This window comes from Gouania willdenowi, chromosome 3 (genome assembly GCF_900634775.1).
Source record: "Gouania willdenowi chromosome 3, fGouWil2.1, whole genome shotgun sequence".
In the NCBI taxonomy this organism is placed as follows: domain Eukaryota; kingdom Metazoa; phylum Chordata; class Actinopteri; order Blenniiformes; family Gobiesocidae; genus Gouania; species Gouania willdenowi.
Genome location: NC_041046.1, coordinates 17,300,082 through 17,367,706, shown reverse-complemented (window position 1 = coordinate 17,367,706; position 67,625 = coordinate 17,300,082). Strand labels below are relative to the sequence as shown.

The 67,625-nt window shown below is 38.3% G+C and overlaps 3 protein-coding genes and 1 pseudogene across 4 annotated transcripts; 2 read left to right on the top strand and 2 right to left on the bottom strand.

Annotated features, from left to right (window-relative positions):
* Positions 1–16,625: 16,625 nt before the first annotated feature.
* Positions 16,626–30,109, top strand: chrnb4 (cholinergic receptor, nicotinic, beta 4 (neuronal)). Its single transcript, XM_028440939.1, has 6 exons — positions 16,626–16,926; positions 20,717–20,862; positions 25,800–25,844; positions 26,035–26,144; positions 27,506–28,553; positions 29,455–30,109. The coding sequence occupies exons 1-6, from the start codon at positions 16,878–16,880 to the stop codon at positions 29,617–29,619; spliced, it is 1,563 nt and encodes a 520-aa protein (XP_028296740.1). The 5' UTR covers positions 16,626–16,877; the 3' UTR covers positions 29,620–30,109.
* Positions 30,110–31,976: 1,867 nt separating this feature from the next.
* Positions 31,977–42,405, top strand: chrna3 (cholinergic receptor, nicotinic, alpha 3). The gene is made up of 6 exons (XM_028473568.1): positions 31,977–32,118; positions 32,423–32,562; positions 38,537–38,581; positions 40,328–40,437; positions 40,627–41,827; positions 41,911–42,405. The coding sequence occupies exons 1-6, from the start codon at positions 32,055–32,057 to the stop codon at positions 42,037–42,039; spliced, it is 1,689 nt and encodes a 562-aa protein (XP_028329369.1). The 5' UTR covers positions 31,977–32,054; the 3' UTR covers positions 42,040–42,405.
* A 3,714-nt stretch (positions 42,406–46,119) lies between these two features.
* On the bottom strand, positions 46,120–47,667 carry LOC114479754 (UDP-glucuronosyltransferase 2B31 pseudogene; annotated as a pseudogene).
* Positions 47,668–52,539: 4,872 nt separating this feature from the next.
* Positions 52,540–66,975, bottom strand: chrna5 (cholinergic receptor, nicotinic, alpha 5). 2 transcript variants are annotated; one of them, XM_028473580.1, is made up of 8 exons: positions 66,808–66,975; positions 66,344–66,481; positions 56,590–56,741; positions 56,407–56,451; positions 55,681–55,790; positions 53,867–54,044; positions 53,094–53,789; positions 52,540–52,963 (listed from the first exon to the last, which is right to left on the bottom strand). In XM_028473580.1, exons 2-8 carry the CDS (start codon positions 66,426–66,428, stop codon positions 52,805–52,807), a joined length of 1,425 nt encoding a protein of 474 aa, XP_028329381.1. In that variant the 5' UTR covers positions 66,429–66,481; positions 66,808–66,975; the 3' UTR covers positions 52,540–52,804. The 2 variants fall into 2 exon arrangements, with proteins under 2 accessions (XP_028329381.1, XP_028329390.1); XM_028473589.1 differs by lacking the exon at positions 66,808–66,975 and having other exon boundaries at positions 66,348–66,483.
* Between the last annotated feature and the right edge of the window lie 650 nt (positions 66,976–67,625).

Below are 67,625 nucleotides of genomic sequence, written 5' to 3'. Positions count from 1 at the left end.
AAAAAAAAAACAAGCCTTAGGTCTACAAAGGAAAGCACAAAGATTGTCAAGGGCCAGCACAAACTGAAGCAAAGATCGTTTTGATCAGCTTGAAATCTGATTTGTCTGTTCCATATTGTTTTATGACTGAGGAGCTGCCTGTGTGTACACTAATAAAGAGGCAGATTGCTCTTGTCCTCTGTGATTTATCCCACTCTCCTGTCCTCCATCTGCAAGATGAAAAGTGAATTAAAAGTGCCATGTCACTCCTTTTCATCCAAGAGCGGAAGAACAAATCATGTCTTAACATTTACAACCTTTATTTTCTCTGTATAAACGTTGCCAGCTGTGTTGTCTAAAAAAGCACCGAGAGAGTCATTCTCTTTCAACTTCATTTAAAACCATTTATTTGAAAATGAATGCTTTCGTTTGTCTTTTTAAACCATAGTTTGAGGATATAGTCTCAAAAATCAGACATTTACATCCAAGTCACTGTAAGGATAGAACCTATGTAAAGAGAGATTTGGAGGTGTTCAGATGTTTTGCTTGAGAGTGCTCAGGCCATTTTTCACCCGCTTGTCCTGCTGATTCACCACATTCAGCAAGGTTGTTTGTCAGAGACGACAGCCCCATTCTTACCAAGGAAGCAATATGCCATTTCCCTCAGGAAAGAGTGAGTAAAGTACGTGCCACGGCAAAAAAAAAAAAGTAAAGTTCACATCCCAAACCCAGCTTCCATAGGTGTTGTGGCCCTTTATCCTTCTCATAATTCTGAGGGACAGAGGCTTAACCAGCAGATCCTGTTTGATTTCTCTTTCAGTGCACAAGATAACATTTGACTTATGTCACCTAACCTAAGTCTTACCGATGAGGATCAAACTGCCGAAACTACAACTGGAAAAGAAATTTAGGGTTCCTCCAAAATCTGACATGGGTGGGAGCTCAGACACTATTACACACACACAAAATGTTTTAACAGGTGACAAAAACACGGTTATTGGAATCACAATTAACCATTCCAACAAAGTTACACCTATAGTTTAACAGAATCTGATATGACAGGAGACATTTCTTAATGTCTGCTCCCTGTTTTTCTTGTGCCTCTTTAGATTTTGGTTTTGATCATTAAACATGGACTATTATTATGAACGCTACACCTGCCTGCTGCCTCATTCTCTCTCTGCACTTGGGTCCTCCATCAACCCATCTCCAAGGCATGACAGAATGAACCAGCCACAAGTGGATCCAACAAAAAATATTTTTTTAAATCAGCTCTCCTACTGGCAGAACTTCATCCTCAAGGTGTGAAGAGAGTCATTATCAACCCTGTTCATTTCCTGGTGATGAAGAAAAAAGAGTTTTATTGTTTTTACTGGGGGAGATTCCACCTGAGGAAGTATTTGCCAGCAACCATTACCCTGGGTACTCAACTGGCCAAGGGAGAACCCTGGAGCCTCCAAAGGAACTGCAGATCCAAGAAGAATAGCCCAGCTCCGCCAGTCTTTAGCGGCTCACTCGGCAAGCAATGAATCACACTCTCCAGTGACCACTAGTTCTCAGGCTAGCTCACCGGTCTCCAATAACTTCCAGGCTAGTTCTCCTGAGTCCCCTAGCTTCCAGACTAACTCTCCTGAGTCCTCTAGCTCCCAGGCTAGCTCTCCGGTGTCCTCTATCTTCCAAGCTAGTTCTCCTGAGTCCCCTAGCTTCCAGGCTAGTTGTCCTGAGTCCCCTATCTCCCAGGCTAGCTCTCCTGAGTCTCCTAGCTTTCAGGCTAATTCTCCCGGGTCCCCTAGCTCCCAGGCTAGTTCTCCTGAGTCCCCTAGCTTCCAGGCTAATTCTCTTGAGTCCTCTGGCTCCCAGGCTAGCTCTCCGGTGTCCTCTAGCTTCTAAGCTAGTTCTCCTGAGTACCCTAGCTTCCAGGCTAGTTCTCCTGAGTCCCCTAGCTCCCAGGTTAGTTCTCTTGAGTCCCCTAGCTCCCAGGCTAGTTCTCCCGAGTCCCCTAGTTCCCAGGTTAGTTTTCCTGAACCCCTCGTGCCAGCCTCTGTGTACCAGGAGGTGACTGAGCCCTCATCACCTGCGGCTCTGCCGGAGCCCTCCCAGTTCTCATCTGCTCCACGGCACTGGAGGGCCCAAAAACTTTGCTCCCCTGTCCTGTCTGGCCTGCCGCCCGCCAGACCGCCCAGCGCTCCCTGGTCCTGTGCTTGGACACAGAATGATTGCTGGTTCATTGTCAATGTTACCCTGTTTGTGTACTGCTGCGTTTTGTCCCGTGTACCCTGCTTTTCTTGTGCCTCTTTGGATTTTGGGTTTTTGTTTGTTTTGATTTTTAAATATGAACTGTTTTATTATGAACGCTACACTTTCTGCTGGCTCATTCTCTCTCTGCGCTTAATTGGGTCCTCCACCAAACCACCTCCAAGGCGTGACAAAGATCTTGTCATTAAGTTGAGTACTTTCTTTTTAGGTTTTTTCAGAGCATAACATGTTTTTTTGTTTTTACCGACTGATAAGCAATAAGGTTGAGTTCGTCTGCCTTTTGTTCTTTTGAAATTTAAATATTTGATATTCAACTATGTATAAAGCAAGCAAAAGCATGTTGCACTGTATTATATTAAACTCAGCTTACTGTTGTATAGTATCACTGTGTCTGAAACATCCTTAGCTGGTAACGTGGTCAGCTTTTAAACATTTTATGTTAAAACATTTGATTGCTTGTAACATATAGCCTTACATGATACCACTTTAATACAATTTTGATGAAATAATATGACTCCCAACATTATACTGTACATGTTTTCTTTTTTCAATACTGACATTTTGTGATTATCCTAAAGCACTGAGCTTCAATGAATTTATTTGACAATAATTCACTGCATACTTATTACTGTTTTAGTTTATACAATAAATATATACGAATAAGGTAGGTTTTCCATATATTTGTGCATTCATTGTAAAATGAATGCATTTTTTTTTTAATGCGTTTTAGGCTATAATGAATAAATGGACTATGTTGTGCCAACCTAATTTGATGAGTTATCTATTGAGCTGCAATGTTTGGTGGGATCTGTTGTTCCTCATGTGGTCTAACTGAGTAAAACTGCTGCATAATCAAATTTAAGCCAAAATCTATTTACTTCCTGGGGTGCTGCTACTGCTGCTGTTGCTGCTCTGGCAGCAGGCAAAAGGGGGTAGGTAAAAAGGGGTCTCAGGAAAGAGTACACCACTGCCAATCTGTCCATTGTGAGTCTAATTCAGTTTACGGACAGGCCACGAAACCCTAAACAGACTGACAGTGGGAGAAGAAGGCTCAGCTAAAGTCAATAAACTCGGGAGAATAATGCACAATCACAATTACACCTGGCTTTGCGAGCTCCAGGTGACGTGCATGAGATGAGCGATACTGGTAAGCAGGTCATTGATTCTTGCACTGACACTTTTTTCTAACAGCTATAAACAAAAGCATGCATCCATCATTTATTTATTTTTTGGTCTTTTATCATTATTTGCTGAGTAGAAGTGCATTTAAAGGGCCTCACATATGGGAAAAAACCCTCAATATTCTGATGTTGCTTGGGGTAGTATGGGCTTGTATATTTTTCTTTAGTGCGCTCCAGTTATCTACGCCAGCGGTTCCCAACCATTTTTGTCCCGTGTACCTCCTTTGCGTTTTCGTCAAGTCATGACAACCCTCTCCATGATTTGATAAGGTGTTTCATCCTTCCTAAAGCCCTTCCTATGTCTTAACATTGGTTTTCTAAAGCCTGATATATGCTGCTGCGTCAAGTCGTACCTACGAATAGCCAACAGACCTGGCTGCACGTCAAGGCGACGCAGACCATAAGAGCTGTGATTGGTCCGGTCATTGCCTTTTCCAGTCAATACCACCATGATTCAACTTTTTGTGGAGTGATGCAAGAGTTGATGAGTCAAAGACAGAACAGAGACAGACAAAAAGTGCCAATGTTTTATTATTTCCTTTCATGGCTGCACTGAATGTGAAGGACCACCAAACGGAGTCAAATTACAGACAAAAAGTGTGTGTTTTATTGTGTATGTTATTGCTACTCTGTCTCGTCTCTGTACCTACATTGTGTGTGTGTGTGTGTTTCATTAAAGGCTCAAACATACTTTAGCAGATTCTGCACAGCCTCAGAGCTTACATACTTCGACGGACCACCACGTAGTACTTTCCATTAAAATCCTACATTTCCCACATTTCTTAGCGCTTCTGTAGTCCTTGTACTCCTGGTACGTGTTTTAAAGGTGTCGGAACATTCAGTGATGTCACTAACCTTCACTGTTGGTTCCGCCCCTCCTGTACACGATAGGAGGGGTTTCCTCCTCTCACAGCCCTCACTGAGCCTTGATTGTGTGCTCTCTGACCGGAGCAACTGTGTGGATGAGGTGTCCCAGCAATCACACACTTTCATATATGGATGGGAGAAGCAATTGACAGGGAATGTTTCAAAGACCGACCAGTTGATCCCGATCAACGGGTTGGAGACCACTGCTTTAGATCAACCTACGAGTCATTTTTACAGTGAGATCTAAGGCAATCAATCTGACAGGTTAACCATCCTGATCTCTTGGCGATTGTGAAACTGTGACGTTAATGAATCTATTGTGTCATGCGTACCTAGATTATTTCCTCATTCTTCTTTTTATGCTTCTACGTGCAAAAATATGCTGCAGGTTTAAAAAAGTCATATCATGGGAAAGAGGGAGGCCTTCACCATTGCAATAACTTAAGTTAAACAAAACATTGTGGTTCTGTAAATAATAAGGGGTTGGTTAGGGCTGAAGGAGATGGTAACGGTTCAGGGTTATGGGTTAGGGAAAAAAGTCCCTATTCAAATTTTAATGCATTAGATTTAATGATACACCTGTTTGAAATTCCTTCCAAGCAGCACAAAAAATATGATGAAATTTTGTTGGCAGGCACGTAACAATAGATTCATTCATTTATGTCACAGTTTTTCACGAACCCCCATGCAAGTGAGCTGAAGGTTAAAGGGGCTGCCACTAACACCCTGAGTATTCTTGTTCTGAAAGTAACTCAGAAATGCTGTAGGTCCAGACTCACCACACATATCAGGTGTTGTGACATGCTTAGACCTACTTGACAAAGTTAGAGCTTTCATCAGTTTTGCTGAAACTATTCATTAAGTCCATGAAAATCAACTGGCAAGGAGGCAAACATTTGTTTCATGACTTTATCACCATCTATTAAGCCACAGCAGAGCAAAAATATTCCTATTCAAAGCATGTATCCAAAGTATTGATCCTTTTTGGATATATTGCTGTAGGGGATTCTGTGAAGAAAAGTTTGTATTGGATTGGAAGAACCAACATTAGTATTCCCTCGAGCCCTTGTTTCACTTGTGTGTAGAACTCTTGAGAAAAATAATTAATAAAATATGTTTTTTGTTCAGAATACAGAGGACAAAGCAAAGGATTATAGTAATATTTTGAAGATTTAATGTCCAAATTACACACAACAGTAGGGTCATAATTAATGACAGGATTGAGGTAACACTGCTTAGAATTCTAAAGAGTAAATAACCATTTGTTAATATACTGTATGTGTCAAAAACATGTAAGTATAATAATCTTCCCCTTCATTGATACCTATCAGCTTGTTGCTCATGTGTCCATTACTTCTGTAATGGGACAGAACAGAGCTTATATACAAGCAATCGTCTATTTATGCAGCGCATCACAGTTACATTTATGCAAAGTGCTGAGGACAGCAGTATGGGGAGTGCGGGTACAGCTGCCAATGGTACTTACTGAAAGAGAGTGCAATGAGCCACTAAACTGACTTTAAATGATATATTGCAAGTGGATGCACAGAGTGACAGGTCTGCACAATTTGGTTCTAAGCATAAGCAAAGTGTTAAGTTTAATTTTCCCCCTCTAATAGTATCGTACTTTTGTTGTTTAAAAAAAATCTCAAGCCTATCTTTCAGTTTTCTGAGCGTGGCAGAGTGTGGTGAACAAGGATGGATTGGGAGTAAGACACGTATGGCGGCTGTGCAGCTAAGCAGTATTTGGGTGAAAGTGGTTTCCACCAATGGTTGTGTTCACAGCGGAGATGTCAGGAAGGATTGGGTCTCAAAGGGAGCAAGAAACCATCTGGAGTTCTCTGAGCTGTGACACATCCAATTTACCTCTACCTGTGGATCAGTCAGGAGCCTCAGCAGAGCTCACAGGACAGTGGGATCAGACACACCAAGGCCTGTCACACTTTTTAGATTAGTCTCAGAGGGCAGATTCTACACTGGGAGAACTGAACAGCAGGTACTTACTGCAACCTAATAACACTATTTAAAAAAGGAAATGGGCCACCTTACAATATGGTACATTGGAAAGCAGGTGTATGTCTCTAAATGAGGTGAGGTGGAGTTGTAGAATCTAGTTACAGTTTATTTCAGAGCAAAACACAGAAACCTACTGTAGTAGTCCACATTAAAGATTAGAACTACAAACCTGAACTACTGAACTAAACTACCGTATTTTTCAGACTATAAGGCGCACTTAAAATCCTTTAATTTTCTCAAAAATCGACAGTGCACCTCATAATCAGGTGCGCCTTATGTATGAAATTAATATGTCAAAATGTTTTAGTACAACTTTGGTAAACTATGAAGCTGCACTGCTTTATGGATTTTTGGCACTTTAGGGCTACCTTAGTCAGGCGCCTCGTGGAGTGATATGTACCTGTAGTGTGCGTCAACATACTGAACTGAAAAAGTGAGTGTAATGTTCTGTATTTTATGTGTTAAACCTGAACAATGTTGAGAGTTATTGTTAATGAGTTGAATAAAGTTTGACTTATCAGACTATTTTGTTTCGCTTAATGCTTAATAATAATAATAATAATAATAATAATAATAATAATAATAATAATAATAATAATAACAACAAACCGGTGAGCCTTATAATCCGGTGCGCCTTATAGTCCGAAAAATACGGTAAGTGATTCCCAAAAATCTTGACTACGCAGTGATAGGAGGGAGGAGGGTTTCCTCCAATCACAGCCCTCAGTGAGCATTGATTGACAGACTAAATAAGGATTCCACTGTGTCCCGTGTGAAACCGCCCACTGTAGCGGTGATGCTTCTATAAAAAGATGATTCTGGTCTAATCAGAGGGTTCATCAAGCTATGTGTGTATTTACAGACACATCTATGCTATGTGTGTATTCCTGTTTGCCTGTGTGTATGTCTTATTCCTAGGTGGTGGGAGAGCAGGGCTGTTGGCCCCTGAGTGGTGTCTGAAAGGCTGTGCGTGAACTTCACGTCATGATGATGTGTGCCTGTGGTTGTAGTGACACATCTCACCTTATGAACTCACTATGTGTCTGTGTGTGTGTATACAGACGCATCATTGTGTGCATTACCGTCTGTCTCTGCACACAGCGGTGTGGGCTGACTGAGTGGGCGTGTCTTACTACTACAGCAGTAACGCCCATAATCAAGGCATTTTTGGAATTTCCGTCCGAGTGGCAGGTCAGCAGAAAGTAGGGCTTTAGTTACTCTAACATTTAAAAAGAGAATTGTGTTTTAAAAGTTCATTTTAAACAAAAATGATAACGGTATAGGAATTCCTTTTGGTCTACTAGGCAACAGAACATCTTGTAATGCCTTATCGGATTTTTTAAAGTGCCATTACTTAAAAGAATAATCATTTTTGACCAAATCTATTAGATTATGAAGTTGACAATATGCTAATTGAACTTAAATATACATTAAACTAATGAAGTGTGTTAGTATATTACTTCATGCTGTAACTGTTGGTATTTTCAACATGCTAATGGTTTTAAGATGGTGTTTTTTTTTTTTTTTTTTTATTTGTTAAGAATCGTGTATTATGATGATTTGTGATGTGTTTTCTTAGCCATAAACTTAAAGCAAGCAGAGAATTAAAGTGTTTTCTTGGAATCTCTTAATTTTTCTTCACCTAATTTGTGTTTAGATCTAATTGATGAATGGTTGTATGTTCACGTAGGAATTGTAACTTTGCATTCAATCTGTCTCACTTATTTTGAAGCGAATACCAGCCACCCTACCTAAGGTTGGTTGATTATCCCAGCGCTACATCATTAGCAGCCACCCCAGACAGCCATTAGTCAACTCACCGACTGACACTAACCCTTTCAGAATGAACATGATCATGATGATGTCGGTGACAATGGTCTCTGTGCTCTCCCGTGGGTACAAGAAAAGGCCCCATCCTCTTAACCCGTCTCCCTGGAGAGTTGGCTTGATGGTAACACAGAGACTAAATTGAATCACTATGACATAATCCAAGCCCAACAAACAGATTTCATTAACCCAACATGAGCTATGGCTGAAAGGAAATAGTTACATCTTGTCTGCTCCAGGAACATGGAGACTACACTGAATCTCACAAATGCTCTTTCGACATTATTTTTCCTGGTATATAATGTAAATTAAGAAATGTCTCTTTCAATACTTATCATGTTGGTCTCTAATCTGGACTCATAAACCTCTTGAAATTCAGACAGAAAAAAGCAAATATAAGATTAATTTTAGGTTTGCCAATACACTGACTTTACCAACAAAGATCTAGGACCGTGTACACTTTTCTCAAGCTGTACCAAACGAATAGATCATGAGTTTGCCTACAACTTGAACTCCTAAAGATACATCCTCTCACTGTGAAGATACATCATCCTCACACTAGTTTCACACACTTGCTCAGGCCTTGGATCCGTTTCACAGAAGCATTGATAACCATTGATTGGATCCAGACAGATCTATCAGTCCCTGGAGGGACTTTAGCTCCCAAGGTCCACAACACCTGGCCACCATAATGATGTCTGACCAGAAACACTGTCTCCTCGCCTTCCTGCTCAACAAAAATCAGTTCAGGGAACTGAGTATAAAGAGATGCATGCTATTTCCTTTTAGTTTTAGTTATGGTACCACCACCAAGGAGGCAATATTTGTTATAGTTTGTTAGGAATTAGGTCAAAAATCTTTACCGATTTTGACCTAATTTAAACCAATTTTTTTTAAGGGATCTGTATCAATGTACTGATTCTGGATCATCTTGAATTTAAAAATGCTGTCTCTCATCAAATTGAAAAAAAATATATATCTCGGTTTGTAATTGACAGATCTTTATGACATTTGGCTGAGTTGTGTTGGGTTGGTTCCTCAATTATAAGTTTTATTCAGACATTTGGAATTTCATTGTGATTTTTTGAATAATCACAATGAAATGCCCATACATTTGGAACTATCGTATTGTTAATAATGGAAATATAAATTATACAAGCCTTTAGAGTGTGAATGATGATGGTACCAGGATATTCTGTGTTACTCAGTGTGCAGTGCATATTTTCTAGGCAGTTTTTTTTCCTTCTGCCTTCACTCTGGAGGAATCTTAAGCCTCAGACCCTCTGGCAGCTCATTCTACACAGAAAAGACTAAAAAGTACCTGCATTACCTTTGGTTAACATTGACATCTTGCTTCATTTGCTTTATATTTTACTTTTTGTGAACTTAAGTGTCATTGCATTGAATATTGAAAGGATCTGAGTTTATTGTGATTGTGAGCATGTTAGTAGATAACAAAAAGTCCATATTTACAAATCTAGGATAGCACACCCATAACAAGAGGAATCTGTCTGCCGAGAACATAAAACTGGATTGTTGTTTTTTATTTTACCGCAGAAAATTTGACGGTTTACATCAGTTTCTTCTGTCAGCCTTTCACTCACTAGCCTATAGCATTCCCATTGAAAAAGCAGCATTTCAACTTCAGCTTCACTTTGCTGGCTGTCCTAGTTAATCATACAACCAGAAAAGCGCCTTCACTGTGATCGCAGAGATGAGGCCACCTCTAAATCAGAATATTACAGGTTAGGGAGAGAAGATCCAGACCCATCGATCTGTTTTAGATTTGTGGGGCTATAGCTCTCAACTTAGGTGTCGTTTAAATTTCTCTCCATGAGCCGTAAAAAATGGCCACGTCGAGCCAATTCTGAAGGGTGACGTGAACTTGTGTTCGATCTGAAGTTTTCACATATAACCCTTTATCTTCTACATTTATATTGCTGATAATGAATGCTGTACTGTAGACAGGAATCTCCTTTTTGTCCATCACAGAAGCAGATGACTGAATGAGGTCATTTTTCATCTCCAAAGACTGAGAATTGTATGTCGATGATGCAATATGCCTCTCCATGGACAGCATTTCCACTTTAAACTTTTGTCTTTTGTATGCTTATTGGGTAAGAATAAGAATTTAACTCTTCTTAACGAAAGGAGGCACACAGTTTTACTACATGAACTAAAGGTTTATGTCTTTATTGAGAGAAGGGTTGAACTTCAAGATAAAATATATAATTACTGATGCAATCTCTAGTTATTTCGAGTATCTACTGAAGATCCTCTCCCATATCACTCCATCCATCTATATTAATCATAAAGTATTCATCAGTTCATACAGTAGATCTCATTGTAAGTGCAATAGATCAATAAATCTTTAGTTTTTTTTAAAACATATTCACACGACATCAATTATTTAGATAATCCCTTATGTCGCAACAAAGGATTTCAGGTGCATTCATGGGTTATCATAAGCAACAACCAAAAATACAATAAGATAATGAATAATCTATATATCTATATATAGCTGAGAGTCTTTGGCACAGTCGCTGAGCACTCCAGGTAATGAACTGCCTGCTTGATATACAGTATATCCCTCAAAAGGCACGATTGCAGAGGTGCAACGTGGTACTGCAACAGCAGCATTTTTGTCATTAGCCACTTCTTTGCTCTGGTAAACAAAATAAAGCTCTTTCACTTTGATGCAGAAATACATTCACTTCCTTTGTTAACCTTATCATTGTCAGCATGTGATGTAGCTCCTGTAAGATGCTTACTGAATACTAAATCACCTCTAACACAATACGTTTCATTTGTATAAATAGAACATGGCTCGACCCTGCATCACCCACATTGGACGATCGTATCAAAAATAATGCTAAAAACATTTCAATTGGAAAAACTAACCTATTGTTTAAAAACTGCCAAAGACAAATTGTATAAAGTTTGTAATATATTCATAATAATCTCTCAATACGTGTCCCTTCTCTGTTGAAATGGTTGCTTTGTAAACTGAAGTACAAAACAAGCCGCTACGATCACATACACCACTCACTAACCCAACCCTTGGGGAGCTGGATGGTGGTGCTGAGGGTAGGGGGGACCCTCTCTTGTACTGGTACAGGGGTACAAGTGACCCTGCCTATCCCTCTAATATTAAACTCACCTCAACACCACCACTCTGTGCCGGTGTGGGGAGTTGGCATTGGGGGGATGCTGGCGGGATTGCGTGGCCCCTTGGGATGGTGTTGTTAGCTGGGTGGTGACACTTGTGGTTCCAGTGGTTGGGGGCGCTGTCGGTCACCTGGTGGGGATGTCTGGCTGTCTGCAGGCTGATGGGTGGGTCCGGGCACTCTTGGCTGGGGGCTGCTCCACTACATCAGGTGCGTGCCGTTGATGAGTTGCTTTCTCGTGGGGGCAGCTGTCGGTCATTATTGTGGTTTGCAGCTCCACCACACTGCATACCGGTATGGGGGGCTGTCTCGGGCCCTGTGGGGGCCTGATTCATAATAGCTAGGGCTCATTGTGCTGGCGACATGGATAGATGATTAGGGGTGGGGGGTTGGGGCAGTGGCGAGTGAGAGTGCGCAGGGTCCTCGGCTCCTGGGGGGTTTCTTGGGTGTGTGGCTCATGTTTGGCTTAACATTAGACTGCTTCAATTTCTCCACACTTGTCACCAATCTGACTTAACTGATTACACAACACAACATAATATGTACAACTATAACATCACTTGCACGCTCAGCTTGAAATAGTCAACTCTTCCTCTTCATGTCGGCTCTTCCTATCATTGTGAAGCAAAATTCACCAAGCGTTGGATTGTTCACCCACTAATAGGGAATGTGAGCTGGGATTAGACCGTCGTGAGACAGGTTAGTTTTACCCTACTGATGATGTGTTGCAATAGTAATTGTCCTACCCTGACTCACTCTTCCATGTTCCTTTTCCCCAGACCTACAGTAGGTGTAACACTGCCCTCTCTTTTTATATTCTCCCTTTAATAAAGTTTTTCTAACCCTTCCTTAGGGAGGTTGGGTGATAGTCACAATTGTGCTATGAAATAAATGTATTTATTAAATAAAACATGCATAGCTGTCATGAAAAGATTGCACTACATGTAGTTTAACGGTATGGGCAGACAAGGTGAGAAAAAGAAAGAAAAAAGTGCTTTGTTCCTAATCAAATAGATAACTTGCATTTGATGCCTCAAAGAGGTCTGAGGATTTGTTTTCTTGGGACTGAAGCTAATAAAGCATAAAGTTTGTATCTAAAGGACATGATATCTACTTGACTTATCACTGACCAAATGGACAATACTGAGAATAAATAAAACAATTTTGTGTTAGTGACCTTTTTTATCATTGGAAATGTGTTGTTGCCTTATGAAAACTGAAGAGATTTTTTGGCTCTAATCCAGAGAACAAACACTTGAACACTATCCAATTAGGAATGATATAGTTCATATTGAACATTCAATGAAATGTGTGGCTGTAAAAGGCCATGACTGTGTATGATGATAAAGTGTGTCGCCTTTTACTAAAGGAGCTGAACAATGTTTCATTTCTGTGCTCTGGTGCTTTAAAAGTCATGTCTACACTGTACTTTCTAAGTCTTGGATCTCGCATGTTTCTTCTTTATCACTAATTTTTCAGGGTTGTACATTCTGGAGAAATTGTGAATTAATTTGAATATTAACAAGAAAGCAAATGATTTGTCAAAAAAAGGGGGGAAAACTATAGTAGAGGGTAATTGTTCTCAGCTGAGGGAAAAGTGGTTTTCTGTGGTGTCCTACGGAGGAATTGAAGCGTCTAACAGTGCTAAAATAAAACAAATAAATATGTAGGAATACCACTGTACACAACAAATTCATTATTTGAATCACCAGCGAAGATAAAACCTGTGTGAATTTTATAATTCACACATTATCTGAAGTCACAGTATGTTTATTCATAACTTCCGATACTGTGTGAATCATAGAATTAGTTTCTTGACAAATCTTTATCCATGACAACATCCTGCTTGTTTGTTGTAGTGCCAGCAGCATCAAACAGGAGGAAAACCTGCACTATGAAAATATCAAAGCTTTATAAACATTTGACTCCAGCAGGAGAACTCACCTGAATTTAAAATCATTAAAATCTTATTATATACATTTTTATCAGAAAACAATATTTACCATGGATGAATGGATGGTTTTGTGTGGGAGCTAAAAGTAACATTTGTGCTGGGATTACAAAGGTTAACTCCCTATAATGAAATAAATGTTTTTTAAAAAGTTGAATATCTAAATTTACTTCAACTATACCAGTGTTTCACAAACTTTATTGCCCCATATACACCTTAGCCTTTATTTCTTAGCTCAAATGTCCTTTAGCTCATGTTATACATAATTGTTTTGTGTGTCTGCAGGCTCGTCTCAACTCTTTCCTGTGTCTCATCCAACATTAACCTTGAATTTAGGCCTTTTTATTCATTTATTTCTGACGTTTGCTCATTTTACAATTTGAACTTCACCTTTTGTTGTATTTTAAATTGATGTGCCACAAATTATTATTGATGAATGAGAAAAAAAAAAGTCTGTGTGCATGTAAAAAAATAAAATAAATAAAATGCAAAAAATAAAAAAATAAACTGACAAATGTTTCTGTGTACCTTCTGAGAGGTGCTCAAGTACCGCTAGGGGTACACATACCCCAGTTTGGGAACCAAAAAACTATAACAAGCGAAATGTAGAAATACAACCTTTTCATTTCCAATATGATACCGATATTGCAGCCTTGCTTATCGGCCGATACCAATATTGATCCGATATCAGCAGGAATCACACTATCATACATACTTTTTTTTTTTTCTCTCTTTCTCTATTCTTTAATAATAATAATAATAATAATAATAATAATAATAATAATAATAATAATAAACTATTTTATAGTGTAGAATGTTAGAAAAGGCTCGATCAAGTGACGTTACTCAAACAGAGAACAATAGTCAGCAACAGTAGGTATGAGAAAAACTGACCCATTTATTATTAACCAATTGGTTACATAATTTTTAACCTTCAACATAAAATTTACAGTATTCTGCAATTGAATAAACAAATAGAAAAAGCATTGAATTAAAATAAATATATCAAATAAATCAAAAAATCTGGAAATTTTAATCCGATATTTGTTTTCAGGCTATATCGGCCCGATAGCCGATATCAATATTGGATCGGGACATCCCAACCAAACCAGAACCCAAATGAGATGTTGTGGGGTTGGATCCACCAACCCTTGAAATAAGTATAAACATAGGTTCCCAAAGTGAGGTACGGGAACACTCAGTGCTACGCAGATTCTCATAGGGGGTAAACTGTATGTAAATAGAAATTAAAAACAGAGTGACATCATTGGAAACTAGAATATAGATAGACCAGCAGTCGGGAGCCTCCATGCATTTCCGCAAATTACACATTGGCTTTTGAGTCTACCATAATGCCCTGCCCCAGCATAGAGTTATGTGAATCTCATTGATTGATTTCAACCTGTGGCTGACTGTCACTCATTCCATTGTGCAAAGCTAACTGGTGAAAATGAAAAGATAAATGTCCTTCCACATAGACTGCGACCACTAGTCAGGCTACAGTTGAAGCATCACCTGCCAGCAACAGCGACATGCAATATTCAAGGTGTAAGGCGCACCGAGAACGACAGCAGCAAGGAGTCAGATGTAGATCCCCATCATGCAGCCTCAGACGGAGAAACAACACATCAAAAAAGCATTAATATAATCTTCAGCCAAACGTTGCAGAGTTCTATGTATCCCGTCAACCTCACCCTTCTCATTAAGGTTATAGTGAGTTGTATTTCATAGATTCAGGATGATGAATATGTTGTATTACTGCTATATGTTCAATTAAGAAATGTTTGGTAGATTTATTTTTCCAAAAACAGAGGTTGATTAAACACTGAAAATGCCAGTAAGCTAATTAATTAAGTGATCATTCTGAAAAAAATGTTTTCTTGTGTGGTTACAGATTACTATTATTATGATTACTTATTATCAAATATTCCTCAACAGGATATGTAAAATTCAGGATCAAATTTCAATGTAGGACTATACTGTATATGCCATTACATTATGTTTTAAGTGTAGAGGAGTAGTGGGTACATGGCTTCAGGCTAAATGAAGGGGTACGAGACTATGAAACGTTTATCTTAAACTGCTTTAGGTTTAAAACTTTTTTTTAATTTTTATTTTCTTGTGTATTTTCACAAATAAGACTATACAGAAAGATAGCAAAGCCATGCAGTGGGTTTTGTCCCCTTAATGAAATAAGAAGAGAGAGTAAAAACCTAATCAGCCCTTATTGATCAGCTTCCAGTGAACCAGTCCTCAGGGCTATTCTCCATACTCGATACGCTTCCTTTACTGGTCAGTATAATGAGGCTTTAAGCAGCTCGGTGGCTGTAAATCTGCTTTGTTAAGATTGCCCTGCTGCAGTTCTGACCTCACCTCACTAAATCACAGATTCAGAACCAGAGCACAATTTATGGTTACCTCCTTAGCATGCCGGCCAAAGCGCTGGGAAGTCAGCAAATGACCACAAGTCACAGTTGTTGTCAAGTTAATGTGTGGCTTCCTGAAAGACGGATTGTTCCTGGAAGTACCAACGTGCTGGTTACTAAAGAAAGGAAAGCAGTTGGTTCATGCTAAACTGTAAATGCACATTGATGGCAACAATTTGTATACATTTGACATCCTTCAGTATGATCCTGTACAGGAGTGTCAAACTTCTTTTGGTTCAGGGGCCAAATAAAGAGCAGTTTGATCTCAAGTGGGTGGAAAAATGAACAATTTCAACAATTTAGAGCCCATTTGCACTTCTGCATATAAATAAAATACATAATATGTAGGAAACAGATCATACCTAAGCAAAAAAAAAAAAAAAAGATAGATATCAGTCCCAACAGGGTCTTCACATTAAATATCCTAGATTTTGTGACCAATTTCTATTTAATTTAGGGAAATGTGTGATAATTTCAGGAAAATGGAAATATTTTGAAGGAATTTTTAGTTTTTCAAAAGTTTAACATTAAAAATAACTGCAATTGTGCAATATAAGCACCGGGAAAACTGTGAACCCCTGCAAATACTGCTGAGTTTCATTTTCACAATGATTCATATTTTCTCTGTCATTTTTACTGTCTACAGCGGGCCGAAATGGATGCTCCAAAAGGCCGGATTTGGCCCCCGGACCATTAGTTTCACACGGCTGCTGTAACAGAACATGCATGTAACTTCCTCTAAGCAATATGATACTGTGCATTTTGAAAAAATCCAAGGTCGGATAAATATTCCTGTGAACAGGGTTTGAAGGTTGTTTTTTTTTTTCCAAGAATGTTTGGTACATTCCGCAAATTCTGCTCTGCAGTGATACACAAAGCAAACGCCATTGGCATTTTCGTGCAGCAGCCATGCACTTTGGGAAAGCTCCAGTAGCTGTTCACAGATCGAGTGCTGGACCTACAGGGGACAGAGGAGCAGCGCGCTGGGTAGACTGGGCTGCTGCGCCATCGGAGCGCAAAGGATCGGTGCACCTGCAGGACGCATGACTTCAGATGCTCGGTTGTCCTGAAGGAATTACACTGATGGTGCTGCAAAAGAACCGGCTGAGGTCTGAAGAAGTGTGCACCGTCAAGTAAAACCTGGAAAGGTCCCAGGGAGGAGCGCCAAACCTCCGACTACTCTGCTGGACCAGATGGTGCCGAAAAGATGAACCGTTCCTTTTCCATCCTCGCTTATTTTCTCTATTTGATTCAGCGTGAGTTGGACTGTTTTTGTATTATCATTCAATTCCTAGGAGGTTTTTATATGACCATGCAAGAGTTTCAGTTTGCGTCATAGTCCGTGCGTAAGACTAAAATATATTGCAAAGTTTTTTTTTTTTGTTTTTTTGTTTTGTTTTTTTTCCATCCCTGTGAAAAATGAATATATTACATTTGACTTATTGACTAGTAAGATCTCCAGTTTGGATTTGGACTTCAAATCATGGCACAGCCTTTTATCTGTAGAATACTGAATGAGTCTGTTTAAAGTAGCCAATAGTTAAAAAAAATTAAAAAAAAAATCTTAACAATTTTAAGAATGTGTCCATAATAATACCTTTAACTTAAATAAGAAGCAAGTTTAACGATATTTATGGTTTATCGTGCTTTCTTCATGGAGAGAAAGCACGAGTGTCTGTTTATTAAAGATAGCCTGGTGTTGTATTAATAATATCTTCATAATTAAATGTTGAAAATATATCATATATACAATTTAAAGTAAACTCTAAGAGCTGTCAAATTGTATCTACTTATGCAAATCTAATTAACTATTAATAATTAGTTTTGCAACCCCATTTCACACAAAAAACAAAGGGCGTTACATCATTAACATAGCTTTGTGGTTGGTTTTTGCCATCAATTCAATTAAAACAAAATGCCACATAAAAAGTGAAATATCACTGAAGAGAACAATACCTCAGTTACCCTTTGCAACATTTTTACCTCATGTCACTTCTCCACCGGTTTAATAGAAAGCCGTTTTGCCTGCCTTATCAATGCTGGCACTGTGTTACCACGCATGACCTCACTTCCAATCAGTATAATGTCAAGTTGGTAGAGCTCACAGTCTTTCATGCTGCACTTTCTACAACAACGGCTTTTCAGGTCATGTCTGGTGAAGTCAGAGCTTGTTCGATTCTGGCTTCCAAGAGCTTTTTACATCACACCATCTGGTTGATGTGGAGACTGGCCTGTAGGGATTGGACTCCAGCCAAGTCGCTGACGATTGGCACGGTTTGGACAACGTGTGCTGACCTGTGGGGTTAGACTGTTGTGCTGCCACATTGTGAAAATCCACAGAAGCCTCGGGGCTGATAACAGATACAGCTGGAGAGCTACAGACGCAAATAGAACATGTGATTCAGTTTTGCGGCATTGAATATTGCCCTGCTTTTATCAATAAATGTGGCGTTTCCTCTTGTGGTATAGGCAATAAGTTAGACTCTCATTTCATTGGTGTCTACTTGATTAGTTAGTTGACTCAGCTTCCTTACAGACCAAGAAAAAAACATTAATAACCAAACTCGTGAAGAAAATGAGGAAGGAAGAGAACTATGCTACATATCCAATCTCTTTGAAATGGAAAGACGTGATCATTAGTTTCAATCAGAGCCATTGCCTGCATGGGGATGATTATTAGGGAGGGGCCAGGAAGGGCACTTTATGTGGTTGTGTTCATGACTTGTTCTAATATATAAATAAACAAATAATACCAAAATACTTACATGCTGTAAAATAATCAGCTATTCTCCCCAAACTTCTGTAAGCCTTACACATCCAAAAAAATTAAAACAGATTTTTCAAAATAAAATGTTTTTTTTCTACTCACATTTTTTTACAACACTAATAAAGCACAATCTCATCTATAAAGTAAACAGATAATGAATTAAATAATTTTACTACAACTTTCCACCTTAAAGCTGCTATCCGGAGTTTCTGAGAAACGTCTCGATGTCCCGCCCTAAACAACTCCACTTTCTCCCCATGCCTCTGCCAATCTACCAGAAGCCACGCCTCTACTTTTTTTGCATGCGCATTGTGGAACATAACAAAGTCGCATTGATATAGATCTATGGGTCAGGTAAGAGCCAAAATCAGATTTACCTGTTTGCTGTTGTGACGCGCGGCCTTGTTTCCGTGCACAGTTCCACATTCACTTTGATTGACAGTCTCAAAAACAGGAAGTCAAAGCCTATTCCTGGGCGATTACGGCGCTCGTTTCAATTTGTATAGGGGTCTATAGGATGAAGGCGGGACTTATATACATTGATGTACAGTATATGAATGACCACCGGCAGTAGACCATAGTAAAAGATTGGTTCGATATTTTTTCAAAAGAATCATACATAAACATAGATTTCTCACAAACTCCAGATATCAGCTTTAAGCAGTTGTTGCAAATGAGGATCATAAGAAACAAGAGCATTCAGAGAGTGCAAACCTTCGCCAATCCACCAAATATCCATGCTAGACTTTCTCAGTTACCTGGATCAGTGATCCTGATCATGGTACCATGATCATTCACACTTTAAAGGCTTAGAAGAAATGTTTAGCCCTAGAAATAACAACAGGTCCAAATGTATGGGCACCTCCATTTTCTAGAAAGATTGCATTGAAATGCGCAATCCGGTGGAAACTTGGTGGGATAATTGAGAAACCAACTCAACATAACTAAGTCAAACCTCATAAAGATTGGTTAATTACAATCCGAGGTATACATTTTCAAATTTGGCCAATGATGAGAGAAAGGGATTTTTCGACATTTCAAGCTTTCCAGAATCACTATATTGATCTGGATCCCCTCCAAAATAAAATGGAATCTTTCATGGTGCAAGGTATATCTCTGGTTATAATGTTGTCACAATCCATTAAGTATTTTTGTCATATTCATACTAACAGAAAAACATAGAAATGAACGGCGGTGAAAATATGACCTATTTGGTGGAGGTAATAAAACTAATATTATAAGTAAGGGTTGTGTGGATTTGGCTTGTCTACTGAGCCTGTGGTCATTTTCCTCATAAATCCACGGTTGTTGGGTGGCTAATCAATAGCATGTAAATATCTACACTTTCTACCATGCAGATCCGTGAGAAAAATATAACACTACATGGCCATTTGTCAATTTATTATCACATCTTAAATAAGCTAATTTTTTTTTTATTTCATTGCCATTTTGAAAAAAAATGGCTGACAGTTGGACTTGACATTTTATAATGTTTAAACCCTTCTGTCGTCTACAGTGCAAACCACTTGAATTTCCCGTATCTTAACTTCACCCACGGTTTTCCACAGAATGTGTTTTCCTTTCTGTTTTCAGGCAAGTGTGAAGGACTGTACCACTGTCATGTCATACATAAAGTTTCTCCGGCTAAATTTACTAATTTACCGGACTTAACATTAGGCAAAGGATCGCATTTGCATTGAGCCCCCAAGAGCCCACTCCCTAATTTTGTTAGCAATGAGACATTAATAACAATTAAAGATAACAGTATTCAAAAGTGCTTTTTCATAATGTTTAGTTTCAATTCACGTTCCCCGCTCAGCACAATTCCTCTTACGCCATAACGCTATGTGTGGGACGCTATCTGAGAGTGTGCATGTTGATGGCAGGAAGTGAATCGGGAAGTGAGGTTGGGGAGATGGAAAGTATTTTGCAGGAAAGACGATCAAGAGAATCAAGTCCCAAAAATAGGGAACAGAAAGCAGAAAAATCAGAAACAGCTGTCATTTTTTTCATCGTTGGAACATGTATCGGAGAGTGAACTTGGGCCGATTTCCCAAAATATACAGTAGATAAAAAACAGTATAAAGTTGTGGCAGTTTGGAGACAGAAAGTGTTAAAAAAAAAACAAATTAGCATATTAAATGTTGCTTGACCTCTAAAATGCCAAATATTTCATGATCATACCCAAGTGGGAGGGTCCCCTTACAAAAGTTAGCCTTGGGCCCCAAAATGCTATGTCTGCCACTGATTACCGTACATGCTCGTTTTTGTGTCACCAGGTAGCAGCAGTGCTGACTCAGAGGAGCGTCTGATGAATTGCCTGCTGGGAAAAGATCGCTACAATCCACTGATTCGGCCTGCCATCAACAGGACGGAGAGAGTCACTGTCAAGCTGCTAGTGTCCCTCGCACAACTGATTAGTGTGGTAAGAAAGATACACCTTAAGTTGAGTCTCTATGTACAAATATGTTAGTACGAGCTAGGGCTGAACGATTTTGGAAAATAATTGAATTGTGATTTTTTTTTTCTCAATATTGCGATTGCAATCTAATTTGCGATAATTTTTTCAAGGTCCTCTTCTCATGTATTTTTCAACAAACAATTAATAAATCAATGTAATGTGATAATAAACAATGTGATATGTATTATACATAAATTGTTGGCTAGGCTTATGTTAAAGGTGCCGTCCGCGACTCTCAGATCCCTCTCTCCCCCTCCCTCCCCACTGCTCTCCTGCCCTGCCTTCAAACTTTCCAAAGTTCCTCCCTCAGAGGAGCTAACAAGCTAACGTTAGTCCGACAGCAACATCACTGTAATATAACATGCTATGTTAAAAGCATATTACTGCAGCTCTCTATGTGCACACACCATTCTGGCAGCAGCAACAACTCAGTGTCACTTACAGCAGCTCACACGGAGGTTGCTGTAACAATTACAAATCAAACATAATGTAAATCAAGCAGCAGTAATTACCTTTCAAGCAGAAAAGTCACCAATTACATCTTTTACTCTTCCAGACCATACACTGTAAAAAAGACGGCACTCTAGCTCCAGTGAAAGGGGCGGGGCCTGTGATCAACAGCTGTCAGACAGCCCATCAAACACAATCCTGGCTCTGATTGGTTCTTTTTACTCGGTCGCGGTGCATTCTGGCAATCTGCCAAAGGCTGCAGGAGCAGCAGGGGGACTCAATGAGTTTGTTTTTTTCACACAAAGTACGAGTTTGATGTAAAGCTGTCCTTACATAGTGACAGCTTTAGCAAATATGACAAAAGGTCACTTTTACAAGAGTTGCTGACTGCATCTTTAAGATAAAGGAAAATGAAACTTGAATTAATATTAAAAACAATTTATCTACCTCAATTACAGTTGTAAACTTAAATACGTTGTTTTTCAGTCTTGTAAGCAACGACAACGAAACAAAATTCTGCCAAACAGAATTAAAAACTAAAGTGCAGGAAAGTAAAAAGAAAAAATGTGTTTAAACAAATTACACATTTTTTAGGGAAATCAAAGTCTCAATAAACACAAAATAAACTATTGTTTGTTATTAAACCTTAAGAAGGAAACAAAACTTTTTGAACAATAAAAACATTATATTCACTCAATAATTGCAGCAGGAGGGTACCCGGGGCAGCGTCGGACCGGGCGACGACCAGGGCGAGACCACCACTCCCGCTGGCAAAGGGTGGGGTTTAGGTTCAGAGCGACGGACCACACACCCACGTGGACTGCGTCACATCCCCCAAGAGAGCGCACGCGGCAAGTCAGTTGTGGCCCACAGATCGGGCTGTGAGACATGACGCTTGGCGGGGGAGCGCAGCATGTTCTTTTTTATAGCCAAAATAATTCCACTCATCTTTGGTACTAAACTTTGTGCAGTGTCAGTTTCTGTCGAGCCTGAGGCCGTTGTGCAACAGGTTAAAACAGCGTTTACGTCACAATCCACCTGCTTTGCAAGTCACGTGGCCAGAATTTTTTTTCTCTTTTAAATCTCAGCATTTGCGGTTAGGAAATCTGGTTTTATCATATTGCGATATTATCGCAAATGCAATTAATCGTTCAGCCATAGTACGAGCTGAGAGTGCAGCAGTCACAAAGGCTGGAGGAAGCAGTTGATTACAAAGCAAGTCTCTGCAGAGGGACTATAGCTCTAAATAGATGGATGAAAATGGTAAATGGGTTTGGTCCGCTGTGATCCCAGCCTCTGTCATGTCCAGATTGAAACTTCAGCACATTGGATTAAAAGGGCCCATAAAGCTGTTGTAGCCTCAGTGATAGAGGTTGTAGTCTGATTTACAGACGAGGCTCCTCCCAGCTACAACGCAGGGAGTCAGGCTCATTCACCCGCTGCAGTTTGTGAATGCATATTGCAGTTAGTGGGGGTAGTTGGTATGCTTTTATATTGAATTCATATGTTATGGAAGCATGGTGACAATGCAATCAACATATATGTTAACAAGCAATCAATGGTGAGAAGATTGCATGCAAAGAAAGACTGACATCAAATGTGCATTTACTCAGTTGAGGATTCTGGTGATACAAAAAGCTGACGTTTTTATTTAATAAAACACATTCGTCAAATTATTTTGAAAATAAGTCCACCATCTTTATACCTGTTTTTTTATTTATTAGGAATTACTTAGGGTGCAATAATCAAACCCTGGTTTGAGGATACTAACTAGTGCTAACTCACAAAGGCAAATACCTAACCACACAAATTAAAACCTACAGCCAATACAGAGGTTTTTTTTTTACTTATATGGTGAAAACACAAGTCCTAAAAAAAACAACTGACAACCTTTTAGTTAAAAGAACTTAAAAAACTAGAGTTTTTGTTTTTAAATCACTGTCTCACCATCATAAGATACAAAAAAACAGACAACATAACCTCCCTCCTCTCAATAAATGCACCAATCAAGATGTATGAATGTATTGGAAAGTGTTGTTTTGTGTTGACGTTTGAATCAAAGGGATTCTATCTGTGCTTGTATGTCCTTCCTCAACCATTAGAAAGTATGGTAAAGACTTTGGTGATAATGCTTGAATTATGCCTTATGCCAAATCCCAGTTTTTCAAAACAATCCTTAATTCTGAGCAGATTTAGATTTTTTTGTTTAGATTGCGTTTTCAGTGTAAGCAAAGGTAGGCGTGTGTGGTCTGTTCAGAAAAATCTAATTCGCAAACTGCTTCAATTAGTACTTTAGCAAAAACAAGACAATTATTTTTTAATTATTTTGAGTCTATTTCACACATAGAAAAGGAAGATTATCAGAACATCAGTGCATCTTAGCTCAAAGTCCACCTTGTCCTGTGTTAATTCTGTGATAGACTGTCCAGATAGACTGCCTGATGTCAGATAGGATAGTTCCCAGCAGTCCCCCTTGACCCATTACAGGATAAGTAGTTAGAGATGATGAGACGAAAAGTCACAATGGAAGAAAGCCAAGCTTGTAAATCAATTGTGATAATCTGACCAATGACCTTGAAGAAACGCCAATACCTGGCCATTTCCTGTCATTGCTGCAATATTTTTTGAAACAAGACATTTTTCCCTAAACACTTTGAAAGACATTTGGTAAAACTTTTCTAAATATTATGGTCTGAGATTATCACTCGTAGAAGTTAGCTTGGTGTACTGGTAATTAACGGTGTGCGATTACAGAATCTCTCCATTCAAAACCGCCACAACAATTAGGAAACATTTACCATGGCAACACTGATGTTGAGTATTCAGAGAAGGGCAGACAAATTAAAATCCCCTCATGGAACCGTTGCTACTTTTCTAAACGAAACCAGTAAAAGTACAATCGGATCTGACGATATGGTTTTCAGCTCACTAGAACCCGGGGACCAAATCCAAACCTTTAGAGCCGAGGCTCCCAAAGTGAGGTACGGGTACCCCCAGGGGTACGCAAATTGTCATAGGGGGTATGCGAATAGAAATTAAAAAAAATTGATTAATTTACCCAATTTTGTACTTTACATAATGTATAAATCATACATAAAGTATGTAAGGCGCCAACAATATCTGAGCGATAAGTGACATATTAGTCCCTGCAGGATTTGCTCTTTCAAATTTAATTGATTTTGTGATCAATTTTTATTTATTTGTGGAAATTGTGTCAAATAATTGCAGGAAACTTTTTTGAACAATTTTAAATTTAAAATGACTGCAGTCATGGGAAAAAAGCACGGGAAAATTGTGATTCTCCAAATATTGGGGAATGTACATTGAATTTGTGTATTTAGATACATGACATACCCTAGCTGATCTTTCTACAACTGAATTATTTGATAATCTGGAGAATAATTGTTTTTTTCTGTCTTTTTAACTGCAAGCCAAATTTGATGGTCTAAAGGGCCAGATTTGTGCGGTAGGGCTACGTTGTATGACATTACAGTAATATGTTTTAAGTGTGCAGGAGTAGGGGGGGTACATGGCTTCAGATTAAATGTCTGAAGGGGTACAGAACCGTGAAACGTTTGGGAACCACTGCTTTAGAGCATCCAACTTGGCCCGCGGAGAAAGTAAAAATGACAGAATCCATTAATCATTGTGTAAATGACCAACTAATTAAGATCACTATTTTCCCATGCCTGTAGCACAGGACTGCGGTCATTTTGATTCACAAACTACCAGGTGATCACAATTGTCGAAAGGCTGCTCCGGTCTTTTAAAATGCTGATATTTCCTTCAAACAATCCTGCAACATTGCTTTAAATTACACAAAAGTTGCTCACAAAATAATATAATTTTTAACAAAATATCAAACACTGATTTCTGTTATTTATTGCTTATACGTTGTAGGTTCCTTACTTACTACGTATATGTATCAATTATATATATGTGGAAATATGTTTTGTTTTCCTGCCTAAAATCTGCAGCCCACTTGAAATTTCTATACTGTGAGATAAAGCTGCTGCCGTGTTACATCCTTAAAATAATGCAGAACTGGTGCATGCTGGTCTAAGCCCTATAATAATTAAAAAAAGGCTAGATTGGTAAAATGATTGGTTTCCATTGCTGCAAATATAAGGGAAAATGCTAAATAGCTCAAAAGTTTGCTAAAAAATATAATTCGATACATTCATCAACACTGACTGAATCTAATTGTTTTACTGATCATGTGATTCATGGGTTGAAGTTTATGTTACTGTACCTTGTGTTGGGCAGATCCATTTAAAAAGGAATGGGGGAGGTTAAAATTAATATTAGTCAAGAGCACAGGTAAGGATATATGAAATTAAATAAAAAATAACATAACAAATCAGTGTTTTTTTTAAATAAAAAAAGTATAATTATGATCATATGTACCGTTTCAATGAAATTAATAAATATCTAATATTTCCATTTTTCAGAATGAAAGAGAACAGATTATGACCACAAACTTGTGGCTCACTCAGGTAAGTTTATATTTAAATGTCCTTGCCCTTGAACTTAAATTTAATCATATCACTATTCAATCCAAGCGTGGAACAGCTTCTATAATTGTTCTTCAAACATATTCCAATGATAATGAGGCATGTAATTAGAAATAAGACTAAGGGAGGGCATCAGAACAACGTCTACATTGAAGCTTTCCTGTCTGTTCAGAACTGGGTGGATTACAGGTTATCATGGGACCCAGCAAAGTATGAAGGTATCGACAAGCTTCGCATTCCTTCCAGACACATTTGGCTGCCAGATATTGTCCTGTACAACAAGTAAGATTGACTTGTTACTTATTATTGTGTTACAGAAAACATTTGATTCAAGATCAGTCATGATAGTAATATAAAAAGATGATTGATTCATCTGATCTAGAGTTTAGGAAAGTAAGACCATTGCACACAAGCACTTTACGGCAAATATCGGCCGATAATATCGGTGAGCCAATAATATAGCATATTTTCAATCTATATATTGATTATTGTTGATAATATTTATAATAGTAGTAGCAGGGTTGGGGTCAATTCCATATCTTAGTTACAATTATGTCTTCAATTACCCATGTTCAATTACAAATTGAGCATGGCGTTAGTTCAGGCAGGCTGCGGACGTCAAGCGAGCCACACCTCCAATCAACCAACAGCCCAGATTGGTCAAAGCACACAGGAAGCACTACTTAAACCGTGACAGCTGCCTCTTACCTATTAAGCAAGCATCTCACAACCCACCTTTGCCCCAACTCCTCCAGGTCAGTATGTATCCAATAAACTGGGTGTCATTTTTTTGTCATTGACATATGCTCTGATCTGTTCCAGGGGGTTTCTGCTAACCGCTCTCCTTGCTTTAGCCTTTAGCTAGGGCTCAGGGAAGGTTAGGGAGGAGGGCTCTCCCTGCCTCCGGCTTTCCATGTAAGCTCGTGGAAAGGACAAGGAGGTCCCGGAACAGACCCATACCGCCAAATATATGATTGCATGCTCAAAGGCGCTGTATGAAATAAATAATTTATTATGACTAAAGCGGTCCTGACTGAATTAGTGTACAGTGACCAGCATTTTTTTTCCGCAATTACAATGAAATTACAATTAGTATTTATTCTCAGAATGTCAATTACATTTATGTTCTCAATTACTAAAGTTCAATTACAATTAATTATAACCCTAATAAAAGTTAACCTGTAATGTAATTTAATTTATTTTTCTATTGGTTACCTTGTTAGGCTTCTTAATCAATGAAAATATAGCTTTTATTATTTTTGGTGTGGGTGTCTGAGCCTTTTTTTTTTCACTATACCCCTAGAAACATTATTATTATTATTACTTTTAAATGGTAATATGTGGGAAAGCTTGATATGAAACATATTTTAATAATTGTTAAGGACAGGTGTAGAACTGGTTCACCAGTTATGCTTTAAATTATAATTGACATTTTTTTTTAATTTTCATGGCAATTTCAATTATAAAGTCAATTTTCGAAACTCAATTTCAATTTACGCTATAAATGTGATTAATTATCAATCACGCAATTACAATTATAATTGACCCCAACCCTGATGAGTAGTAGTAATATTATGTGTGATCAATGCAATAATTAAATCTGTAACAAAAAAATATACTACCTTGTCTTCTTTTCCCCCCAGTGCTGATGGAACCTACGAGGTTACGGTTTTCACCAATGCCATTGTCCTATACAACGGCACCGTTGAATGGCTTCCTCCAGCCATCTATAAAAGCGCCTGTAAGATCGAGGTCAAACACTTTCCCTTTGACCTGCAGAACTGTACCCTCAAGTTTCGCTCGTGGACGTACGACCACACGGAGATCGACTTGATGTTAAAGTCTGACGTGGCCAGTATGGACGATTTCACCCCCAGTGGAGAGTGGGATATCTTGGCCCTGCCTGGCAGAAGGACAGTCAATACATTAGATCCCACCTATGTGGATCTCACGTACGACTTCATCATTAAGAGAAAGCCACTTTTCTACACCATAAACCTAATTATCCCATGTGTGTTGATCACCTCTCTGGCCATTCTGGTCTTCTACTTGCCCTCCGACTGTGGGGAAAAGATGACTCTCTGCATCTCTGTACTTCTGGCTCTCACTGTGTTCCTGTTGCTGATTTCAAAGATTGTCCCTCCAACCTCTCTGGATGTGCCTCTGATTGGCAAGTACCTGATGTTTACCATGGTGCTGGTAACCTTCTCCATCATTACCAGTGTATGTGTCCTGAATGTGCACCACCGCTCACCGAGCACCCATTCCATGCCACCCTGGGTGAAGCTGATATTTCTCGTGAAATTGCCGACCTTACTCTTCATGAGACGACCGCACAACAACTCTGCACGCCAAAGACTTCGTCAGCAGAGGCACCAACGGGCCAGGAGATCCATGTTGAGTTACCCACTCGCATCCCAATTGGGTATAAACATGTCCTCATCTGCCCTGCTGTGCTCCGACTCTGCCTTCTCTACTCCAGGACACAAAAACATAGCTCCCCCGATGGGTTACAGCCATGGCAACAGAAAAGGAGACCTGCGTTCTTCTGATTATCTTGCTAGCGGTTCAGCTTCCAGCCAATATCTCCAGCAGCGAGCCACCAAAGACTGGGCTGCTGATGTCAAAGAAGCCGTAGATGGAGTGCGATTCGTGGCCGAGCACATGATGGGAGATGATGATGATCAGAGTGTATGTATGCGCATGCTAACCAATTGTTTGATTAACTAATCAATTGTAAGATTCCAGGGTGCTTTTCCCAGCTTTACATAAAAATATAAGTTTGTTTCTAATGCTGGATTCCAGCTACAAATTAAAAATAAAAAATAAAAAAAACTAGGTAATTACTGTTGTATTGTTCTCACACAATGCTGTAAAAAAAAAAATGAAAACATGTAGCAGCCATGCATGTAGATGACCCTAGGCCTGGAACTTGAAAATAAAACATCAATTTAGTTGGTGCCCATCTGGTTACAGTCTTTCATCCTAAAATAATGCAATTTTGAAAAATGTTTTTTTTTTTTTAATGTACATACAATTAAATTTTGAAAAATTGTCATGTCAGTTTTTGCACTCACATCTCCTTCACTTGACTGAGTTTGATTAGACTGAGTGCTGAAGCGAGGCAGTGTATTTACTGCACACATGTTCTCGCGAGACCCACACAAAACATTTCAGTATCCCATCGTGCAAGATGTCTTCCCATCAATACTTAGTAGTACTGATGTCAAATAAATGTCATATTAAAAAAATAAATAATGTTCCAATAGTCTGAGTTTTTAGACTAGTTTATAGCTGTTAATGAATGAGGTTTGGTAGTATGACATTTTCCCTTGCAATTCATTTGCAATTTAGTTCTCTGTCAATTCACTGCATAAAAGAGAAAAAAAAGTGACCAAAGACTAAGTGGTTTAGAGGCTTTATATTGAAAATATGATCATTACTGGCTGATTCTCATGAAGTGTCAACCTGAACAAATAGAGATAAATGTAAATATTACGATCAATCATTTTTATTAATTAAATATAGCTTCTGCAATTTGATCAGGGTTAGGCTTGTCTGTTAAAATCCTTCATTTATTTTTTTTCTGCAGGTAATCGAGGACTGGAAGTACGTGGCTATGGTTGTGGACCGGCTGTTCCTGTGTATATTTGTCATTGTGTGTGTGGTAGGAACCCTGGGTCTCTTTCTCCAGCCTCTTTTCCAGAGTCAGATGGTTCCCAATCAGCAGTCCACCTCAGAGACGCCTCGTATCTGACATGGAGGGAGGGGGGAGAGCAAGATGTTCAATAAGCAACTACATATAAAGGGCAAGCATTGTAATGTGGTAATAGAGTCTGGAAAAATATAGTGTTTACAACTACTGAAGCGTTTATTTAGCACATAAGAGACCAGCACTGCTGATTGTATACAGGAGTGCTGGACTGTTGTAACAATCCAACATCATTCAAATGTTAAAAGATTGAAAAGTAATAATTAGAAAAAAGTCATTCATAGCAGTCATGAAGTATACTGAAAAATGTCTTGATATTTAGAACTACATTCTCAAAAGTTGACTTGTCTGATGCGGAATCGCTGCTTTCAGGTGGTTATTGATCAAAACTACACAATTAATGTTCACTATCACTTTGACTTCATTAAACTATTGCAGTTATGAGCCAATTGTGACAAATCCTGCCAGAAGTTGTTAATATCTGTGTTTGTGTTACTGTGAATCGAAGGTTTAATAAAGAAAGATCTGTGTCCTTTTTTTGAGTTTGGTTGAAGTAACATCAACAACAAACACAGAGAGTTGTCTTACAAACGTGTGGATTTAAGTTGTGGTTACACCTGATTAAATGTGTTTACAGAGCAAAATACATGAAACATGTCAATTAATGTGATTTTGTGTCATGCAAATTAAACTGTTGAGCAGAATCATAGATGCTGTGTTATTTTATTAAGACGTTAGGGACAAGGCATTTCTTTGTTTCTAAATTCTTATTTTTTGTCCAGTTACATTAGTAAAATGCAATCTACACAAATCCTTACACCACATATCATAAATTGACTCAAGAATCACCTGCCCTAACGTCAGTAGATGTGATGAGTCCCAGAAATTAAACTTCTCAAATAGTTATTATATCATTTATGCTGTATTTTCAGAGGAAAATGGACTGCCTGTGCAGTATGAACTGTTTATCATCGAAATGAAACTGACGCAACGTGACATTGAGCAAACAACTTCTTTGTACGTTCTCTATATTCACTTTTGCAATATAATTTTCAAGAGTCTCATATTGTCACTTCTCCTTGTCTTTGCTCTGTTCAGAAGAGTTTAAAGACACTTCTGTTATCAGCAGAGATTTATTCACTATTAGACATTGTAGGACAGCTCAAAACACACAAGAAAAGCCTAAACAGTGGTGTTGATAATTAATTTTACGGTCATATAAAGATGCTTTTAACATACATATACATATAATTATTGCTGTATGATGCTATTTTAAATTAACAACTATATACCCTTATTAATGTTAATAAGTATTTAATAAGGCCTCATTAAGAAGCTCATTAACATATACCTACTGCTTATTACAAGCAGCTTTAATGTTTATATTTTGATGATAAATGTATTGACGACGTTTTTTTTAATCAACAGAATAATTTAACTTTTTAGTTTATTAAATTTTAATTAGTGCTTATTATTACTTATTACATGCACCTTAATATAAAGTGTAAGCAAGGCGCAGATCAGGGCTATAATCTACTTTTTCATTGATATATATATATATATATATATATATATATATATATATATATATATCCAACATACATTTTATGTATACCATTATAATGGAGCCTTTTCCTTTGGAAAGTGGGGTGGAGTCAATTATAACTAATCAGTATTTAATTACATTTATGACATAATTCTAACTGTAATCGCAATTGGAAAAATATGCTGCTGTTGTAATCACAATTGAATTGTAATTGAGTTTCGATAAATAACTTTGTAATTAAAATTCTATAAAAAGCTGTCATTTACAATTTAATTAAACTCAAAACTGGGGAACAATGTTAGTAGATAACAGTTTATAGAAATTTTTATATTTAGTTTACCCGTCAGTTCTCTGGAGGATAATTTTACCTTTTAAAATGAAATTAAATCTAGGGATATACTGACAGATAAAAGGCTCCGACACCCACACCAAACATATTAAGACCAATATTTTTCATGAAGCCGAACAAGGAAACAAAAAGGTGAGAAACAAATTAGATGATAGATATTTTTGTGTGTGTGTGTGTGTGTGTGTGTGTGTGTGTGTTATACAGCTGATTTCAGACATGGGTCAAACTAAGTCGTTATCATAAAAGATGCCAACAGAAAGCCAACAATAAGAAAGTTACATTTTATGGAGTTATTTTATAAAGGCTCAGTAATTGTTTCATTGTAATTGAACGTGGATAATTGAGGTTGTAATTGTAATTTAGAGATGTAATTGACCCCAGCTGTGTATTGTGTGGCTGCTGTCACTGACTGGCTGCTGTTCTCAGCCTCCCTCCCTCCCTCCACCCTGTGGTTACTGCCAGCAGCAGCAGCAGCAGCAGCGGACGCATCACTTACTTCCACTTTTACTCCTGCTGACTGCAGAGCTACCGGTACTCACCCCTAATTCTTCTGATTTTTTTTACATTTTTTTTACTTGAGTGAGGATGAAAGACATGTTTTGCTTCAATTTTTTAATTTCTCTGTTGTTTTTAAATCATCTTCTGTCCGGTGAGTGATGCTCTTATTTTGATTTTACAGTTCCATGGCACTTTTATGTGATGAAGGCAATCACTATTTGAACATTGAATTTACATTTCCCATAATTACATTTCTTGCATGTATACAGTTTAAAAGTGGCAATTGTGTGCAGCCTATGCAGCAAAAGGGTGTAAACTTGTAGATGTTATTATAAATATACTGGTATGTATATACCATCAATTTCCAACCTGATTAAAGGGTTTCTACTACGATATGTTGCTAACACACAGTTTATCAGCTGATACATCACTGGTTTGTTTCTGCTCTGTTTCAGGAGGCATATGCTCTGAGGCAGAGCACAAGCTCTTCTCTGTGATATTCTCCAGCTACAACCAGTTCATCCGACCAGTGCAGAATGTCTCCGATCCCGTCATTGTGCAATTTGAAGTATCCATGTCCCAGCTGGTCAAAGTGGTAAGGAGATTCCTCTGATGTCTGTGGGGTTTCTAATTTATTGGACAGCTTTTATCCACCACATCGAAGCATATATATATATATATATATATATATATATATATATATACATACACACTGTATATCACTACTCAATGGGAAAGCCATGAAATGCAACAAGGACAGTGCAGAGTGCAGGGAAGATCTAATTGGTAAATGTGGTTTCTTAATTAAAGACACTTGCATGTGTTAAGTGCAGCATGACTTTATGAAGCAGAAAACTATAGGTTTATCTGAGACAGCTGAGATTCTGCAGTGAGTATTAGACCTGGTTTATAACCTTGTGAGGAGAGCAGCACGATTGAAGGGACAGAGTGGGTGTTTGTCTGGTCCAGACAAGATGGAAAATGTCAACTGTGTGAGTGCCGCTCAGATCAGAGCGCCTCTGTCACAGCCACTGCCAATCTAGACGAGCTCCTCTAGATTATAGGTGTCAGGCTTTATTGGAGTTCATAGATTGGCAGAGCAGACGGGTGTCTGATAGGTCTTGGGAACTTTGAACAAAATAAAGGATTGTGTTTGGCAGAAAAACCAACAAACTTGTTGAGTGACTCAAACATTTCAGTGAAAAAGTCGCAGTAATGCTGCAATGAAGAAGCCAAATTATTCTTTAGAGAAATATATGGGATCAAAAATGTTGATTTGATGAATTCTCATGTGAATAACAAACAATTCTCAGAGTTCTACGATAGCATTCTAACAAAGTCATCATCTGGGATGATCTTTTGTTGAATTTCAACAAAATCCGATGGTAATGTTTCCTTTTACTACCCGTAATTGTTTCCCCATATCTTCAAAATACAAAATAAAAATGTTGTTTCATTTGTTATTGACAATGTTTTGTTACCTTGGCTCATCTGTAGTGTTTGGAAACGTATGTGTATCATGTGTTTGTATGGAAATACACATCATAAATGTAATCCAATGTTCTTGCATCCTCAGGTGCATTTTGTGCCTAAATGTAGACCCAAATGTTGTCACTCAGCTCAATCTGTTTCCCTTTGCCAGTGCGTAAACAAGGTGTCTTCATTCCCCCATAAAGAACAAGAATTGATGAACAGCCTGAACCATGGAGGGACAAAGAGACGAGAATAAATTTGCAATAACTTATTTGACTCACGAAACAAAGTGAGCCGTAGACGTAGCGCTGTGCTGATGGATGACTACGCTTGCCGTCGCACACCTGGTGCTCGATCCTGACCCAGATGTAATTACGGAGACCTCGCCTTCCACTATTACAACGTGGCTGTCTGAGCTCATTCAAACCATCAATTGCTCATGAGCAGGCTGCCTCACTCATCATCTCTGAATCAGGCAGCAGAACCGTGCTAATCTCGCTAATCAGTGGTAGCTTCCGTCATGTCTGAAACACTTCAACGGAAAGAGAGACATGCTCTCAAATAGCTTCCATTGTGGCAAAAATAGATCACAATAATAGAAAAATTCTCTCACATGATGCTCACCAGTGGAGCATTAACCACTAATCAGTATGAAAAACAACAACAGCTTGGCTACGGAACAGGATGAACTAAAACTACTTATTCAGCAGAATCCAACAGCTAATAAAAGAAGAATAACTGGGTCAAAAACATAGGTGGAGTTTGAGACTCTTGCCAGGGGCAGCAATAGAAAAAAATATAAATAAATATATAGACCGTCTCGAGATTCGCGCCAACCACAATGTGTGTAACATATTAGTAGCATAATTGACAATGTTGACTACCAAAAAAACACAGCAGCCTATCACAAGTATCATATACTGTTTGAAAGCTGAGAAACTTCAATTTTTAACCATATAAACAATTCTAAGACAACCATCACAGTCAAACTTGGGAAAAAAAATGGCGACACAAACAAGCCAGAACTCCTCACCTTTAAAGCATTGACATGTCTCACTGAATTCATTTATTCCATCAAACTATTCCAAAGACATTCAAAATCCCAATGAATCCCAGCATTTGATCTTAAAAAAGATCAAATGTAACGTCTTATTTACAAGAAGAAAGCAGCTCCGCCCTGATTTCTTCTTACTTTCGACTGTGTAATTAAAAACCTCATTTTTAGATTCAAGTTGTAAATTCATGATTAAATCTGGCCGGCAGCTATTTGCTGAGGTTTGTGCCACTAGAAACTGAATTTGAATAGTTGGTAATGAATTTGAAAGTAACAACTTGGAATTGAATTTACTGTTTTGAAACTGAATTTGTTTTTTTTTTTCCTGTTGAAATAAACTCACCTTAATACATTCCAAATATGCAATATTCACCATAAAGATTCACTGCACACAATTCACAGTCCACAAGGTTGAGCAATCAATCACTGATTCATGGAACTCCTGTTTATGTCTACAAAAACTCCTTTACGGTTGTTGAGGGTGTGACCATAGATATCATACAATAAAGACATTTATTATCGATATAGCCTTAAAAAAAACGTCAGACTGAAAACTTTTGGCCACGAACGGCGAGAGAAATGAAAGGAAACTTAGACATATTTATGATTTTTGTTGTTGTACTAACACATCAAGAACAATCAAGATTTGGCCAATTTCCTATTAACACAAAATGGAGAGAATCTCGATGCAAAATAACACGATAAAAAAGAAAGCATGCGTCTCATTGACTTTTTTGATCGAGAGGCCAAAAAAAATTCCAGACATTATTTATTTATTTTTTTCCCCATAATAAATTGTCTTCACTCTGTAGGGGGCGCTAACATGCCAATTTCCGTTCTTACACTTTGAGCTGGTTTAGGCCAAGAGTTTAACAACTGATTAACATTTGACGCAAATCAAAGTTTGTGTGTGCAAATGGGAGCATTTATCACAAATTTAATTTTCAAAGGTTTTGGACAAAATGCAAGTTATCAAAAATCTATAGATAACTTTTGATGTCCCACTTTTCTAGATGATCTCCAGCAATTGAGCCCTCAGTGAAACGCCCATGGAAAAGTGTGCTAAAATAGGACATTTGTCTCAAAGTCAATTCTCTTCACTTTATAGGGGGCGCTCACGCGCCAATGTCTGTTTTTCCAAAATGAGCTGGTTTAGGGAGTTTAACAACTGATTCACATTTGACGCAAATCTGAGTTTGTATGTGCAAATGGGAGCATTCGGTGTCCCATATCTCTAGGTGATCTCCAGTGATTTTGAACCCCGTCAGTGAAACGTCCTAGGAGAAATGCGTTAAAATACAACATGAGCGAAAACAGCAATTTTGCAATTTTCAATTCAAGATTCTGGACTTCCTGTATGTTTTTTGATGTAGTCATAATATTATTTTTTACTTGTCTTGTCATGGTTTATTTCTGTGTCAATTTTCACGATTCCACGCCTCAGCTTTTTGCATTTTTTAAATCGGAAAGAGCCAGAAATTAGAGAAGCGTGCGATTGCATTTTGTTTGAATGTTTGAGACTCTACATAATGGTTCAGTGGGTGAAACATAGGTGAGTTGGTTCCGACACCTGTAAACAAAGAAGAAAGAAAGAATAACTTTCCAGCCCGATAGTAATGCTTCCCCCTTTTTGAGTACCATGAACTATACATTTTCGGAAAGCGCAGGGGCCATGCCTACGACATGACAAGGGTCCCTGGTCACTGATGGGCACATGGCGTTCGCATAGGCCCCGCCCCTTCCCTTGTAGTGTGGCCACTACGAGAGCAAGAGGCCCTTCGCCAGCTCGTGGCTCTCGGGCCTAATTATACTTACAATCAAACAAAGTATGTGTAACCACATTTGCATACTGTACATAGGATGAGGGCCACCACCAGACTCTCAGATTACCCCCATTCTATCCAGTCTTCATTGGCTTCCAGTCAAATTTTTAAAATTTTAGTCCTGAGTTTCCGGGCGTTACATGGTCAGGCCTCTCAGTATAACACTGACTTGTTGTGCCCCTGCACTTCAGGACGCACCCTTCAGGCTTCAGGCCAGGGTCTCCTAAAGATCCCTAAAACTCATTTTAAAACCCAGGGAGACCTGGCGTTCCAGGCTGTGGCCCCCAGACTCTGGAATGATCTACACCAGTCCCTCTGGGAGCTTGAGAGAATGGACACTTTTAAGAATCATTTGAAGACTTTGCTTTTCAGTTTAACGAATTTTAACTTTTATCATTTGTTTTATGATGCTGCTCCTGTTGTTGTAAATTCACCTTTGTTTTATTATCCTTTTATGATGTCGCTCCTGTTGTTTTCATTTCTCCTCTGTTCTGTACAGCATTTTGTGATTTTTATCTGCAAAAAGTGCTTTATAAACAAAAATGTACTTACTTAAACAGATGTGACCCCAGCCTTAAACAGGGGCCAACATTAACGATTTTCATAAAAAGAACAGACATTCAAATAAAAGAAAGAGCTACTTACATCCCTGTCACACCAAACCAAGACAACAGTTCAAGCATGGCCAAACTAAAAGGTGCACATGTGGTTTAGATGACCTGTTTAAGGCCCACAGAGGGGCAGGGAGTGGCACAAGCAGCAATGGTGCATTCAAAGACACTAGGAAATGTGCAACTCACCTCACAAGATAAGGCAGGGGTTCTTAACCTTGGTATCGGGACTCCATTTGGGGTTGGAAGACACTGGAAGGGGGTCACTAGATGCCTTCAATTAACTAAGAATATTTTTTTGACAATTTCAGCCCATTTTTGCTTTTTTTTTTATAGCTTTTTTCTGCAACTACACCAAAATTGCCATATTTTTAAACTTTCCCGTTCTTGTTACTTTTAACCTATTTTCACCATATATCATGCATATTTTTATTTATTTTTTTGCCAATTTAACCACATTCACAGTTTGTCATGCCCATTATTTGACAGTTTAAACTAGCTGTTCTTACTTTTTTCTGCCCCTTTTAAGCCAATATTTACACTTTGAACCTTTTTTACAATTTTTCTTTCTGTTTTTTGGCCACTCTAATTTGCAACTTTTAACCAATTTCTGTGATTTTTGAAATCCCATTTCACCTCCTTTCCACCTTTTTTAGTTACTTTTAACCCATTTTTTTTTATCTGATTAAAACAATGATTTACATCTTTAAGATGACTTAATAGTATAATGAAAATAATAATAATAAACTGTGGATAACAGTGGATATTATTCAGATCAATAAATAATGTGGTTATCACAGATTCATAGAACAATGGACCATCATTTTGCTGACTTTATGGATGGACCCCAAAAAGCTCTCCCCTTTATTCCCCCTCATAGATGACCCTGTCTCCATGTGACTGTTCTCCAATGTTCATGTCTGTGTTCAACCACATTCAGGTGCAGTGGGGGTCCCTGCTCTTTGTCACCTTCACTTTGGGGGTCACGGGCTGAAAAGGTTGAGAACCACTGACATAATAAACAAAGTTAACGCAGTCTTTCAGTTCTCCATCAGCTCAGGAGCTTAAGATTATAATTCAAATTCACAAACAGAATGACTTGATTTCACACAGATTTTTTCGTGTGAAGTACATTTTCACCACGACACTTACCATACTATAGTCCACCTAAACCTCTACCTGTGTTAATGCACACCTTTCCTCACTACTAAACAGTCACATGACACACTGATGATGTCCACTGTGTTCTATTGGTTCATTACCAGGCTGAGACAATAACAAACCTGACCCCATCAGTGGCATCCTCCACTCATCACAGTCAGTGTGAAGCATTTCCACTCAGTTGTCAGAATATAAGAATTGTGCCTGTGCAGTGACCTCCCTGCTCCAGCTGTCATGCGTGAGTTGCTCCAGATGTGCAGGACTCAGGTGCTCCTCACTGGAACTCCTCATCTGGGACGACCGAATCTCTGACCCTGTAGAAAGTGCAAGCAATCCTCAGTGGTGAACGGGATCGTTGTCCATGTGACAGCCTTCCTCTTGTTACAACGTGAAACTTTCTCACTATTTTGTTGACTTCTGCTTTAATGTCTCCATTATCAAACCTAGGATGAAGTCAATCAGATCATGGAGACCAATCTGTGGCTGAGACATGTAAGTTAGTGCACGGACCTTGAGCAAGGGCATGGTCTAATGCTTGTTTTGGGGTTAAACTGACACGTTGAATTATTCATGGGTGATCATAATGACTTGGAGTATGTTTATCCTAATGTACCGTGTGTAAATGAACTGTAAACTAAAAATCCATGTCCGCTGTGTCCCTTATGACATTTTATATGGGATGAGTGTGTCAGGACATCATACAGACTGCATCAATAAGCTTCTGTCATGTAATATAAAGTTTTATACTGAAATATCTACATACATATTGTGTTCATTACTAGAAAACACATAAAAATACTGTTAGAAGAGATGGTGACATTTTCCTTGACGTTTTATACATAAGGGCTGACATTACGCTGTCATTATTATGACATGATGTGTCATTAGCACGAATAAGGTGTCATGAGGGCTGTCATTAAGTGTCGTTCATTACCCTAACCCTACCTAACCCTATCCCTCCACCTAACCTAAAAAATAGCTCCAAAGGTGTCATAATTTAGCGATTGACACTTAATGACAGCCTTCTTGACACCTTATTCATGCTAATGACACCGTAATGTCAGCCTTATGTATAAAACTTCAAATAATGTGTGATCAAAGAGATTATACACAAGGAATGTGTTTGTAAACCTAATTTTCTTTAGGAAAAATGGAATAAAAAAAATATAATAAACAATTGGAATCTGTGACTTTTTATAAAAATAATAATGAAAGAGCACAAAAGGTTAAAAGCTTTTAGTGCTACTTTTTATGTATGTTTACTATGTAATTGCATAAATGCTAATTCAAAACTATATTTTTTATCATAAGCATACAAAGGAGTGTACTTACAAGAGACATTAAAGTGGACTACAGTGAACGCATCTCATAAGCGATTGCAGTTTGCACCCAGTGCACCAACAGTAAAGTACCGTACACTAACAGCATCATAGCATCACACTTTAATAATGTTACTGTCAGATAACTTAGCTTCATGTTTCTAACTTTGTCCATTGTATTTCTAACCAAACACAGATGCCCAGGGGCAGGTGTTATGCTAACATTAGCAGCATTAGCAGAGTATTTCTTTGTGGCAGTTCATTTTTTTTCCAGTTTCAAAAAAATAAATAACAAAAGAAAAGGAAAAAAAATAGATAAGAGATTCGAGCAAACATTGACTTTAAATCATTGTTTTCAGCTTTTCACCATTTACACTAGATGTAATGCTTCTTCAGAGACATTAACACCTTTCCAAACAATGGAGCCTATTAGCCATAGTTTAATGTTCCCTCATATTATCTCCTTAATGGCTAACAATAAGAGCTCAGAATTGTCATTTGCTGCTACCAGTTTATTAACATTAAAAATAGACCAGATTACGGGGACTGTAGATTTGGTTTCTGCACATGTTCACACCATTCTTGGCGTTGACTAAAAACAGATCTACTCCGTGTGCCATGAAACAAGGTGGATCCTCTGCTAGGTTCTTTTTTTGGACAAAGGGCAAACTGTTTTTGTTTGGTTTTTTTTTAAATGCCACATGTAGCACAAAAGGAATTAAGATCTAAGAACTGTTTTTACAGCCAAATTTAACGACTTCGAGTTCTGTAGTTTCATATTCAAGGTTATGTTTTTATGCTTACCACAAACTGACTTTTGCATTAATTCCTATTTATTATTAAGCTTTTCACAATATTAACAGAAAACCTGACAGGATTTTTTGTGGTGAATTGTTGTTTACTCTGGCTGGATTTTCAGATCTGGAATGATTACAAACTCAAATGGAATCCAAAGGATTTTGGAGGGGTTGAGTTTATCCGAGTTCCCTCGAAAAACATATGGAAGCCTGACATTGTCCTTTACAACAAGTAGGTGTTAAACTGCTTTTATATCAACTGTTTTGATCAACATATCAAAAGGATTATTTTCTTGTTACTTTTTACTAGTAACTTCACTCCTTTTAGTAATGAGCATGTTTGACAACTTTTCAGAATTGTTTTTATCTGTTTTAATTTATTCTCTTTGTTTCTCACCATTTGTTTCCCTCTACCTCACAGTGCAGTCGGAGATTTCCAGGTTGATGACAAGACAAAGGCTCTGCTTCGTTATAATGGTGATGTTACCTGGATTCCTCCGGCAATCTTTAAAAGTTCCTGTAAGATTGATGTGACATATTTTCCCTTTGACTATCAAAACTGCACCATGAAGTTTGGCTCTTGGACTTATGACAAGGCCAAAATTGATTTGGTACTCATTGGTTCAACCATCAACCTCAAGGACTTCTGGGAGACCGGCGACTGGATAATTATAGATGCGCCTGGATACAAACATGACATTAAGTACAATTGCTGTGAGGAGATTTACACAGATATCACTTACTCTTTGTACATCCGCCGTCTACCTCTGTTCTACACTATCAACATGATCATTCCCTGTCTGCTCATCTCCTTCCTCACAGTGCTCGTCTTCTATTTGCCCTCTGACTGTGGTGAGAAAGTCACGCTGTGCATTTCTGTCCTGCTGTCGTTGACCGTTTTCCTCCTTGTCATCACAGAAACCATTCCCTCCACCTCACTAGTCATACCACTAATTGGCGAGTACCTTCTCTTCACCATGATTTTTGTCACCCTCTCAATAGTTATCACCGTTTTTGTATTGAATGTCCACTACCGGACGCCCAAGACACACACCATGCCCTGCTGGGTGCGAAGTGTGTTCTTGGGACTGCTACCAAAAGTCATGTTCATGACCAGACCAGAGAGAGATCCGGAAAAGTTGAGTGTGTCTGGTGTGTCTCAGACAATGCAGAGCAGATCTTGTGCGATTCATTCCTCAGGGACTCTACAGACGCAGTACAGGCCTCAGGCTCTGGCTTCCAGTGTGGTGTCTACCCTGACCAACCGCCAGCGACTCCTCAACAACACGGAGCTCTCCAATCTCAACAACTTCAGTGGAGACACCACCAAATGCGCCTGCTCTGGGTTCTTGTGCTGCGAGGGCCGCTGCAGCTTTGCCTGGCAACAAAGATCTAGCAAACTACCCACAGACTCAGGAGGAGGGAGCGGAGGACTGGGCAGTCTGGGAACGCTGACTGGAGGAAGCACGGCTGGGGTCGGAGCAGGGAGTCAGTGCTCCAGCTCAGAGTCACTGGATGGAGGAATAATGTCCCTGGTGCCACTGTCCCCTGAGGTCAGGGAGGCTATAGAGAGTGTTCAATACATAGCAGAAAACATGAGACTACAGAATGAAGCACAAGAGGTGAGCAGAGGTCTGTTTCAGCAGTACAATAATCAGGATTACCTTTAACAATATTCCTTGTTTTTGCTCTTATCCTCTCTCAGGTTCAGGATGACTGGAAGTATGTTGCCATGGTTATTGACCGAATCTTCCTCTGGGTTTTTGTCCTGGTGTGCATCCTGGGAACAGCTGGCCTCTTTCTTCAGCCTCTGTTACTTGGAGATGATATTTAATTCAGACATACGGTACACACTACATTTGATTAGGATACAATTTTACCCGTGTTTTGGAGATAAGAGTAAAAGGGATGGAGAAAAGACGACCTGATGAGACAAAGGCTAGAACTGAGCAACACTAACATTTAATAGGGTATTTGTTATTGTTATATACAAGGTCATTGTGATTAAACACACGTATATTACAAAAACAGATTAACGAAATATGGTAAAACTTTGGAATATTCTTGTGCCAAGACCTCAACAATAATCAGCATTCAATAGGGTGACCAGTATTTGTAAATAAAATGAATAAAGCCATAGTCAAAGTCAGTGGATTTAGGTGCTAATTTGCTGTTAGTGGTCAACATCACTGCATACAGTGTGGAGATAATGTTTTCAAAGTTCCTCTAACAGTTCAAAATGTATCTGTTAAATATTTAGGTTATCTTTTTTCAGGAAGTGCCCAACCTTCTGCTTTATGCCATGAGATAAAGTCCGGAGTGCTACAGTCTCATAAAGGATCTGAAGGTGTAATAAATAAATAGATGAATGGATAAATGGTCACACTGTGCTCATTCTTATTTACTCTGCTATAGTTTATGAGAGAACAGTGGAAGTAAGCTGCGTTTGAAAGGACACAGTTGAATATGTCCTCCCATTTCCTCTGTCCTTTACCTGAAACCATGCCATTGTTTTAACATTGTTTTAATTTCTACAATTGTTTAAGCAAACACAAACATAACATAGTTTTTCACAAGCAAAACACATGATGTGAACTTGATAACGATCATGACAGTTTACCATTGGCTGCGTGAATAATTACAAGTCTTATTTGTAGTAGCAAAGACATCTTCAAATTCACATAAGTGGGATTCAAAGACAGTGGTTTAAAAATATTGTCATGTTAGATTTCAAAATAAACTTACTTTTCAAAATGTATTGTTAGAAGCATGTTTAGATGATAGATCAACTTCTTTCCGGGAACAGAGTTGAGACCCATACTGCATTTAAAGAGTGACCTCCTGTGGCCAAAATTGTTACTGCAAAGTCTTCATTTGTAGCTAGAGCGTCACCACATTATACTAGATATATGGCATATGGATGAGTGATAGCTTAATTACACATGTTCAAATAAAATTTATTATTATCATTATTATTATTTTTTATTTACACAGAGGATATATTGATGAAATAACATAATACATTGAGACAAAATGGCAAACGGAAAGAAAATACGAGATTTGACAATGTGCTGCATTCTCTGGAGATATTTGTACGTCTGTGATTATTTCTAATATCTAAAGAAGATATTGCACTTAGATTATACTGAGCAGACTTCAGTCTAATGCAATGATCCTCAACATACAAAAGAATCTCACATGCTCACTGAATCACTCATTACTACTGTATTAAATGTACATTTTTATTCAATCAGGCTCTTATTCTGTCCTATAGAGTTGCTGTACCCGGTAACAATGAAACCAAGACATTACAGAGATGTAATGGAGGTAATAAAACATGCGCGCGTTTGCCTTTTAGGGTGTGCTAGTGGTACATTGCTTTGTTAAAGGTCATCTGACAATTGCAGAAAAAATGTACTCACCCACCATTGTAGGGAGAATGAAATAATACATTATGTTTAGCAATTTAAGAATGCTAAGCTGCCTGGGCAACTGAAAAATCCACTATTGCTGAGGTCAGCCTGGACTAAACAATAAAAAAAAAATGACACATACTTGAGTTTGTTTCAACAAGACAAAAGTTGGGTGTTTATCAATACATCTTTAAAATATTAAAGTTAAACCGTCAACCAAATGTGTAGACATAATAATCATGGAACCAGTAAATGTACCACTCAAAGATTTAACACTCCTCAAAACTGATTTAAGCAATATTCTATATCCTTCCAAAAACAATTACCTGCTAGCAGTGACGTGCAGTCAGGGTAGGCAAGGTAGGCAGTGCCTACCCAAGGGTGAATTGATATTTAGATTATTTGTTTTAATTATATTATAATTATAAATTATTTATTTTTTCCATTTCCGATAGCCTACAGTACCAATAAGTTTGAAAGTGCCAGTATTTTGTGCTTTTCATAGCCCAAATGACTAAACATCGCTATTTCCTGGTCCAGCTGAGACGCTGTACAGTCTGACTCTGCTGTAAGGCAGGAGGAGGCCACACCTCTTCCAAAAGCACATTGCTGCTCTGCCTCTGGCCCTATTGAGTGTTTTTATGTGTTTGCGCATGCACAGTCAGTTTCCCAAAATGAAAACCATTTACATCCAAAGGCAGCTCTCTACGCTGCCTTTGGATGGAACCGTGCTATGCTAAATGCTCACAGTTCACAGTGCATTGGTGAATTGATAAAGCGTTGCTGCTGCTACGTTCTCTAGCTAGTGGGCGGGATAACACTACAGACAGGATGACAGCACTAGAGACGATGAAGAAACTTTCTTTTGAGGAAAAACAACAGCTTTTAAAAGATGGGAGACCAACACCTGAGTTACCAGACCTTCAGCAAAGGAAAGGAAAGAAAATCGTTTGTATTTTCTACAGTGAACATTACAAAAGGAAGGATTGGCTTTGTGGATGCTCCTCACTGAGGCTGTTCTGCGTTGTTGTTATTGCCATTTTCTCCATGTTCTGTGTTTCCAACACAAATAACAGAATCACTGCCGTGTCATGAGATATATCTTGTTGGGAGAGTATGGAGGCTGCTATTGAATAATTGTTTATGTTTCTTTAATGGTGTTTTATGATGTTGATTTTGTTCGATGGCTAAACACTTGTTCATGTGGATCTTGTTGTGTTTTTTTCTTTCTTATTATGAATTTTATATTTTGATAAGCGCATTGAGATGACTGTTGTAAATTGCACTATACAAATAAAGTTGAATTTAACTGAATTGAATTAATACTTACCAGCAGAAACATATGAAATTGTCATTGGTGTTGACATTGGTGGTCTCAATTTGCAACGCCCTGCCTTCCCTACCCTTGTGCTCACGGCACGTCACTGCCTGCTTGTTTCTCTCCTGACTCTCTTGCTACACAGCTCACAATGATAATTCAGCAAGCACAATGGACAGATACTTTGTAAACAATGTAAATATTATGAGCGTTTCCACAATAGATGTCAGGCCTGGATTTCTCTATTCTTTGTCGTTTCCACAGCAACTTAACACATTTGAGCTATTTGAATGAATATATCAGAAATGTATTCATTTATTCATTTTATCTTCTGCAAAAAAAATCAATTAGCTTTGAACAACAGGTTGGATCATGTGTACATGTTAGGTGTGCATTTCAATCTACAGTCATACCTTTTTTTTTTTAAATCACATAAATTCTAAAAAAAAAAAAAAAAATCTCTTTCCAGGGGTGGACTAGCCATCTGGCATACCAGGCGCCGTTCCGGTGGGCCGTTCCGGTATGCTACAATTTTGTTTTGTTTATTAGGAGCGATTGGAGGCAGCCATGGTAACAGGTGGCCAAAAATGAAGCAAAAGTGGCAACAATGTGGCAATAAAAGAGTTTAAAGTGACTAAAATGGGGCAAAAGCAGTCACGAGCGGCCAAAAAATGGGCAAATAAAGGGGAGGTGGTATGTAATGGCAAAGGGTAGCTTTAATGAGCAAAATGAGGCAAACAATAGTGAAAAGGGAAAAATGTGGAACAAAAACTAAATCAGTGGTATTTATTGGGCAAAAGTTAGGTCATTGGGATGAAAAGTTGCCAAAAAAAATAAAGTGACAAAAATAACTTTCAAAAATGGACACAAAAAGGTAAAAAGGGGTATTTATTGGCAAAAGTTAGCTAAAGTCTGAGAAAAGGGTCAGAACTTTTTAAAAAGGGACAAAGTTGGACAAATTAAGTTGCAAATTGGCCAAAGGAAATAGGTAAAACGGGGTTAAAAACTGTGGGAATAATAATTCAAATTAAGATATAAAAAGCCACATGTTGAGCATTACTGACTTAATAACAGCTTCTACATGGTGTCACTGATAATGTAGTGGGCTGGTCTGAACACAAAATGCCTGGGCTGAATTTTTGTCCCAGTCCACCCCTGCCTCAATAGCTTTCTTATCAAGTTGTTAGTCACGTTTTACTTTCCGTTTACACAGTGTGGAGCACAAACATCGTATGAAGACAACAGCAGTGACCAGCAGCAGCAGCACAGCTCCAGTCAGGAACAGCACTACATCCACAGAGTGGTAGGAGTACCAGGGCATCCTGTAGGACTCTGCCTTCAGATGAGCTGCTCCTTTGTGTCTCATGACAAACTCTATCCAGAAGAGGGCGTTATCCAGTGGTGCTATTGGCTGATCCCTGTGCAGCCTGGACAGTCTCTGCATGTTCTCCCTGTACGAGGGCTCAGTCAGGACTTCTTCAATGGCCTTCAAGAAGTTGTCATCTTTGTCCACTGTAGCTAAAGACAGAATCTTAGCAGCTCCTCTGTCTTTCAGACGCAGCAAGTTGTCGTACTGATCAAAAAACACAGGAAGGCCAACAACTGGGACTCCATGATAGATTGCTTCTTGGACTCCATTTGTTCCTCCATGAGCCACAAACAATTTGACCTTAGGATGCCCTAAAAGGTCATTCTGTGGCATCCAGTCCACCAGTAAAGTGTTGTTACCCAGAGTGGTCGGTCTCTCACCTTTGTACTTCCAGATCACTTTTAAAGGTAACTTAGCAAAAGCTGCAGCAATTTCATTTGTTATGTCTGATGGAAGTTCACCCACCATAGATCCCAGAGACATGATGATGAATCCATGATCTCCAGAACTCTGAAGAAACTCCTCCAGGTCTGCAGAGAGAGCTTTGGCAGGTCGGATGTGAAATCCCCCAATATAGATCACATTAGGCATTGTGGGACGTGGGAACTCAAACACATAATCCACTCTCATGAGCCACAGGTCAGCTCCACGTAATAAGTGGCTGTAACTAACTCCATCTAGGAGCTGATCACAGACAGCTTGGTACTGTGGATGGATTAAAAACGTGTCCTGAGTTTCCCACATGAGATAGAAAAGGACATTTTTCAGTCTCTGCATGAAAGTCATCTTATCTGTCAGTCCAGAGCCGATTATTGGGATGTAAGACAATGGAGACGGTGCAATAGCCAGGTGTCCCTCTCCACTGGTTATCCATCGCACATTAAACACCAGAGGTAGTTTAAGAGCCTGAGCCAGCAGAACCCCTGCACCCCAGGCTGGGTCAGTAAGGACTAGATCATAACTACGAGCTCTTAAAGTATCCATCATTTCTTTGTCTTTTAACATGATGACTGTCATGTCACATGTAATTCTATGTAATTCAGACAAAGCACCAAACATCTGTACCTGTAAACTCACAAAGTTAACAGCAGGGTTCTCTCCTCGTTCAATGGCAAATATATTTTTCAGGATGGGGTTGATGAAGTCATGGTTGAAGGCTTCAACCACAGGAACTGTGATGGTCTTGTAGTGCGGCGAGTCGTCCTTGATGAACCAGCTTTTGTTGCTTCGCACCACATCAATGGTGTGCCCTCGAGCGTGAAGAGCTTTAATCATAATATTCATATTCAGCCAGTGGCTTCCCTCGAAGGGCACAATCAGAATCTTGCCTCCCTCGACTCCTTGCATGGCCAAGGACAGAGAAAATAACAAGGCAGCAAATGCAGCTTCATGGCAGGGCATCTTTAACCTGACAGAGATACAATACTTTTAAAGTACAAACCAATAGTTGATTATTGTTTTCTTCTATTAAACTGATTGCAAATAAGTTGGGCAACATACCTGATTTACATCGAGTCCCGTACTCCGTAGATGTCAGAGGGAAATGTCCAGCGTAGCATAAATAAGTAGATTAAGGATAAGCACTTCTCTGGGCTTTTCCTCAGGAATGCAGAACAAAGCAGAGCCTATTGAAAGTGGGTTGTATGGCTTTGCGTGGACTGTGTTCCGTTCATTGTACATGCAGTTGGTGTTAGGTGTTCAAAATTACACTGTGTTGTTCTGTTACAGGGTAGAATTACATGTGCTTTGCAACCCCTTGTGCTATTCTGATTTGTTCTGTTGAGGTATTTGTGTTTCTTCCTTTTTGAAAAATTATATATAAGAAAATAGGTGTTTCCCAAAGATTAAGTTAGTAACCTACCCTGAAAATGTCTTTGCATGTTTATTGGGTGCAGAGTTTCTTTCACTGGAACTACTGTGTGTCAACTGTGACCTTATTTTGATTTCTAAAGAAACAGCGTACTTGGCCCGACTTGGTATACACAAAAAGTAGTCAAAGTTTACTTAAATATAATGTGTAATATAAATATACATACAATATCCCTTACCAAAAAGAAGTATGCCTAAAGTGCATATACTAAGTAATAATTAAGTATATTTTGCTGAGTAAACTTTTAGGTACCAAGTACACTTATATATACAATCGCATTATACTTCAAAATATACTATTTCAATACTTCTTGGGACTAAATTGTCTCAATTTTAGTTTATCAAAAGCTTTATTTCATACTGCAAGTAAAATAATAAGTACACTAAATACTATACTAGAATTAGTATACTAGAATCTAACCCACTTTCATTTAAATGAGTACGTTTTGTTATCATATACCCTGCGATATACTTTTAACTTTATTTCACGTAGACTTGTTAACTTAACTATCCTACCAATAGAGTTATGTTTTTTTTTTTTTTTTTTTTTTTTAATTAAAAAGGTAAGAATTCACAAAAAAATAAAATAGATATTTAAAAAAAGTGTTGCATTTATTGCCATTATGGATGTGGAGAGAAATGTATTTATTAGGCTACAATCACTAAAATCTGCATATTCACAAGCTTAATTAAAGGTCATTTAAATACTTGTGCTAAGTATATCAGAAGTTTAAATGCAAGTATATAGTAAATATACTTGTACTTTAATGTATACATTTCAGTGTACTGCAAGTATACTAAAGCAATTTGCTTTTAAGTGTATCTCTGATAAGTACATAAAATGTAAACTGAAATTTTTGGTTTAAAATAAGTATACTCTAAGCACACTTATATTTACTTTTTTTTGTAAGGGATGGCAGGTTAGTGAGTAGTAAAATCGTGTTTTTTTTTTCCAAAAAAATACAAAACAGTTTTTCTCTCTATATATAATCAAGACAAAGTAAACTAGAATATTTACATTTCCTGAAAAAAATGCAAGTGAGGATGCAGGTGCTGGCCTGTGTCACACTGCATTAGCTTAGCAATAACCTAGCATTAGCATTAGCCTAACAATCGCATTAGCCTAGCTATCACATTAATCGAGCGGTAGCATTAGCCAAGCAATCGCATTAGCCAAGCAATCTTATTAGCATAGCATAGCATAGCATAGCATAGCATAGCATAGCATAGCATAGCATAGCATAGCATAGCATAGCATAGCATTTGCCTAACAATAGCATTAGTCTAGCATTAGCACCAACCGAGGATTAGCATTCACCTAGAAATAGCAGCAATCTAGCAATAGCTTAATATTAGCAATTAGGTTGAAAAAAAGTAGAAATAGTGTGAAAAAAGTAGAAAGAGGTTGAAAAAGTTGAAATAAGTGAAATTAGTTGAAAAAGTTGAAATCAGTTTAAAAAGTTGAAATTGGTTAAAAATGTTGAAAAAAGTTGAAATTGGTTGAAAAAAATTGAAAGGAAGAACCAGTAAAACCAGTTAGAAGTCTAATTTACACAGTAGTATGTGTTTAAAAGCCAGTATGAAAGAAAAAAACAGTAAAACCAGCTAGAAGTTCAAATGACATTGTAGTATGTGTTAAAAACCCAGTATGAATATACAAAGGATTTTTATAAATATCTTCAGGTCAAGCATTATGTGCACGCTATAATGAAGACTAACTCTCCCGAGTGACTTTAATACTTTGGAAAAGGTTATTTTAGAATGCTCAAAACAGGATAATTTTGTTTTAAAATTGTATTCAAAATGGCAACATCTAAATATTGGAAGGTTAAACTCTTGGACAACTTTGTTGAAAATAACAATTGATTGTGTGCAATGGAATGAGATTGTTCTATTACCTTCTAAAATATCAATATGCAACAGATTTAGAGAAATGCAATATAATAGTTTGCACAATGTGTATATCTCCCCTTATATGTACAGCAAATACACAGCAGGTGCTTCTCCTATTTGCCTGAAATGTAAGGTAGCTGCCTCTGGGAATGTGACAAGATTCAGCAAACCCACTATTCTGTATTTTAGGCTCCATTCCTGATCACTTAAAATTGCAAAGGAGCACTATGCAGTTTTTACTTATATTAGGACGGAAGGCAATAATGACCAAATGGGTAGGTGATGCTTTGCCAACTGTCTCATTATGGAAATCATTACTAACTGATACTATTGTTTTGGAAAAGTTGAGATATTGCATGAAAGGAAAGGAAAAAAAAAAACATTTACAAAATTGTTTAAACAGGTACTGAATTATCTGAGAACCCAGGATAATTGACTATTGTGACTATTGTAATATGTAAGATGTTTTTTTTTTTTTTTTCAAGATGGTGGATCTGTATTATTGTTATACTATTTGTTGGTTACATTGCTCTGAATTGTTAAAATGTTCAATAAAAAATATATATATATAAAAAAAAACCTTACCTTGTAGTATGTGTCAAAAACCCAGTATGAAAGGAAAAAACAGTTAGAAGTCCAGTTTATACAGTAGTAAGTTGAAAAAAGTTGAAATTGGTTGGAAAAAGTTGAAAGAAGTTGAAAAAGTTGAAGAAGTTGAAAAAAGTTGAAAAGGTTGAAAAAAATTTTTAAAAAAAAGTTGAAAGAAGTTGAAATTCATTGAAAAGTATAAATGGGTTGAAGGTAGTAGCTAAACATGTTAATTGTTGAATGGTTTAAATCAGTTAAAGAACGGCTGGTGATGATTGGTTTAAAAGTACCAAAAAAGGTTCAAATTTCCAATGTAAGTGGATGGGAGCAAAAAGTTGCACGGGCAATAACTCAAAAAAACTGGAACATAGCAGAGAAGTACAGAATTTTCTGAAAAGTTTGATTCCTAATTGTTGAAATTGGTTGAAAATTGTGGGACGAATTTGAGGATACAAAACAATAATAACATAGAAGAATTAAAAAGGGGAATTAATATAATAGTGAGGATGCCAATGAGACATGTAAACCCATGTAAATTTGCGATGGTAAAACAGGGGACGGGACCCGGATAAGCAAACTGCTTCTCTCGTCTCCTTTTTCGGCATGTACAAAAAAGAAAAAAAAAATGAAAAAAAAAAAAAAAGTGAATGTAACCATGTCGGAAATAAACTGAATAAATAAAAATAAATAAATAAATAAATCCTCACAATAAATACAAAATCTCATCATTGAAAAAAAAAAAATATAAATAAAATAAACATAATTTGTGTAAACTTGTGTAAAATCCAACATCCAGGGTGAAAGAAACCAGTCTGTTTTCATGGTGTATTGTTAAAGATGACCAGATGGGGGCAGTGTATATTCAACATAAGGCCTGAAGCTCAGTTTGTCTCTGGTTATGAAGAGGCACAAAATCCAAAGAAGTTGTGATCCAAAACATTAAGTTGTGTTTTTTAGGCTATCTGCATGCAACAGTGAAGATACTTTTAGTTATATTACAAACTACAATACAAATAAAGCCAATGAGTGGGGGAAAGTGCAGATCTAAGGTGAAAGGACCCTGCAAAATAAGTGTACAGGTGTGACCATCGATCATCTTACATCCCGTCTGAAGAATGCAGGATTCACGCTGAGGGTGGGGGAGGGTGGGGCCACAGACAGGACCTAGCATGCTAGTCTGTTCACCTCCCAAATAGAAAACACAAAAACAAAGACCCTTCTTTATAATAGCCGTCTTCACTATGAAAGAGATTGAAGTATTGCTCTCACATTACTCTCAAATAATGGACCATTGCTTTTTCAGGGTGAAAAAAACCTTACAGTGATGTCTCCCTTGCCTTGAAAAAAGTGTTGTATTAAGACACAATCCCAAGAAATAACTTCCAGTTGAAACACATTGAGTTTGAAAGTCGTGTTTGCAGCACGAAAAAAAAAATGCGACAGTCGTGGCGGCACGCATGAAAAATAAAACTATTACTGTCGTGATAGGGTCAACTTTCCTCGTGAGATCGTGTCGCAATTTAGCACCTGATCTGGCAAGGCTGGTATGCCACAGCAGAGTTAACAGTTAATAAACCTTTGTGCCTTTTACTGTTAAGGGTTAACTCAGTAATCATATTGGCATCCAACAGCTAACATTCTCACATAGTTTGTATGTTTAAAAATGACTAGCAAAATGCAGTTTAATGGTAAAGGCTCATGGTAAGTTAAGAGTGATTTATTACTATTTAGGAGAGAAGAGAAGAAAAACACATTTTGTTTTACATCATTTTTATTTTTATTTCTCATAAGCCAAACCCTTAAAGTAGTTTAAATTACTACAAAACGTTGGTGACATGAAGTGTATTGTCATTGGTTTTTAAGGAATTTCTTCAAAATGTCGAACTTTTATACTTATCTGGGATTTAGCAATAAGAGAAATTAGACCACACACTCCCTACGATTACCTGCCATTAGTACATTAGTACACAATCCTGAAAACAGTAACAAGCGGGTCAGAAAATGGATGGATGGAAGTACATTTGAATTTGAGACATTTTGAATATTGGTGGGTTTTATTCTGAAAGCCTACTTACATTGAGAATATATAAATATAGATCAAACTGAAGTTTTTTCCCCCTTAATTTGGTAGGTTTATAATAAGCGGTTTTCAGAGCATACTTCCAGCATGGTCAGGAACAATGATGCTAGCCCATTTGTAAATAACTGGGATGAAGAGGATAGCAGAGCCAAAAATCGACACCAGAAGGAAGGCCCACAAAAACATTCGATCCAAGACCTGGGCTACAAACTTCCAGTTTTGAACCACCTGCATGAAAAAATAAGGGCAATAAGTTCTGAAGATTTAACCGATCAGTATAAAACTACTATTTAACATGAGTCAAAAAAATCCTGCAGATTTCTCTTGTTTTTTCAGTATAGATGAAGTTTCTACTCACCTCTCTGACCTCATTTTCTTTCACTACATGCATTGTTATGTAGCGAATGGACTCCAAAGCTGCTTGTAGGTTGTTCTTGCGGTACAGAAGTGGAGTTAGCTCGGGCGCTAAATTCTTTGTCTGAGTCAGTCCTGCATCTCCTCCCGTCCAAATATCTCCAGTTGTGGCGTATCTGTCCACATGGCTGCGCATACACAGCAGCTTAGGGAGTCGGTGAAGGAATATGCTCCTCACCCATGGAGCCATGCCGTGATGTGTTGAAGAGGAGCGATGGTGGATGTTGATGGCAAAGACGGTTATAACGATTGAGAGTGTGACAAAAATCATGGTGAAGACTAGATACTCCCCGATAAGAGGGATTGCTTTAGAGGTGGACGGGATGATTTCTTCAATAACCAGGAGGAAGACAGTTAATGACACCAGGACTGAAGTGCAGAGAGATATTTTCTCTCCGCTGTTTGAAGGCAAGTAGAAGACTAGAATGGTAAGGAAAGACAGGCCAATGCAGGGGATGATGAGGAAAAGAGTATAAAAAAGAGGCAATCTACGGATGATAAAAAAGTAGGTGATGGTGGGAAAAGAAGTGCTGCCATCAGTTCTTAGACTGCGACTGCCTGTGGCCTTCACAATCTCCCATTCACCATTGTCAAAGTAGTCCTGTTTATCCACGTGGAAGTCCTCCAGAATGATGTCCACCTGGTAAACGAAGGTTATTCACTCATTGGTTAAAAAGTGCAAAGTCACTTCCAAAAATCCCTGAAAATGAAACTCACCTGGGAGCCATCATAAGTCCAAGAGCCAAACTTCATCGAACAGTTTTGCAGATCAAAAGGGAAAAATGTCACATCTATTGTGCAGGCTGACTTGTAGTTGGCTGGAGGCGTCCATGAGATGGTTCCATTGTACTTCACGACAGCTTTGGTGACAGTCCCTTCAAAACGCCCATCAGAACTGTTGGTTGGAAAGCAAAGATTTATACAACATAAATCAACATACACACATTGACCAAGCTTAGTGTTAGTGTTGTATATAAACTGCTACCAGCCAATGTCACCTCAGTTTATATTACAGGCTTTTGGTTATTGCAACAACCTTTTTGATTCTTTTAAATTAAAAGAAAATGTTGGCATGTTTATACACTGTCCAGAACTAAAGAGCTGGGCTTTTACCAATATCTAAGAAGCAGGGGTACCTCAGACCTATTAGCATGATTCCACTGGCTTCCTTTTTCATCTTACAATTGATCTTAAAATTCTAATGATGACTTTTGAAGCCTTTTTATCTTTGTGTCATTGGTTACATTCAAGCCATGTCCACACCTTAAAGTTCTCAAAGTCTTTATTTACGGGACACCTTAAGATCTTTTTTGTTTGGACTTTATCACTATGGTTATTTTTTATTCATTGTCTTCTGTGCCTCGGGAATCACGCCTCTGCTGGTGTTCGACACACTACAAAAATACCTTTTATTATTGTTAGGGGGCCAAGCCCGCGGGGCCTGGGGACCGCGTATGTAAGCATACGTAAATTATTAAAGAGTGAAGTTTTCAAGCTCGTTATGAAAATGCGAACTGGTGCATATCTCAGTCAAAATAAATGCTAACAACACCAAATCTGAGATCCTTGGTTGGCATGTGACTGTGGGGGTATGCGCCAATGTTGAATAATGTAGGCCACTAGGGGCGCTGCAAATATGGGATATTTATATCTCTTAAATGGCACGACCGATTTTGACCAAATTTGGTGGGTATGACCTTGGGTCGCTCCTGGGGCCGTATCTCGAAGTTAATCGCAATTAGTCAAAGTGGGTGTGGCTTATTACAACATAAACAACTAACATTTAATTCAGCTGAAGTATTATGTTGAGGGCTGTGAAATTTACAGTTTATACATAGCAGAGCACACAGACCAGCAAACGCATCTTGGCCTGTAACTTTCCCATTTTCACAGCTGTTCACTGCAAATGGCACGTTGGCCTGTGTCCTGACGCTCGCCACAAGCCCGTCGTCCTTCGTCCCTTCGTCCTTCCATGGGCTCCGCAAAACCTGGGGTCCGAGTTGCACTGGAAGGCTTGGCCCCCTTTCATAACTGCTTGGAGTTCTAGTTATTCTTGTTTTTGCTAATTTTGTCAAAAATATTTAAAAAGTTGGCAAATTCTTCTCATGACGATTAAAATAAATTTTTTTTTAAAATCTTAGTTAATCAAGACTATGGAAATCCTCTTAGTAGACCTACTTATTTGAAAAAGCATTTATCGTAAAAGCGTAAACCTAAACCTAAAAATAGGAACTAAAAATTTTAATTGTATAGTAGGACCGACTATACACTCATTCCACCCATAGTCCTCACATCAACAATTTTATACTTTGTGATGAGCGCTATGAGATGTTTTCGTAAGTTTTCGTAAACTTAAAGTCAAAGAACTACTTTTAAACAATAGTGAGGTAGTATTATTCTTTTTAGACTATATAAGAAGCACTACTGTAGTTTTGATTAAATGCACAAATTCCAGAATAATATAAGAAAACAGTTGATACAAAGTGGTGCACAAATAACATCAATACAAGTAGACAAATACAAGTACATACTTGTCATACAGAACAACATCAGGGAGCCAGATCCTGTCAGACGGAACCCGGATTGTTGTGATGCCCAAATAGTCATTGGGATTCCATCTGAGTTTCATGTCCATCCATTCCTAAGAATCCAGGAGAGAATTGAGGAGGGTGATTGGCTGTATTAACCTGGAACAGTGGTTTTGATAATATGGCTTATTCAGCCCTTCATTAATGCAGTATTTAGTAAAAACATAATAGGAATCAGGTTAATCTAAAACCATTGTGACTGAATTAAAGCCAACATCATAGGCAAGAGCACAGTTAGAATAGGATAAAAAAAAGGTGATCATATATAATGCAATACATTTAAAACCTTTTCTCTTGTCTCTTCAATTTTCCAAAAAAGAACCAGGATGGATGTGATCAATGAGTTTCTATTTCCAATTTTTTTTTTTTTTTTGCATGTTGTAATTTATCACTGGAGAAAACCACTGATCTGAAAGGCCGAGGACTGCCTCTGTAGGGGATAATTTATAAGAAGCATGACACATTTAACACCCAAGAATAAGGCTGACAGGAGCAGGAATGAGGAGGAGATGAGTTGTGGAGGCAGGTGCATTAGTAAAGTGATAGAAGCTGTCAGTGAAATGCCACCAGATCAGGGGGCACACACATTTCCAGAAATTCCATGGATTATATTCACCGCCTTAAGATGACACTAATCGCCACAATCTTATCTTTTATTTGAGTACTTGCCTGTTTCATCCAAACATTGGTCGTCATGCGCTGGTTTTTCTCATCCTGGATAAGAAAATGACAAATTCAGTCAAAATTATAATTTTTTGGGGATTAAGTGGATTAAAAGTATGTTTATTTGTATTTGGCACCCATTTACATGTTAATTAAAAATTGATTAACATTACGAATTATTTTTCTCACCACATCAACTAGCTGTGAAATAGCCAGTCCAAATTTGACTTGGATAGTCTGGTTTAGGTAATCCACCGGGCGAACCCATTTCTGGTATCTTCCAAAAAGGTATTTGAATAGTCTGTCCTCTGCTTTTGCAAATGACGAGAGCTGTGGAGCCCCTGAGAGATGAGACAAGACAGAAAGTGTGAGTAACACAAAGAAAATCCCATAGAATTCAATTAAAAGATCAATGCCTTTAACTCTATTGTTAACATTCCCCGCTCAATTTATAGATTTCACCTTTTCACCTTCCCGCTCCACTGTTTTTCTTTTGTCAGAAGTTTCTGAATGTGACTGTGACTGAAAAGTAATTGACATACTGAATGCTCTCCTCTGCTCAGTCACACACTGTTTTAATAATGGCAGCATGTTCAGGAAGATTTAGCTTTTTGACTGAGCACAAACGCACATATACTATGGTTTTAGAGGTCATTTAAAGCCCAAACATATATGTTTGCTTTTAGCACTATACAGTTTTGATTTAAATCAATCAATAGTAAAGTTTATATGAGCTGCTGTGACATCGTAACATTTCCATGATTTTAATCCAGATGTTTAGTAATTTTTAGGATTGTCATTTAAACGCTATAATGTGATTAATTAATTCCAGGAAAAAATAACGCACTAAAACAATTAACGCTGTTAATCACATTTTTTTTTGCACCCCAAACAGTGCAGAACCTTTCTCATTGCACGAGTTCCCAGTATACCCATGATGCACCAGCTACAATGGCAGAACCCAAGAAGTAGTCTTTGTGCGCGTTCATTTTAGTTTAACAAACACACCAGATGGAAAACTATAGCCCAGTTGTGTGAAAATTGTGCAAGAAAAAGTTTGTGGATCACGGGAGCTTTGCTGGCCTCCAGCGGAGCTTTTTCACCGCAATGCTAAACATGTAGCAGCTAACACAGACAGCGGTCCTTCGGACACTACACTAGTCCGAGCAGACCGAGTGGCCAATCCAGACAAGATGACAGGGATCAGAGCCAAAATGAATAAGTCCATGATTGATAAATAAACAAGTCAGTGGAAAAATGATTGTAGTGGACAGTCGACCACTCAGATGTGAAGGATGTGGGCGGGGCCAAAGGCAGAGTGTGAGATTCTGCGTACATTGAGTCAGAGGAACCTCCGCAGACTCTGTTTCTCCTGAACACGTTTGAACCTTTATTATGTTGCTTCTCCACCTCTGTTTTCATTTTTCCCCTTGATTTGCCGTGTAACCGCTGTGCTGCACATCAGAGACTTCAGCTTGAATATACTGCCATGGGACTGTCCCTGTTCTCAGATCGGGAATGCGCGTTGACTTTTGACGAGCAGCTCGAGCAGCCAATAGTAAAGCTTAAAACAGCTCATGAGATCGCCCTGTTGGGGGAAAGATCTCTGATTGGCTGAAGTCCAGCATCATGCTCCTGTATTTCTGAAGCTCATTTACAGAGCCAGGAGAAGGAGCAGAGATTCACTGTCCACTCAGAACACTTTGGATTACAATATGCTCAAAGACGATTATAGATTTTTGACCAAACACCGAAAAAAAATTACATATTGCAGCTTTAACCGAAGGAGAGAAAAAGCAATGGTTTTTAATAATTGTATTGTTAAATGAAGTGTTCTTACTGTTTATGATGTGTTAACTTATAGCACTACATATGGACCTGATATTTTATTTCATTTGTATTTTCTATTATTTGGAGATTGACTAAAGTACACATCAATATTTCCCCTGATGGTCTAAACTAAAGGTGTCAGCAGCCCTTGGAACTAGTCTATGCCTGCATCTGTTCAACTCTGTTAAAAACAATACATTACTTTATAAAGACACTGTGATATATCTTTTGATCTGCCACAATATTGTAATTTAACTGAAAATACCTCAAGTTGAGGGCATTTCTCAGCATTTTTTAGGTGAGATTAAAAAGATTAATTAGAATAATTAATTACAGAGTATAATTAATTAATCACACAATTTTATTTAATCTATTGACAGCACTAGTAATTGTCATTAAATAAAAATCATGCACTAGACTTTATGCAGTTTGCGTTCATGTTCATTTTTTATTTGATACATTTTTTATTAATGTTTCTTCTCTGGTTGTGACACTGTTAGTGTTGCCAAAGTTGAATGTACAGTAACTCGTCTGTAGACGAACAGTGTTTCACATATTCAGTTTCAAATCAAGCCAAACAAATATTGCAAGGATTTACCGCGCATGACGTTTGCGTCGAACCCCTTCCTCAGTCACTTCAATACGAGCTGATATACCTACTGGCTTGCTCTGTGTGATGACTCGTATCTATTAGTGACTATAGCAGACATTCATTCTAAGTGGGACCTTTACACAGAGAAAGCAGCATCATCCATAAATCTTCATTTAACTAGGCACTTTATGTAAAAGGTAAATCATTAATGGTAAAGAAAAAGCCCGACCAAGCACGGAAATGTTAGCAACAAGAAGACGTTTCAAGGATTTTCACCAAACAAAACACATAAGCAGATGATGCATTGACTCATATGAAGCAGCTGTTGTATTCAGCCACCATTCCTTTCTGTTAGTCAGTGTAACGCACTGCTTTGAAGAAAGCAGAGATCCTCTATAGCACATATCGATTACTTCTTACAATAGCACACAATTTTCATCCTCGCTGTAAATTACCTCTGTGTGTGTGTGTGTGTGTGTGTGTGTGTGTGTGTGTGTGTGTGTGTGTGTGTGTGTGTGTGTGTGTGTGTGTGTGTACTTGAAGGTTAGATCAATAAAGACAAGGTTGCTGGGGCAAAACCAATCAATAACTGTTTGATCAGCAAATTCATCATCCCTTTGTGATGGGCGACCGTGGCTCAGGTGGTAGTGGGTCGTCTTCTGATCGAGAGGTTGGGGGTTCGATCCCAGTACCATGTGTCGAAGTGTCCTTGGGCAAGACACTGAACCCTAAGTTGCTCCCAGTGGTTGACTAGCGCCTTGCATGGCAGTCCTGTCCCACTGGTGTGTGAATGTGAGAGTGAATGGGTGAATGAGCTGATATGTAAAGCGCTTTGAGACTGCTTCAGTGTGGTGATAAAGCGCTATATAAAATCAAGTCCATTTACCATTTATCATTTGTCCTCCCCAGCATTTGAAAATAGTCACTAGCAGATTCTGCTGAGTTTATACATTCATCGTTAGTGAATTGCATAAACCAGGCTAAAAATGTTACATTACGAACCAGGCCAATGAGTTTGGTCATTTACTACATCCTTCTGTCACTTCTTCAAATGTTGCAAAACTATCCCAATGGCAGGGTTGGTGTCAATTACATTTTTCAGTTCCAAATACATTCTTAATCACCTATATTCAATTACAATTACAGTGACAAGCATTTTTTTTCCCAAACACAATTAAATTACAAGTATTTTTCATCCTCAAAAAGTCAATTACAATTACATTCTCCTGTGTTAGCGTTCTGTTAGCATCTCTTATCATAACGGGTCCTGAATGATACACTAAAAACAAATATCTATCATCTAATCTATTGGTTACCTTCCTAATCAATGAAAATATAGGTTTTAATACTTTTGGTGTGGGCATCTGAGACTTTATTTGTGTCAGTATACCCCTAGATTTATTATTTTTTAAATTGCAGTGTGGGAAAGCTTGATATGAAACTAATTTAATAATTGTTAAACTATGTACAGTATGTGCTGATCTGTACATAGAACTGTAACATGGTTCCCCAGTTTAGGGTTTAATTATGATTGACAATGTTTTTTTATAGAACTTAAACAACAGTTAGAAAGTAAATAATTTAAACTCAATTTTAATTTAATTACGTTTACAGCAGCAACACATTTACAGTTATAATGACATCATGTTTGTACTTAATTATAAATTACCTGGTTAAAATGATAATTGACCACATCCTTGCCTAACAGTAACACAAAGTCAAATTACAATAAAACTATCATGGCAGGTTCCCATTAAAAAAATTGCACAAACATCACAAAACAAGTGCAATAACGAAAAGACGCATGAATTACAAATACAAGGAACATGTGTTGTTCAGTCTTTTTCAGTCACAAGCTGAAATTTATGAGTCACACTATGGTCCTGCCCATACTATTGCTCAGGTGTACCTGCTTCAGTCAAACAAAAACTTTTCCTAGATTGTAGTTGTCTGTCCTGTGAAGTGATTGAAACATAAGGCCATTGGTTTGTTACAAATGTGTTACTAATTTGCGTATGAAATGTCTTTAAAGCCAATTATTTTGACTTTAAGCCTTAAAACACATGAACGGAATGCGAACCTGAAGTGACCCGCATGCACAGAAGAGGTCCTAAGGTGACCTATGACCCCACGGTGTTTACAAAAGTAAATATGGAGGCGTCCAATGTAGCACTATGTGTCGCCCTGAGAAAATTCCTTTCCAACAGAAGTCAGCACTTCATAACTTTAAGGAGACTAAAAATGCAGAGAGCGAGGTTTACCGCCCTGGCTGTTTGTAGTGTGATGGCTGCTACAAACAGACTGAATGGATGCAGAGTCACAGCCAACAATGATGCGGAGTTCATTTCAAATTTCAAAATGACAAAAGGAACAATTCATCATTATAATTAGGACGTTTTCACATGACCGTCGCGTAAAAGTCGTGATCACAAATCGGATAAGTATCGGATTTAGGACCACATATGAAAGTGACATGGGTCGGCTTTGAAAAAATTGTTATTGTGCTGTTCAGACTGTCTTGAACAGATCAGATACAGGTCACATATGGGCAAAAAGATCAGATTTGAGTCGCCTTCTGCCCAGTGCCTACGACTAAATCACACCAGTGCTGATATTTCAGCACAACAGCTCTCCCTCTCATGTGATATTGCTTAATTATACATAGGGTAAGCCATTTTGGTAATTTTAGCCAATCAACTTTTGTATATCATGTGGTAGTCATGTCTGGTGTTCTCCGCCCTACTCCGCTCCCCTCGAAAGCCTATGGGGAAATAGCATTTCAACCACATTCTTAGTGCTATTTACTTTGTCATCCAGTTCTTTGAACACTATGACATGATTCCTTGGAAGACCAAAAACATTACCACTGACGAAGTTCATTGTTGCAAAAAAAGAGAGAGTAATAGGAGACTAAAACTGCTGGTTGGGTTTTACTTGGATAAAAATATCCGCTGTTACCAGCTTCACATACTTTGGTCATGTCATATCAAAAGTGGAAGGTTATTCTGCATTTACTGTCCAGTGTATTGCTTCAGCTCATAAGAAATGGAATGAGATAAAAACCGTGCTCACGGATTGTCAGACAAAGCTGTCCACCCGGATAAAGTTTCTAACGGCGTGTGTGCGCAACCGTCTTACGTACAGTACTCATGCCTGTCATCTTAACGCCTCACAGCTGGCGAAACTGGACTCCACATGGATTAATTTTCTTAGAAAACTTGTCCGAAATCGATTCAACAATCCAATGCACCACCAAGACAAAGAGATAAAACGTAGACTGGCGCTTCAAATATACCAATCTCGACATATTCCACCTCACCTACCCTACACCAATCCGTAACTTCTGTCTTGTCCAACACCTTAAAGGACCCATGTCATGCTATTTTTCACCCATCTCCATTTGTTCTAAGAACCCCAAAAAAGTCACTTTCTGAGCAACAACACAAACGGGCTGATTTGCGGCCTGCTTATGCATATTCACGAGTGGACGTGTCTATAGATAGGACACTGCTTTCCTCCTCACAGCACGGTGACGTAGGGCCAGAGGACGGTCCGCCCTCATCCCACCCACTCCATAGCCGAGCTCATGCTGCTTTATAAACAGAGCGTGGGGGCGGGGCGTTTGCCGGTACATAAATAGACTGTAGAAAATATATACATAGCACTGCGCGAAGGACGCTGAAATGCTCACCTTCATGGGCATGTCTGTTTACATGTCAATCACGGCAGAGAACTTCCTGGAGGAGCGGCTTCTCCAGCTCAGTGCCGCGTCAAATTCGTCATCAAAGTGGGAACGCGTCATCAAATTGGAGCGAGGTGTTTGTGCTCACCCTGCAGTAAGAAAGGAGCAAATCACCCTCTAACTAATGATTGAGGGAATCAATGAAAAAAACACTTTGGGCATGTGTATGAAGCCCTAATAGCACTTTTATGATGTTTAAAGCACAGAAAAGTCTATTTAGCTTAACATGGGCCCTTTAAGTACATTGCTCATATAACTAGACTTCCTAATCCAGCCCTGCAAAAACAAATTCTGTTCCACTCTGATAATAAACCGTATACCCGTGATATATGGAAAAACTACGATAAACTTACAGGCCTTTCTTCTATTCAACTCCAACGGGAAATGCAAGATAAGTCAAGGTTCCTGCCTCTGGTGGAGTGAATCCTTGGCATCCAACCCACTGAAGCAGTGGAAGGGGAAAATTGATGATGATGATGATGGGTAACATTATCAGGGAGCACTGTATAAACTTTCACTGTTGGTAGATGATACACAGCTCTATTTGTCTGAAAATCAGATGAAATAAATTGTTTATTAAAACCCCAAGCCTGTCTTGAAAACATAATACCCTGAATGCGTTGTAACATTCTCCTTCTGAAAGAGAATATAATAAAATTGATTTCATTTCCCTCTAAACACCTCAGAGACAGATTTTCAGAGTAAATAGTATCTTCGGATGGCATTTTCATGCCCCCATATTAGATCCTAAAACCAAATTGGATCAATTGCATAGATAATATCGTGACAAAAATGGGAAGAAGCAAGAAAAGGTTCAAAGTGCACACAGCAAAATACTTAGTGGCTAAAAAATAAGCCTGCAAGATGAGATCTGCAGGGATCTAGTGCACATATGTGAAAGAAATGCACCCAAATCTATCATGGCTTCCTGTTGAGAATAGACTACATTCTCGTACCAAATAAAAATTACACAAGATGTGCATAACCACATGACTAAACAAGCATATTTATGTAATGTTTTTATTTGGGTCAGACCCTAGAAATAATAGCTTTTTCTTGACAAAAACTAATGGGAATCCAAACAAACAAACAAAAATTGTCAGTACCACAGTAAAAAAAAACCTAGGTGTTTGAAACTGACTCCTCCTTTAATTCTGTAATATCATTAAAATCAGAAACATCTTGGCTCAGAATGACGCTGAAAAACTAATCTACACATTTGTTTAATCAAGAGTAGATTACAGCAACTCTTTACTGTCTGGAAATCCCGGTAACTCATCCAGTTAATCCAGAATGCTGCAGTGAGAGTACTGACAGGTACAAGCAAGAAAGAGCATATTTCTCCAGTATTGGTGTATTTTCATTGGCGTCTTGTAAAATCTAGAATATAATTTGAAAAAGGGCAAACATGTAAAACAAAAAGAGTCCAAATGTAGGGGAAAAAGGAAACAAGTGGTATTTATTTGGCAAAATTTCGCTCATTGGAATGAAAAGTGGCCAAAAAAAATTAAAGGACAAAAATTGTATCAAAGTGTCAAAATGAACAACAATGGACAAAAAAAAGAAAAAAGGGAAAAGGGATATTTATTGGCAAAAGGTAGCTTAAGTCTGAAAAGCGCACTGCGCAGGAAATTTGGACCATGAATTGCAGTGCATCATGTATCAGACAATGGGGAGATGTGTGTGTGGGCTCATTCTTTTTGGTTTTGAATACTTCATCACCAATTAGCATTAAAATTCTTAAAATGAATGTTTATTTTTCAGAAACCTTGCCCTATGCTCCGTTAAGTCTTTTCCTTAGTGCCTCTTTTTCTTTGAGGCTCATGTGTATTACCGAGCTCAATATCCTGATGGCTTCTGTACTTGTCTCCACTGGGAGTTTTGTCTGGGAAGTATTATTTTCATCTCATCTCTATTATTGTGACATGCAGCACTCCTATTCACACTGGGCAGGAGACATCTCGAGACTTCCCATCAGCACCTTCTCACCTGCCTGTCATGTCTTGCTTGAAATAAGCTCAGCAATACAGTCTTTCTTAGCTTTAAATGTGAATATATATACACAGTTTCACACATTGCATTTCTTTAACTCCCTAAGGAATACACTTAGATGGTTAAAAAAAGGCAGTGGCTATTCATACAGTTGCTGCATCAACATTCTATCCATACGCAGCTCCCCTATTTGGCCAGTTTAGGTACCGTGTCTAAGACTAAACCTTACCCTAATCATAACCCTAACCCTAACCCAAACCCTGAAAATTGTTGCAATATTAGTTTATAACCTAACCCTAAACCGAAACCTAAACCTAACCCTAATGCTGTGTTCACACTGAATGCGTCTTCTGCGACACCGGACGCGTCTGCTGCAGGATCAAAAAATTTCCCCATTCGCGTCATATGAGCATTTGAAGCAAAGTACGGTCCACCAGCGACATATCCAACTCGGTGAGTTTCACTGCCTGCTGAAGCAAAGAGCTGCGCTCCTTTTTCTCCTCTGATAAACCACCAGTGAATTAGCCGGGGTGATTAGTGGCTAATGCTATCCTAGCTCAGTGCCGAATTTCAAGTGAAAACTACAGAGAGAACTTTTACCTGCTACTACCACCTCCTCGCTGATTCTCCTCACGCCAAATCCTTCCTAGTCCAGTCCTGGTTATAAAGGCCGTGTCATACAGCTCCAGGTGGTCACACACAGCTTCTACTCCATGGTTGAATGGGTGAACAGACCGGTGTCCATGTTGAAGGACTAACGTCATTGTCAACAAAGTCTGAATGGTTTTCCTCATGCGAAACAGTCGCAGGAGCTCAATATTTTCAACTCTTGTGAATGTGCGAATATGACAAAAAGTCGGGAGTGTACTCGCATGGCCAACGCTCTTGACGTGCGGATCAGACCGCACCACAGCACAGGAAAGATTTTGCATCTGGGACGCATCTATCCATTGACCTTGTATGTAATCTGGTCGCACAAACATTACATATTACATATTACGAACTTGTACTTCGGTAACCAATAGCACCGGGGGTTGTCCGTATGGCAACCGTACAAATAGACACTCTTAAAAAAAAATTACTGCCAAAACTAAATGTAAATTATGGGTCCATATACACAGCGTTTCTGGAACTCCACAAGATACATTTTGGTGCATAGAAGACATATTTTTGACATTTAATAAACTGTTAATTTAGCCAGTGATTCTACTTTCTGTCTTGACATAACTGTTTTCAGATTCACATTGTTGCTTAACTCATAATGACACATGGGGGCATTGCACAATGCAGAGATGAAATACAAGGTGGTAAATTAGGGACAATGACCAAAACTGCATGAAAGAAAACCAATTACAGACAAATCTAATGGTCATTAACCACTAAGTGATCTCACGATAAGAATAATCAATTTCCATCCATCCATCCATTTTCTGACCTGCTTGTTTCTTTTTTCTGGGTCGAAGGGAATACATAGTTTGTTATGAATTAATAAAACAGAACGACCCGGAAAAGTAGCATGTGGGTTGGAAAATTGATGTATGGATTAAACAGGAAGTTTACATGTGACATTATCTGGCCTAAATATTTATGAATGACATGTAATATGTCATTTGTTAGCATATTAGACATAATATTATAAGAATAATGTATCAGCTTTTCAAACTGTTAGAATTATGGTAACCTTAGAAAACTAGAGCTAAACGTCAAAACTATAGCTCAAAGTAAATTCCTGATTGGGACATTTACTCCATTGATCTCTTCTAATGTTATGACATATAAACACTCACGCACGGAATGGCACAGGTGGCACCAGCACAGCAAGTGAAACAGCAGCAGTATGAGTGAAGTGGTGCTTCCTCCTGCTCTCCCCATTGTGTCAGAGCTGACAATGGATCCACACAGCTGGTCTCTTAAGCATCCATGAGCTGGAAATGAAATATCAGAGACATGCGTTAATGAAATCAAAGGCATGCAGGTGGACTGGTCAGACAACAGAGTCACACAGAGTTTAAAGTTCAAATACTCTGGTTGTCACCCCTGCCTCGAGGAGCGTTGTCACGGAGACAGCAGCATTATAGGCTGTTTAAAGCATCTATTTCGCTATTGTATTCTGAATATTAATCACTCACATTTAAAAACCAAAACCAATCCTTTCCCACAAGGCATGGTTGCACTTTCTGCTCTGCTAACGTGACACTCTTCGAGGCAATGATTGCATTACGTACATCTATACATGCTCTACATATACTACCTGCACCAAGGCTCGCCCATTAACACAGTCCAGAGTAGTGGTGGATGTAGATTTGATGGGATGTCTTGGTGATGATAGTGTTGCTGCTCTAGCTCTCCTCCATCCTACAGAGCTTCTTCATCTGTCTTTTAACACCGATGCAGCTTGTCTGCGATTTTGCACAGGCAACACATCCTCCTCCTCCTCTTCTTCTTCGTCCTCCTCCTCCTCCTCTGCGTTGAGAGCGTCCGCCCTTTCCACTGCTGCCATTCCTCCCTCCCTTCCCTAGCTCTTGCTTTCTCCTTGTCAATAATCACCAGTGTGAATACTCTGATGCACTGTGATATTAAGATGCTGGCTCATATATTTAGGATGGGTATTAGGTCATTACTTAGTCTCCATGAGAACATATGATGCTCCTCCACTGCTGGTGTGTATATATAAGAAACTAAGAGTTTTCAGATTCTGTATGAAATGATAAAATGTTAAGTGTTTTATGAATCTGATAATAAACGTATTGATTAATAAGTTAATTGATCACAACTGTAATTATTTTTGCCTGTTTAAACAAATAATGCAAGCAAATATACTGTACCGTACACAAATTCCCCTGATAGATTTTATTTCAATGGCCAAAATACGAAGTAAAATAAAAACACTTTGGAGGTAAAACATACATCACTTTCAAACTTTTTTCCAATACTAATTAACAGAAAGACAGTAACACGTAATAATCCCTTATTTAATATTACATATAAATAACATGAATGATAATTACATGAACACTTCTCCCTGCAGAAAATAGATTTACAGTTTACTTAGCAGACGCTTTTGTCCAA

Excerpts from the sequence above, each read along its gene's own strand:
- chrnb4 (XM_028440939.1), top strand. The coding sequence starts at position 16,878 with ATGAACCGTTCCTTTTCCATCCTCGCTTATTTTCTCTATTTGATTCAG. Across the intron at positions 16,927-20,716 it reads TTTTCTCTATTTGATTCAGC|GTAGCAGCAGTGCTGACTCA; the intron begins GTGAGTTGGACT and ends TTGTGTCACCAG. Across the intron at positions 26,145-27,505 it reads GATATTGTCCTGTACAACAA|TGCTGATGGAACCTACGAGG; the intron begins GTAAGATTGACT and ends TTTTCCCCCCAG.
- chrna5 (XM_028473580.1), bottom strand. The coding sequence starts at position 66,428 with ATGGGGAGAGCAGGAGGAAGCACCACTTCACTCATACTGCTGCTGTTT. Across the intron at positions 56,742-66,343 it reads CCACCTGTGCCATTCCGTGC|GGGCTCCACAGCTCTCGTCA; the intron begins GTGAGTGTTTAT and ends CTCATCTCTCAG. Across the intron at positions 55,791-56,406 it reads CCAATGTTTGGATGAAACAG|GAATGGATGGACATGAAACT; the intron begins GCAAGTACTCAA and ends CTGGATTCTTAG.
- chrna3 (XM_028473568.1), top strand. The coding sequence starts at position 32,055 with ATGAAAGACATGTTTTGCTTCAATTTTTTAATTTCTCTGTTGTTTTTA. Across the intron at positions 32,563-38,536 it reads TGTCCCAGCTGGTCAAAGTG|GATGAAGTCAATCAGATCAT; the intron begins GTAAGGAGATTC and ends TATCAAACCTAG. Across the intron at positions 40,438-40,626 it reads GACATTGTCCTTTACAACAA|TGCAGTCGGAGATTTCCAGG; the intron begins GTAGGTGTTAAA and ends TCTACCTCACAG.